Consider the following 72,089-nt stretch of genomic DNA (forward strand, 5'->3'; position numbering starts at 1 on the left):
AAAGGACCAAAAAATGAGTGGTGTTCCTGGGGTTTGATTTTGGGACTGACACTGTTTGACATCCTGGAGATGTGGACAGTGGGACTGAGTGCACTCTCAGCAATTTGCTGGTGACATCAGGCTAGGTGGGGCAGTCACAAGCTGGAGGTCAGGGATGGCACCCAGAGAGGGTGGAGAGGCAGGAGAGGACTGTGCAAACCTGATGGAGCTCAGCAAGGCCAAGGGCAAGGTTCTGCACTGGGGCTTGGGCACTCCCTGGTGCATGCACAGGCTGGGCAGAGAATGGACTGAGAACAGCCCTGCCAGGGAGAACTTGGGGGTGGTGGATGGGAAGCTGGACTTGACCCAGTTGTGTGCATTTTGAACCCAGAAAAGCAGCTCCATCCCTGGCTGCATGCAGAGCAGTGTGGGCTCCAGGTGAGGGAGGGGATCCCACCCCTTGGCTCCACCCTGGGGAGATCTTCCAGTTTCCAGAGAGCTGGAGAGAGGGCATGGAGTCATAGGACAAAGGGGAATGGTTTTAAGCTGACAGACAGGAGGAGCAAATTAAAAATCAGGAAGAAATTTTTTACTGTGAGGCTGGTGAGGCCCTGGCACAGGTTGCCCAGAGAAGCTGTGGCTGCCTCATCCCTGGAAGTGTTGAAGGCCAGGTGGGATGGGGCTTTGAGCAACCTGGGATAGTGGAAGATGTCCCTGCCCATGGCAGAGGATTGGAACAGGTTGATTTTTAATGTCCCTTCTGACCTAAACCTTTCAAGAAGCTCAGAGAGGAGATGGAAAATTATTGTGTTGAAATCAGCAGCATATTCTTGTGTAAGAGTCTGAATCTCTACATCTTTACCTGTAGCTCTTACAATTCACTCAGTAAAACCCTCTTGCAAAGGATGACTCCTTGCCTGTATTTCTGCAATACCTAGAACAAGGAAGCCTTAATCCATTTCTAAAGCTAATGAATACTTATCCAGTAATAACCACAGAAATCAACTGTTGAATTAGTTTAGACTCTTAAGTCCAAAAAAGTCCCACACATGAAACCATCTGATTGAAAATTATATGAAAGCCTTGTAAAAAAATAAAAAAATAAAATTAAAAAGGCAAAAAAGGCAGCATTTTTTTCATAACTCAAAGGTTAGCTATATTTTGCTGCAAAACTGCAATCTTAATGGAAACTATTGAACTGGAACTTAGTGATTTAAAAGTTATTTTGGCCTATTACAAACATAACAAAAAGAAAGTCCACAGACTTTCAAGAAACTAAAGACTTACCATCTTCACTCCTTTTCCTCTTTCCTTCTCTTCTCTCTTCCTCTTCCCATCCATCATTATCCATAACAGCACTTTAAAACAGCAAAAGCTGCTTTTCCAATATTGAGAGAGGAGAGCTTTTAACTGAATATTATCCTGTATAGAGAAGTATGCCACTGTTTGGCTGCTTGGAACATGTATTGCAATTGGTTTCATAGATCTATTTATCTCCAGCATCTGGATATTTTAACTGAAGTGCTAATGAGTGCATAACAGAAGCACATTAATTAAGTACTAACCACAGGCTTGGCTCTGTGACAGCATACACTAAACAACACATGTGGAATATAGGTCAAAGAAGCAAGATATTAGATTACTTCTGAGTGCAAAAATAATGTATTTGATTTTAGTGAGGTATTGCATATGCAAATCATTAAAGTGGGCTCTGAGGATTTCTGGTTCCATACAGATCAGCAGTACTTGTTAATCCAAAGAATGCAAATGCAGAGGAAGAGCTACAGAGTGTTTTTTATGTGAAACATTTTGGATTTGCCTACTTGAGGTACCAGTAACCAGCATTCTAATAATCTATGCATAAACAGAAAACTTTGTCGTAGAGGGTTCACAATAAACAGTGCTGATATGCAGCTGATATGCAGGTCCCCAATTAAATGTGGATTTTACCTTTTCAACTCATGTGTATCTGTCTAATAATCTGAGTTTCTGGGAGGTTTAATGTGTTTCATTAAACACTGCAGGAAGCCAAAAACCAAGAAATAATATCTTAGTAGCCTCCTCAATACTATTTAAGTGTGGTTATAGGCAGAGCATCAACATAACTCTATGAACATTTAAGTATTTTGTAGTTGAGACTGCAAATGCAGAAAATCATCACAGAATGGTTTGGGTTCAATGCAGCCACTAAAGATCATCTATTCCAACTCCTCTGTTATGGGTAGGTTCAACTCCCACTAGATCAGGTTGATCAAAGACCCATCCAGCTTGATGATGGGTGCTACCAATGGTGAGGCATCCACCATTCCAATGGACAGCCTCTCCCTGTAAAAAATTTCTTCCTTATGTTCATAAACCTATCCTCTATATGTTTTAAACCTATTACCCCTCATTCTATCATTACAGACCTTTGTAAAAAATTTTTTTCTTTCTTTGCTATAAATCCTTTCTATAAATTGAAAAGCTGCTATTAGGTCTTCCAGAAGGCTTCTCTTCTCTCAGGATGACAGACCCCAACTCTCTCAGCCTGTTTTCACAGAGGAGGTGTTTCAGCCTTCTGATCATTTTTGTGATCATTCTCTTGACCTTCTGCAGGACTTCTGTGTCCTCCCTATGCTGGGAAAAACACTGGATGCAGCCCTGCACGTGGGATCTCACCTGAGCAAAGGGGGCAGAATCCCCTCCCTCACCTGCTGCCCCCACTGTGGGATCAGTCCAGGACTTTTTTTTTTTTTTTTTTTTTTGGGCTGTGAGTGCAGATTGATGGGTCATGTCCAATTTTTCATTCCCCAGGATCCCCAAATCCTTCACACTGGGCTGCTCCCAGTCCATTCCTTCCTCAGTCTGTATTGAAATCAGGATTTCTCCAAACCAGGTGCAGGACCTGCCACGTCACCCTGTTGAGCTTTGCCCTTTGAGAAGTTTGTGCTTTAAGGACCTGACCCAACAAAAGTTTTGGAACTCCAAAACATAACTTACAGTCTTGTTAGGGTCTGTGTTACTCTTATGCAACAAAATTATGTTGTATTAAACATCCTCAGCTAACCAATGCAGTAACTAGGAAAGGTGGGAAGAAAACTTCCTTTAAGGAGGATACAAATGGGCACTGAATAATCTCCACTCTGCACTTCAGGAGAGGAAGAGTAGTGTTCTGTACTGAGGCCATTAGAGACAAGTGAAAGGTTTCCACTTATAGCCAAATACCTGCTGAAAATTATTTTTTCACAATAAAACAGTGTAGGAATTCATAGGAGTCTTAGTTCATAGAAAAGGAGAAAAGCAGGGTCATCCAGAGGAAAGCAAGGGAGAAGAAAGATGTGTCAGCTGTGTTCTGATGGATGATACAAAGTGAAGTGCTAAAAGGATGCAGTGAGAGATTCAGAGTGAGGAGAAAATTTGTTGAAGGTGTCTAAAAAGATCTAAGAAAGGTGCTGGTTCTGGAATTAGTTAGAGCATCCCTCTTCCTGTCAGTGCAATTCTTAGACTCTAATGATAATTAATGTCACCTCCAGGTCACAGAGCTCTATGACCAATTTCCATTGCCAGGCCCCAATGGAGAAGATCACTGCTATTAATCTATTTGCTGTGAAAAACTACAGAGAAATAGTGATAGCAAATACTGAAATACTCACAGAATTTTTTGTCCAATTCTGGAAATTTACCACTGAATTATTGTGTTATTTAATCTGAGATTAACACACATTTATTGATCAAAAGGAAAAAGTGTCTCTGCTGAATTTTAAAGAATATTTGAATTTTAAAGAATAGTATAAATAATATACTATTCACAACAGTAGCACCAAAATATAATTAACAGCCAGAAAATTGGTACTGGAATTTTAACTTTTCTGAACCCTTCCCAATCAGAAATTCTGTAATACATCAAGAGAAGATTGATGGGTCATATTATAACTTTAAATTTTTTTTCTTTTAACTCAAGCCCAATACCCCTTTCTGCCCCAGCTCCTGTCTTTGAGCAGCATCTGGAGTTCTTAGGCAGGACTGGGGAAGACTTTAATATGCTGTACACTCTGCAAACAAGTGGATGAAGACAGGCTGTATGAAGAATCTCATTGTGCTAAGCTGAAAAAACCAATACCTTGTTCCTGCTTTGCAGGTGGCTTTATGAAATGTGGAGATATTTAAAAATTTCTGCGCTGGTATCACACTTGAGAGAAAAGAATTCATCTTGGACCTCTTTTTTCCAGAGAGCACTTCAGTGAAACTTCACCTCTTTCATCACTGCCCATCTTGCTTCACCCCAGATTTTTCCAATATGACTTTTATCTTGAGGTAGGCAATGGGAAAACACACACTCCTGCCAAGTTATAGCAAATTATTGTGTGCTTCAGCCTTCAACAGAAAAAAATGTGAGATTTCCCACTGAGTTTGTGTCAAAATAATCAATAAGTTTAGATGAAGGGAATATTTTATCCTCGTGGAACACAGGCAGAGTCAATAAAAAGAACTCTGAGGTTAGTCCCTGGTCCTACTGACCCTCATTTGCAGGATCACAGGAAGTTTCAGCTTGGAAGAGACCTGAGGACAGCATCTAATCCACCTCTTGATTAAAGCATGGTCAGATGTGAGAACAAACCAAGTTTTTTATAACTTTTTCTACTCTAGTCTAGAAAATCTCCAAGTGTGGCCAACAGCATGGCTTTACAGGACAATTTGTTCTGATATTTGATGGTCCTTAGAGAAAAACCTTTTTCCTTATATCCAGTCTGACTTTTTTTTCTCAATGTATCCTTCTGAAGATGGTTTCCTTTGAGAGATGCCAAGTCTGAAAACAGCTTGGTGAAAAGCTTAAAAAATTGTTATTGATTGGCTTTCATGGAGACACTGATGAATGCTGAAAGACAAAGTTCCCTTTTAGTGGAATCTGGAGTCCAGTGTAGGAAATAGGAAACAAGAGTTGGAAGTATTGGAACATCTTAGATGGACATCAAGTGAGAATAAATAAAAATAATAAAAGAAGCACATGAACGAGGTAAATTTAACTAAGTCAATTAAAAGTAATTTCCCTCTGCAAATAATATAGAAAAAAAATCTGAATAAAACCCCTCAAATATTTCCATCTCTTTAGGAAAATTCTAGTAGGACTATCCTTGATTTTTCTGTGAAACACTCTGATACAATATAAATGGTTCAAATACTGCATCAGAGTCATTCTCCATCAGCCCCCAAAGCTGAGATTGTCATAGTTGGCCCTTTAAAAAGGAATAAATCAGATCTAATTGGATGGAAGTGACTGGATGGTTTAGTTTACCACTGCACAGTTGATGCCAGAGATTTTAAAAGCTAGCTTGGGAACTCAGAGTGAAAGACAGAGAGAAAATTAGTAAGGGGTTTGGACTAAAGAAACAGCTTCTTCTCTCTTCTTTTACCTGTCAGACAGCTTTCCTTCCTAGGTGTTTATTCCCAGGAGTTTAATTTAACCTTGGCAGTGAGTGACTTAGTTATTTATAAGACAATATTCTTTGTAAAATTAAAAATTATATTCTATGTCTGTATAATTTTTGAGGCTTTGTTTGTGTGTGCATGTGTGTGTGAATAAATTAGCAAATTCAAGTGGAATGGCCATAACACTGGGAAATTATATTTCAGTGTATAGCAAGCAAGTGAAAAAATTCTTCCTCATCTGAATCCTATTGCCAAAGTGAAAAGATGAGACCAGTAGTTAAACTGTTAGTCAAGAGACCAGGAACTGTTTATTATTTCTAATATTTGTTGCTGTTTGTTTTCCATATAAACTTAGATGAGTCACATAGGAGAGATTTTATTTCTTCCTTTATTTAGGCAACTAGTACATTCTAAGATACTAGAAGAAAAGTTTTCTATAAAATTGCCTTGAATGAAAATTGGTGTTCCAGTTGATATTTTCTGCTAAAAAATCCATAATCTCTTAGCCTGTTGGACATAAAATATATTGTAATTTTTTCTTTCTCAAATTACTGAGAAGGAGCTTCCACTTTGATATATCAAATCCCTTTGAGACATCACTTTGGCACTGATCATATTTTTGGGTCTGACTGGTCCAGTGCTTTTTGCTGACTATAGATTGCTTACATTGCATTTCAGCTGCCTCCCAAACAAACAAGACTTCATTTGTTTGGGTTTTTTTGTGGGTTTTTTATTTGTTTGTTTGGGGTTTTGGGGGGATTTTTTTGGTGTCTTTTGTTGGGTTTTTTTGTTTGTTTGTTTGTTTGTTCTTCTTTCATATTTTTTCCATAGCTTACTCCTCATTGTCAACAATCACAAGGTTTGAGTTTAGGTTGGCTGTGTGCTGTGTGGCATCAGTGATGACAATGACCACTTCTTTGCTGATTCCCATTTGGCAGGACTGAAATATGGACAAAGAAAAAATGTTTGGTGGAATCTCATTTGGACAATTGCGTGATGGTCCAGACATTTTTAACACTCTGCTGTGGTATTATAGGTAATTAAGCACACTTTGTGATGCACGTTTTAGCAGGAATCAGAAAAGAGAAAGCTGTTTGGCATGTGTCTGAAGGCTGGAGAGCCAGTGTCCTGGAAATGCATTGGTTTAGGTTGTATGTGTTAAAAGCCAGTTTCACATCACATAAGGAGTGTGCTACTTGTCATGCTGACACCTAAGGCATGGTGATGAGTAGGAAAGTATATTGTCCAAACCCTAACAATAACAAAACAGGGTCTGCAGGGAAGTGGTCATGGCCCTAAACCTACCAGAGTTCAAGAAGTGTTTGGATGATTTCAGGGACATGGTGGCATTTTTGGGGTTGTCCAGAAGTTGGACTCAGTGGTCCTGGTGGGTCCTTTCCAACTCAGGATTTTTTGAAAGCCAGATACAGAACTTATGACTGAACAGTGATTCAACACGGCAGAAAGAAAATTAAACATCAGAGTGTCTGTAGAACAGGGTGGGGTAACCTGGGCAGATTGTGAATAGATTACACAAAAAGAGTGACAAGACTTGATGAACTTGAACCCTGATAAAAGGTCAGGCCTGATTGTGTGCTCACTGTACAGAAAGTTGGTATCTGCAAAGCAGGCATGTAAGCAAGTCCTTAAGCCTCCTGTAACAGGTTACTCTCTTGAAATGCTGTATGCAGCTAACTAAAAAACTTAAACCACAGACATAATTATTTTATAATTACTGCCTTCTTCACAGGCAAAGCACTGATAGCAGGGAGCAGCAATGCTGAATTAAATAATGTCATGCTATGATGAAACTGCAAAGGCTGAGATCAGTTTTGGTTTTCTGTTTTTTTTTTAATTTTAAAATGTCCTGGTTACTACCGAAGGATGCAAGAGATCATAAGTAATAAATGAAAAAATGAACAACCCCGCTTCAGAAAAGTTTGATTCACTGTAGCTAAAATACTTTAACACAATATACATATGAAAATATTTCTCTAATATCTCCCACTTCTTTATGAAATATGTGAATATTGATTTTCACAGATACTTGACATTTTATTCCTATCCATAAATCTCCCTCTCACATGTACACAATATTCTGAGAAATGTGAGAAAATGTGAGTTAACAAAATCCCACCTCAAAATCATCCAGAGCTGGCAAATAAGTTGTAAAGTTATTAGTGTGCAACCTTCTAGTTGCAAAACATGCACCAACAAATGTGTGCATCAGCAGCCATGTAACAGCTCTCACACAGCAATAGCTCTCTCAGTGTTACCAGTACTAGTGGAAAACAAATTTTAAAAGTTTTTATTTCTACTTCCTAGTAGTTAGGATTGCTGTATGACTTGCCATGTGTCTGATTAATTAAAAGTAGGTTTCCATATTTGGCATTTTTAATAAAGAACACTGCTTTGCCTACCTATGTTTTCAAGATAGAAGCCTTGACAGACCAAGGAAACACATTGACTTCACTTCCTCTTCACCATTGGTCAAAAGACTGGCACATCTTTTCTTCTTTCTTCTCCAAAACCTGCAAAATAACTCCCTTGAGCAACATAACTTAACTTCTACACTACAGAGAAACAAGATATGTTCTTTTACACCTCCCCATGTGAATCCTGATGTTTCCCTGTAAATGTTCAGGGCCAGCATGGATGGGACCCTGAGAGACCTGGTCTAGTGGAAGGTGTCCCTGCCTGTGGCAGGGTGCTGGAAGCAAATGGTCTTTAAGTTCCCCTTCAGCCCAAACCATTTGTGATGAACAGCTGCAATCTTTTTACTCCTGTGTGGCCACCACCACATTGTCCCTTACACATTTCAGTCTTGTCTCTTCTCATACTGAGACTTAAATTATTGCTTTTGGAAAAAGAAATCTAATGACCTTCTATCTCTCACACTAAACTCTATTATTTTTGACTTTGATAAAATTAAAACAAAGACTGGGTCTGATTTTCAGTATCTTGTATATCTTGCCTTCCATCATCTCAATCCAATGTATCCAGTGTATCAGCTGAGTTTCAACATTGCTGCAATTCTGATTTTTGTTGTTCTTGTTGTTGCATGTTCACACTGATTTCTCTAGATCTGATCTATTTGGATTAGCATTTTTTAAATTTTTTTTTGTTTGGCATCTTGATATCAATTTTATATTTACATTGAATGGGATGAACATCTTTCAGTTTCTTCTATCTGGTTCAGATATAGTCAATTTATCTAGTTCAATCAATTCAATCAATTCAATTAACTCATCTAGTTCAATTTATCTAGTTCTGATATAGTTCATTTTATTATCCTGGAAACCATAATCCTATATATCTCAGTGATCTGTTCTTTTCCACAGCTCTTCTTCTCAGACCTGCTACATTGACAATGTCTACTTCATATTCTTATTTTATTCCAACATTTAAAGCTGTACTTTCTCTTCTACTCTCACATCCTGCCTGGCACAGTCCCTACTGCGCTCTGTTCCACTTTATGTGGAACCAACTATTTCTCTGCCACTGTGCTGGGTAACACTTGACATGATGCACATCTTGTAGTCTGTATTTCAGGTCATGGAAGTCATTAAATATGGAGCAGAAAGAAGTTTCATGGACATAGCAAAAGAATTAATATAAATCTCTCAAAAACATAACCCATACCTAATTAATGAGGTAAAGCTGTGCTCTATCATGGGATTCTGGCAGCATCTGAGTTATAGAATCACATGGCTGGAAAGCATCCATTTGGTTTAATACCTCAGAGTAATTTTGGACTTATTTAGAGCCAATATTTTTTTTTTTGCTGTGTGAGTTGGATGCAGAGATGTGGGCATATGGGACAGGAAAGAGGCCAGATTGCTGCAGGTTGTTAATGTGTGAGCTACAGGTAGGGCAGTGAGGGACTGTGGAAAAAAGGCAGGAATATGCACTGGGTGCTTAGTGCATGAGGTTTGACAGGCCTGAAGTGTGGGATCTGACACAGAAATTCGTGTATCCCACTGCAGAGCTCAGGGAAGGAAGAGGGACAGAATCAGACTCTGAGTGATAGAGAAAAGTACAAGGCTGCTCACAACTGACAGCAAAGGTTTCTTCTGACACCTGAACACTCCTCAGAGGTCTGCTGTCTAGGGAGTGACCTCCTATCAAGGCTCAGATCTCACAAGCTGAGCAGACAGAGGGTTAGAAAGTGCCAGAAAAAGTCAGAAGCCAGGCAGAGTGTGACGGACTCTTTCAGGGTTATACAGCAAGGTACAATGGGACTATAATTAGCTTGATGGTTGAAATGTAGGAACAGGCCATAGAATTAAAACAGATCAGACATGTAGAGGAAGGTTATACCTTGGGAAAAACTCTGCATTACTTTCTCTTAGAATGGTTTCTTTTGCATTAAAGGGAGTGATCTCCTGAGGAAGTAAAATAGATTAGAATAGACTATGAACAAGTCAAAATATAACATGATCACAGTGCAAGCTACTCCAAAGTGGAGAGAATTAGAGTGATGAAATATTATATGCATTTAATAATGATTTTGGTGCAGTGACTAAATCCATAAAAATCTACTTTATTTCTTTCCTATAACATGCAAGCTAATCTAAATTTCCTAGAGCCAGGATATATCATTGCTCTATATTTCAGCCTTTTGGTGATTTTCACTCTGAATATGTTCTGCTTAGCAATTGATGGACATTTCTTCCCTTGTTTTAATTTGTGCTTTTTTTTTTTTTTTAATTTTTTGTGGTTTTGAGATGCTTTTTAAATTCCTTATAAATGCACAGAAAACATGAATCACAGAACCATGGAATGGCTTGGGTTGGAAGGCACCCTAAAGATCATGTATTTCCAAACTTTTGCCATGAGCAGGGACACCTTCCACTTGACCAGTGTGCTCAAAGCCCCATCCTACCTGACTTTGGATGATTCCAGGTCTAGGGCATCCACAACTTCTCTGGACAACCTGTTCCCATGTGTCATCACACTAGATATAATTTCTCACTAATGTCTACAGGGCATGGGTCTCATCTCTTTAAATACCACTGCTTATTTTGGAATTTAAATGCCACATACCACAATATTTAATTGCTTAGACCACTGCTTTGGTTATTATTAGATTATGCTACATTCACTAATAGTATAAAACTAAATGTACTGACCTGAGTGTGGTCACAGTGATCATCATAAAACTGAAAAGTGGGAAATTTTTTTTTTATTTAAAAAGCATCAAAATGAGTGTTTAATGCTGTTTGCATGAAGCTCTGCACACCAGGTAAACAATGCTGGGCATACAGAGTTGAAATTGTAGCATTCTGCTGCCAGTATTATAAATTCTTTTAAACTGAGTATGTGGTTGGTTAGATCACACACTTTTTTAGTGCAAGGATCTTTTGAATCACAGAATCATTAAGGCTGGAGAAAACCTCTAAGATCGAGTCCAGCCATTAACAGAACACTGTCATATGTCACCATTAAACCACAAAGTGCCACAGCCACAGAGCTTTTGAACAATTCCAGGGATGGTGATTCCACCTCTTCCCAGCTCAGTCTATTCCAGTCTGTCCAAATTCACCTGAAGATCCTTGCTACCCCCAAGCAGATCAACACTCCTGCCCAACAGAAACTGGGATGGGAAGGAGTTTTGGAGCTGGGTGTAGCAGCAGTAGATGCAGCCAGACTCTGCAGCCAGCTCTGGTGCCTAGAAGGTCCTTGCAGAAGATCACAGTAATTTAGGGAGTGCTGAGGACAGTCTGCACACCTGGGGTCTGACAGCTGCTGACTCAGAGAGCCTGGGGTACAGGAGATGTTCACACTTGGCTGGCACCAGGACCTGTGGGGGATGTAGTGAAATTTCTGGAGTTTAGACAGGGTGTGCAAGCATCTCAAACAACACATGGTATTCAAATGTCAGCAACTGACCTGAACTCCTTGAGTTTTCTGAATCTGTACTTCTGTGGCAGTTCTAACTCCTGACTGCCACAGTCCTTGCCCTCTTCCTCTGGAACATGCTCCAGGCTCATTCTCCCATTCATTTCCATAGTTTCTTGTTCTAGGTGAACTCTTTGAGTAACGGCAGCAATTAATCTTACAGGAAGATACTGTTTTTAATTTTCTTTCTTCTGTACTATAAAACCATAAGACCTTTACAGAAAGTCTTGCAAGGAAAAAGGTGAGAATGTACAGCTGGCAGGGGAAATGCAATGACCAGCAGTGAGGCTGCCATGGAAACACAGCCTGAGGCTAAGAAAAATCTTACCAGTACATATTTAATGAATTTTTGATAAAAAAGCAGGCAAATCTGCTATTAGAAACATAATTCTTGTTAGTCAACGTTGCAGCTAAGTATCTGCTACTTATTTCTTTACATTGCTTGTCACTGTTATGCAAGTATTAGCATATTTTAAAGTGGTCAGTACCACTGGTCTAAACTTCTTCCAAATTAGTGTTTAGCTTAGAAGACTGCTCAAAGGAGAATATGGAGACATAGCAACATAATTTAAACACCTGCATTTACCTGTGATTTACCACATTTATCATGTGATATTTATCATATCGTTTATCATGATTTCTAGTGTGATGATTCAGAGTCATAATGTGACATGGGAATTCTTGCACTTTATTGACATCAAGTATCCACTTGTGCAGAAACAAATAAAAAGAAAAATTTTATCTGTTTTTATTTTGGTTTGTTTTATTTTGTTTTGTTTTGTTTTTGTTTTTAATTTAGTTTGGTTTGGGTTTTCTTTCTGTAATCAAAAATATCTTTTATGTTGCCAGCACAGTTTGTAATAATCTGACACTCCTGGATAGATTGTACAAATAATCAGAGCAATCCAAATCAGGATTTACTTGGACAGCCACACCATACTTTCAATTTGGGACTTTTTTTCTTAATTTTTTACATAATGGCAAATTTTGCAAATATCATTATTTGAAATAGATTCCACTCATTTAATTTACAAAAAATAACGTGTTGATGTGTTCTTTTTTCTTTGAAATGGTGCAATCACACAGTCTATAACTTCTTTCTGAAAGGGAAGTGATGCTTTAAAATATTTGGGATATGTTGCTTTTAGTCAGTCACCCAGTAACACAAGATGTTAAAGGTAGCTACCATATTCTGGGAATTGAGCAGATCAAACAATACTATGAGCTTAAGATCTGATCATACATAACCAGTCAATCCCCAAAAAAGAAGCTGAATTCTAATTCACTTGATGCATAGCATGTACTTTGTCCTCATCAGCAACCTTGAGATCAAGAATGGATATGCTTATTCTGACAGAAGATTAAAATTGTGTCCATGTGACACAGTAGAAAAAGTTTCAGTCTTTCACAAATGTGAGATTTAGAGCAACTGTCTTTGAGAAGAAACACAGAGGCAGATCAAATATTTTATATTTCAGAAAGATCCTTTTTTCCAGAACTTGAAAACCCAAGATCCTCAATGTGAAACACTACCAAAGTTTTGTTTTGTTTTGTTTTTTCCCTCTTAATGTGCTCTTGGGGTTATCAAAATCATGAATGGGAATGCTTCTGAACAAAGAGTGCCACATGGAAGAGAACAACTGCTGGATGCTGGGTGGAAAAGCTGGGACAGTGTGTGGCCCCCCCACCAAAACCTGGAGTCAAACCATGACATTGGGAGCAAGGCTGCACATGAGGGGATCTGATGAAGACTTGCACCTTGTACCTCTGCATGTCACTTCCCATGAGCAGTTTGTTTAGGGAGCAGTTTATTTCATAGAACATGAGGATAGACTCATTTATATCAGATTTAGAATATCAGAGGTAGGAAGGAAAAAATCAGCATGCTGAACATCTTGAGTAAGTGTACCTGGACATGAGAAGCATGAAGATAAACTAAAAGATTTGAAAACTTAAGTAATGAGTTTATTTACTGTAGCAGAGCTTTGAGGCAATTACATATGACTGCACTATGAACAGGAATTGACTGAGGATCATTAAAAAAAAAAAAAAAAAAGGAAAATGAAAATAGTAAGTGACACAGCCCTGTGCACCAAGATTTTCTGTCATTAGTAGTGTTTGATAACTTCTAGCTATAATTCCAGAAAAGGTGAATTGAAGGGAGATGACTGAAGGAATGTGACATTTCTTTGAAAAAAGATGAAACAGCTACATTAGCAAACAATTCCATTGCACATGAAGGGCAGTAGTTTAATGAAGCAAGAAGGTGTTAAAGCTTTGACTCAGATATAAAAATAAACAAGAAATAGAAACTGAGATTAATAAAAATAAACATATACTTATAAAAATATGAAATAAAATGAACATGTATGCAGAGTTAGAAAGACCAAAAAAATATGGAGTGCAATATGTAAGAGACATCAAGGTTAACAAGATATAATTCTTTCTGCAGTTAGTGACACATCATGGAGAATCTTCATCTGATACTCAAGTTCTTGTCGTTCTTAAGTTTCTCTGTAAAAGGTCAATGACTAACAGATGTCTGGAAATGCTGATGTTGTGATAAATGGATAAGATTTCTGAGTTTTCTACTTTGAATAAGGAAAACAGAAACGAAAAAGTAATTGCAAACACTTGATAAATTCCCAGTTAAAATAACTTCACATTTTTTGTAGCTATTTCTACCTTAACAATTGAAAGGCTAAAACAGTAGCAACCAACAAAAACAAATTATATTTTTACCTAAAATCACTGCAATTTTCTTTCAAGATAAAGTTATAAGTCTTCTGAATAAACATGATAAAAGTAAATAGTGAAAAACAAACACTAGTTTTATGAAGGTTTATTTCATGCTTCAGGATGATTCTAACAAGGAATGGAAATATGGAACCACTACCACATGAGTCTGATAACATTCATATAAAGAAGTTATCAATTTCAAAGGAATATATGGAATATATTGTGGTGTCTTGCAGAAAGCTACCATTTAACTGGTCAGTTCATTCACTAACTGTGCAAACAATTTTAAAAAGGATTTTTTTCTTTCTTTTCACTTTGCTGATCATGTGAACCTGAGAGAGGTTCACGCTAAAAGAAATTAATAGAATCGAAATCAAATCGAATAAATTTGAAAGTTGGTAAAACACTTGCAGAAAGAAATGATTGAATGAGATTAAGTGAGCAGAGACAATGTGAGGTGTCAAAATTTAAAAAAAAAATCAAGCATACAATTACAGGATGGTTTATGACTGTAGCAGATCTTTAGAAAGGGTATCTGCAAGTTAGAGAACAATATTGGTCAAATATGAGCCAAAGAGATTGTAGGATGAAAATAGAAAACTCTGTTTTGCATAGCAGAATACCCACACTATATAAGATATTAATTCATTCATTTCCTTTCAGATCTAGTTCTATGTTAGGGATGATGGAACTTCAGGTTTTGGGCCTAGTAGTGTGCAGTTTTTTAATATTAACCCCAAGAGCTGGAACAAGAATAAACATGAGCCTATAAATCAAGAAGACTGAACAGCTTCTTTAGTTACTGAAATTAAAATTGTCTGATTCTTCACTGACTGCAATGGGCTCCTAAATATCTTGTTCAGAAGAAGACATGTCTGTACTATGGACACACAAATACAGTCATGGAAAGTTTTGATGTGAATTGCAGCACAGCAAAAAATATTTCCAATTTAGGACTGGGATTGATTGCCTGGAAATGTGAGGACCTCCATCACTGGAGGTTCTTAAACAGGATTGGAACAGCTTGTGTCAGGAATGAAGCTGGTGTGTAACTAATCATGCTTCAGGGCAAAGAGGAGAAATAAATGGTCTTTTAAATCCCTCTGGGAAACTGGGACTCAGAGCCTGAATCCATTCATGCACTAAGCTACCCACATCAAATGTTCCTGTATTGCAGCACAGTCCCTGAAAAAAGACACAATCCTGGGATCTCTGAATGACTCCAGTCTTGGATCTCCTCTCTTCCTTTGACTAAATAGAGAGAGCACTGGGAAATCAGCCAGTCCAAAGGTTCAGCAGGGTTAAGCCAGGGCTTGAAGGCAGCTGGATTGCATGGCACATGATCTCCTTTTCCTCAGCAATACTAGCACTTCCATGGGTGTACATATGGAAGGGATTGACTGCTGCCCCCAGTTTACTGCTCTGCATCGTTTTGTTGCCTGGTGTCCAACTCTGCTGCAAGGACTTAGTCTAGCTTTCAGTAATTATGCAAATGTTCTTTTAGCTCTTCTCAAAAGTTAACAAACTGCTAAAAGGCAGCTCTTTAAGTAGGACTCCCAGCTACTGCTTCTTTCCACAATGTTAATTGTAAAATGCATTTAAAATCACTCTGCATCCAAATTTTTATCCCTGCAGAATGGACTTACTATGCCACTAATTTCATGGGTGTTGTGAAGCAAAGAAGTATGAAGTACTATTCCTGGAAGGAACAGACCCATGAAAATCAATTTAGTGTGAGTGCTCTCTCTTTATCAGTGTCACTGACAGCAAATACTATTTATTTTTTTGGTGTGTACACATATATATGTATGTAAATAGGAGAAGGCAGTTCTATTACTTGAGTCAAATGAGATTTCCAGTAAAGCTGCACCAGAGCCAAGTCAAATGGCCCTACCAAAGGCACAAGGAATTGGAAAGTTACTCTTTCACAGAAGTGTTGTTCATAACAGTTAGTAGCCAGTGAATGTGCCTTGCATCATTCCAGGTTGATCTTACCAGGTGAGGTAGAGTAGGACTCACCAGTAAGTCTGTTTACTGCCAAAAGTGAAAATATCTGGGTGCATGGAGACAACAATTAGTGCACTGACAGTTCAAAAGAAGATGTGTGGAGAGTGCAAGAAGCTGAAAAGCTCTTCTCTTCCATTTCACACTACTGGCATTCTTTAACTCCTACAAATGTAGACTAGTGGGCAAGCAAGAGGAGGGTGCAGGCTTTCAACATTGGATTTGTTCAGTACAGGGCTGATAGATTTCTTTAGACTTCATCACTTTCATTGTATCATTTTTAAACTCGACAACAGAATTTCTATATGTCCCTTTTTCATAGTTAAATCTGGATTTACATTGATGGCTTTCAGCAATTATGGATTATAGACCAAGCTTTCTGCAGAAAGAGTCATCCTTCCATTAGTTTTCATGAAATGAGAGATCTGGTGAAAGTGGCTGAGCTCAAGGGAAGTTGTTTAGAAAATAATTTTCTCTAGGAAGAAAGGGAGTTAAACTGGTTTGAGGAGAGGCAAAATCTCCCCCAAAGAGTCTTATTTCATAAATTGACTTCTGCTGGCGTGCCTGAATAGCATATGATGGATTTTCAAGAAAACTTGTGGTAACCCTCGCAATGACTTTCTTAGCTGTGTTTTCAGAAACATGTCCTCAAAATCATTCTCATGTTCTTCATTTGAAAGTTTTGTTTTGTATTTTGAAACAAATATGTATGTCTTGGTCAAAGTTCATTCTACTTTTGTCACCTTTAAATTTTAATGGTATCAGGAAGATGGAGACAAAATTAATGATACATAAAAGGATGAAGAGACCTTAGTTCTCTTGTGTAGCCACAAAGTGTCACCCTTTTCCCATGCATTGTCTACTCTGATTGCTTTTATGTAGCTCAGGAAAAAAATGTCTCCTTTAAAGGAGACAGTCCTGAAGTTCAAGGACAGAACCAGGGGCTCAGGTTGTGTCTGTGAAGTGGAAAATGCCCATGTAGATCTCTGATGAGTGCAAAGGAGATTAAAAAGAAATAATTCCGAGAAGGAGACAATATTTGGTATTTTCATTCATAGATTGCTGATACCAAGTACCTTTGAAGATCACAACTTGGTTAAAGCCCCTGCTTTAGTCTATTTACAGGGAAGCTTATTTGTCTATATATAATCAATTCTGCCCTTCCTAGAGAACTGTGTCTTTTGATCAACTGATCTTATTTTCTAAGAAGATAAAGCTGTTTCTGAGGGTGGGGAGTTTTATTGTTGTTGCTGTTCTGGGTGTTTTTCTCAAGAAAACTCTAGAAATACAATGTGTGTTTGAGAACTGCAGCTACAATAAATTAGGTTGAAAGCAACTAGTACTTTCTGAAGTGATATTTAAAAATAGAGAAATAGAGCCACACACAAAGATCCAGAAAATTGATTTCTGTGTTAGAAGAAGAGAGGAAGCATGTGAAAAATATGACAAATTATATTTAAAAAAAAAAAAAGTTTAATATATGACAGTTGATAATAAAATGTTTTAAAGTAGCAAAAGGAAATAGAATTGTCTGGTTTCTTGTTGAATTTATAGAGATATGCTACCATGTTTGCTAATGTGAAGGAGGTGCCCAAAAAATTATTTTATCATCTATTTAGGACAGAGCAAATAGAAGATGTGGGTGAATATCATCTGGTAAAAAAAAACCAGCAGTATTGGTATGTGAGTTCTAATTTCTGTGTAGGCATTTACTTCAGGTCATTGGATAAGTTCCTAATTCTGGCAGTGTGTAGGTATCAGAAATGTTCCTCATAAAGGCAGTTTTGATTTTCTGTTTGTTAATCCACCCATTCCCTATGGCTATTCCTAGGATTCTCATTCTGAGATACAAAACTCTCTCCTTTTGCTGTAGACTAAACTTCACTTTTTGATTCCAACTTCTGAAATTTCTCTGGGCCTTGAGCACATGGAAGTTCCAAAACCCATAAATAAGGAACAGAACACTCATTGCAAGGGAGCAAGAAAAGCAAAGTAACAAAGTGGTAATTTTCTGGTTCATTACCTAATTTTTCTCCTATCCTGATTCAAGATCAAGTTCTCTGTAGGAACAATTTGCTAAGAGTCCTTGAGCAATGTGCTGGTATGTATTTGTTTTCAGTCATTCACTTTACAAACTCCCCTTACCTTGCACTGAGCTGGCTTGTCCTTGCCTTTCCAGCTCATATTCTGTCATTTGGCTTAATGTCTTTGGAAGGAGTACAATGCTTTGATTGAAAAAGTCATTTTTATAGTGGGGATGAACTAAATGAACATGGAGGAGGATTCATTATGCTGAGAAAAGCAGGCAGAAGACCTTGACTGTATTTTCTCCTCCCTTCCCATTTTAGGAGGTTAAAAGGTAGGAGGAAGTTCAGCATAGAGAGTTGCAGCAGACCTGCAAAACGATTTTGCTGCCTACACTCAGTTGAAGGGTTGATTATGAATTCTTAAACAAAGCAAATGGCTCTGAGTTGATGGTCTAATTTTGATATGAATCTTAACTGCAGAAGTTGAGGCTTTTTTCCTGGAATACAGGTAGGTGTGGATGTGGGAGAATTTAGCTTTTATTATTTTCTAAATGTCAGCTCATTCTAAAGGACAGAGTATCATTTCAGCAAACTATATTATAAATGCCCATGAATCATATGCAAAAAGACAATAATAAACTTCTTTATCTCTTTCCCTCTCAAACCATCCTCTGAGGCAGAAAGAAGAGGTTACAACAGTAGACTAGTGGGAAATTATTTCGCTGGGATGCAAAGGAAAAAGAACTTGCATAGTACAAAAGAGAAACTTCCAAGAAAGTTTAAAGCGGTAGACACTGGGAACTCATTCTTTTAGGTGTGATTATGCACATATATAATCACAAACATATGGATGGAGCCCTGAACAACCTGGTCAAGTAGACAGTGTCCTTGCCCATGGCAGGAGAGCTGGAATGAGAAGATTTTTGAGATTCTTCTCAACACAAACCATTCTATTATTCCATGAAAGCTGCTTCAGGTAGGACAGGATCCAACACCAAGTTGCATGATCTCACTTTCCTGAAAGTTGTACAGGAGTTTGCTAAATTCCAATAAATTCAGATGTGTAGCAGAGTAAGTTTGAAATTAATCAGAAATTAATTTCATATAATATGCAGGTGTTCCTGGAAGGCATTAGAATCTCTAAGTTGACTTGTTGAGCTCAGAAGAGTGGGCCTTCACCTTTTAGATCCATTGTACTTACCATATTTACTACTTGTTTGAATTCCACTTCTAGCATTGACCATGTATTTTAATATTACACATACTATTAGCAAATAGAAAAAAAAAATGAGTAAAGATTTTGTTTAAAATATGCATTTTGCAGATTTGTTTTCAAACCCAGTATGATACCATGGAACAAGCCGTGACAGAAAATTAGGATCATAACAAAGCTTCTCTTCCTTTCACAATTTTGGCTCCTGCCCTCCCACTGTATGCACAGATGGATCAAGAGGTCAAAAGGTCTTTCCACCTTCCAGCAAACTGCTAATTAATGGCATACTAGTGTTCTCAGTCAGGCAAACAGAGAAAACACTGTGAGTAGTAAATCACTTTTGACTACAGTTCATGGGAAGTCACTCACAAATGGCTAAGCAGAAGGTCAGCCTTTTGTGGAGGTTCAAAATAGGGTAAAAACTCAGAGCCCTGAATTCACAGTAGGAGACCTTCATCTTACAGCAACTCTGCCCCAGCATCTTTTATGTGTAAACAGCAAGCAGGAATTCTTAACTAAAACAAAATGCTACACTGCATGCATAATGCCTCCCTTGGGGAGCTGAAAAGAGAGGACAAATTACATGTGGCAGATGTTAGCTACATCACTTAACACAGCACTGAAAGGCATTCAGGGTGTATCAGAAAGGTGCAGTGTAATGTGAGATGCACCTGAACAAGCTCTGAATGAGAAACTTGACATATGAGCCCCAGAAGAGCATGATACTATTATGGTTATCCTTCTGCTGGGTCCCAGAGGAGATTACTCAGAGCTGACATATGCTTTCACTCAGGTCACTGCACTGGGTCATGGAGAAAGAGTTTGGGTAGTATGCATGTTTCTTTGCTTATCTACAAAACCCTTGTGTTCCTAGGTTCTGTTTCATAAAAAAATCAGATTCAGTGAGAGATTAAGACATCTAAGATGAGTTACCTACTTCTGTACCAGATGTGCAAGTCCCAACTTTACTCAAAGGATCTCTATTCAGTCACTGGAGTCTGGATAATGATTCAGACAAGTGTAGATGTTTATTTTAGGGGTGCTGGAATTGTGCCCCAGGCTTCACTAATTAGGTGTGCTATTCAGTCCTGTGCTGCCATCTGAACTGCTCTGAGATAACCTGTGTGTCCTACAGACACTGCTTCACAGTCAGATGGGCCTCCTTAAATCCCCAGTCAAACTACCCATCCCAAATGGATGTTTAGGGAACTAAATCAAACTTGGCTGTCCATTGGCTATGACAGAAACTGAGATTCCTTGCTCATGTATCAACATCCTCACACAGAAATCTAAATGCAAGGACCTCAAGGCAGAAACTATTATCATCTCTTCTCTCCTCTCCCTATCCAGAACCAAAGCACAGACAAAACTTTGTCCCACTATTTCCTTATGCCTCAGGATTCCACCAAATAAAATGTGGCCCCACACAAAAGGGAAAGGAGCCCTGCTGAGAGACAAGAGGTGTCTGATTTGGCTGACAAGTGAGGAATGAGGGGAAACCATAGCAGATTACACAGAGACGAGAAAAAACAATCAAATATGATGATGAGTCTGAGAGTGTAGAGAGAAAGTCACCACCATCAAATGGCCAAAATAAAGAAGTGAACTTTTATAACATATATAATCTGTATATGTATATAATCTATATTGTGTGACTAGGTAATATTACATAGAACATTGTATGTCTGCACTCTGCACACATTGGTGGTGAGTGCTTTGCCTGCTTCTTTCATATTTTACCCTTATGTTTCAGATGTGCATACATAACTGTTATTCTCCTATTGTTAATATTACCTCATTTAGTGAGCTAAATTCAGTAATATGTGCTTCACAGGTTTTCTTTCTAGTAAGTGGATAACATATGGATTGAATTTGTTAATTCTCACTGTGATTGAAGAAGTAATACTGAATAACTTAATTACATTAGTTTAGTACAGGGGTCATCATTGTAATGTCTATGAATGGCACAAAACCCACTTGGGTAGCTTGGACTGGTTGTGGACTTCTGTTGAAGGCTGGAAGGGAAGGAAGTCAATGTTCATGTCCAAAACACTGATAGCTTGGTGGAGCCAGCCAAGGATTTTTGCTGGGAGAAAGGACAGGATGTGGCTGGAGCAGGGGCCAAATGGGGATAGGGCAGCACATTTCCAGAAAAAATGTCCTTCTTTTGTTTCCTGGAGATAACAGCACAATGCAGGAATGAGGCTGAGAACTGGGAATAAACTGTAAGGGGCTCAAGACTACCCAAGACCCCTGAAACCCTCCAACCCATTTCCAAAAAGTCCAGAAGAATGGACTGTTCATGAGAACTGGTCTTCATAGAAAGCAAGAATCTTACCTCCAGGGTTGGGAAAACATCTATAAAGGTACCTGGGACTTTGGACACCCCATCAGCTGGATTGCTGCTGGAGCCAGGACTGGTGATCTCTCTCATTCTTCCATTCTTCCTTTTACTCTCTCTTCCCCACTTTAATCCATCCCTCTCTATTTCCTTCCACCCTATCCCTTTATCCAAAATCCTCTGCTCTGTAATTATACTAACAGATAAGGGACTTCTACTAAATTCCATGGTAAATGCATAATTTATTAATAAAACTTTGTGAGCTTTTGCAGACCCTCTGACTTTTGTAATTTCTTTTGATCATGAGCATCTGTGAATCTTGAGTACTCTCTTAAGGTTGGGACATCACACTGCTCTGTTCTTATCAGCTGATGGATGTAAAAAACCTGTAATGGAGTGAATTTAATGAGTCACACTGGTTGTGCCTTTGTTTTGTTTTCTTTCTGCATTTCCTTGGCTCTTGGGCCACAGGACTAATTCCTCCCAGGATTTTCCAAACTGTGTTACATGAACAGCACAGTTTATCTGATTGCATCTTGTGCAGTAGGGTAGCATCAAACCTGCTGCAATCATGTGAGTGTAAGGGTAAGATCATGTGGAAGAATTGCTGATATTATGTTTCTCCCTTGCACAGGAGAAAGTCTTGTGTTTGTTTGTCCAGGAAAGTTGAAAATATATCTTGGGTGATTAAAGCACAACAGTAATTTCTTTCTATAGATTTATTATTGATTGTTGCTTGACTTCATGTCTCTGCACTCTTGATGTTCTTCTCTGAAAAGCTAAAATAATAGTAATAATATGTTTTTATTATTACTATATTTTATATATAGTAATACCTACTTATTATATAGTAATACCTATTTTATATAGGTAAAACCTTATAAAATAAGGGCTTTGTTACCCTTGTAAAATCATGGCTCAGGCCTGCTGCTTTGGCTAAGCAGAAAAGTACTATGGGAAAGGGACTCAACTGACTTGGAGGTAGAAAAACAAGTTATATAAACATTACATGCTCACATCGTGGTTTATGGTTGAATTACATTTGCTATATTTAACTGGAATGTAACTGATAATGGGCTAGCTGCTGAAAAGGGCCTGGTTTCTGCAATAAAGTGTCTCTCCTTTGCACCTGCCTGGGAGCTCTGCAGCACTCTGGACCCTCACAATTTCACTCTACTGTCTCAGGACTATCATCATTTTGAAGTCCAATTTAGAACCAAAAGGTATCAAACCACACCTGGCTCTTTCTGAACATTTCTCTACTTTAGTCATCACATTTTTCTGCCTAAAACAAGCTGTTTTCTTCCCCTTGTTTCTCTTTCTAGATGGGCACAAGGAGGAAATCACTGTTAGTATGTCTTGAGAAGAGCAAAACTCTGCAAAATATTGCCTTATTCTGTAGTGAATATTTTCCTCCTTTGCAATAATAGCTGTGCTATGAAAGAACAACAGATTTGTAGCTACCCTTTTAATATTACTAAATCCTGCTATTGAATTAAGACATGAATCCTCGAGGGAGGAGAGCAATATATTTGTAGTATTGTTATCCTGTTGTAAATGTGGGAGCAGCTGACTCCTGCAGTGAAGTTTCCTGTGCATTATTTTGCATTTTCACTGAAATTTTCAATGAAAATGATTTTGCAACCTCTTAGCTGCATCTGTTTTGATTTCTTCAGGTGAATTGGATTGTAATGACTATAGCAGGGGAGTACCTGCTGGCAGCCCATAAACCAGATTAAGTTTGAAACCTGCTTCTCTCTGCTGTTTGCCTTCTTGTAAGCTCAAGAAGGATGAATCTGTTCTGCCATGTCAAAGCAAGGCTTTAGTGATATGAGGAGCTGAGAAAGTGATCAGGAAAATATATGGGAAAGTAAGAAGTCACTGATTGGAGAATAAAGGGGTGAAGGGCTTAGGTATGTTTGAATCATTTCCAGTAATAAAGTTCCTAACTACTCTGTAATACAGCTGATTCACTGTCACTCGACTTTTGAGCACCATTAATGCCCAGTTTAAAATATCTATGAGATGGATTACTGTACTAAATACTTTACAGTACTGGGTTTATGGTCAGGATTTAGTGGAAAGCTTCTTTCTCCTATAAATCAAGCTATGAATATTGATTGTGGTAACTTCTACTTACCTAAAAGTTTTATGAGGCTTTTTAAAAAAAAAGTACTGACTCTGTTTTGGTGAGAAAGATCCTTTCCCAGAAACTAATCTGAGGGACATCTCTAAAATATGCCAATTTTGTGTTTATATAGTTAAGAATGACTTTATAACGAAGTGCTGCTAGTTCAGACCAATTTATTATATGGTGCAGAAGTGTTAAACTGCTTTAAATCAATAGTTAAGAAGACAGGAGAGTGCTTGGGTGTTATAAGTCATCATTTTAATGAAATATAGATTATTCCAAGACTATTAAACAAGTGGTTGGTGTCAGGAAAATTGTTCACTTTTTCAATGCTAAACAAAACCATCTATTTTAATGCAGTAAAATCAATAAGAAGCTGAGACCTGCCATGTAGCTAGAATGCCTAAGTAATGTATAGTTAGAACTCCCCATTGATGAGCAGGTAAGTTGCTGTTTGCACATCCTGGTTACTAACTCTGATTAAAGGAAATGATTTAAGGGAAGATCAAAAAAAGGAAGAAGCAGGAAAAAAATATTTTGATGTAATCACTTAATTTGTTAAGCAGACAATTACCAAGCTTCTTTTTCAGGAAATATTTTCCAAATTGGAAAGATACTGGGGGCTGAGGGTAATTCAGGAGTGAAGAACTATTTCAATATAGCACTTGAATTGAAGGAAAGCTAGAGAGCCCAAGATTAAACTAAAAAATAATTCATAAAGTTGCCTGAAGTCACAAATAATTGATTTGCAATAATAAGCACAGTTTTGCTGAATGTTTTCAGGATTATCTTAAAAAAAAAAATTAAAAAAAGACACATAAAACTAGAGCAGGGTTGCAAACTCACCTTCCTTCCATCAAAGCAAAAACATCACATTCTATATCAGGATGAAACCAAAACCCTTATTTTGTGAAACTGCATCTTCTTTGGCAAGATCTTAGATTTCCAGAATGCTGAAAGAGGCTGGAAAACCAACAGTGATGTCTCCATTAAAAACAGGCTTTATATTCAGGAGTGTTTGTGGTGTAGGCTCTCTTCAGTACTTTATATTTAAATTGAACTCCTCTGATTTTCTCTCCATATAGAATAATTAAAAATTCACGTAGGTAAAGAGAGAATTACTTCATAATATGGAATTTAGGGCATTCAGCTAGGATGAAGGAGACTTTGATCTGAATCATATTAAGCAGAAGTTTGAAATGAGGTCTCTCATGGCTGAATATACTGGCACTTGGGTAGTTAGTTAATCTCAGGACTGCTTTGCTTTGATTATTTCTATCATGAGGCTGAGAAAATTCCCAGTGCTTTCCAGTGTTGGCTGCTGTTCTTAAAATTTCCACTTGGAAAAATCAGGATTTTTCCGTGAAAGCCCTGCTTCAGATTTGTCCTTTTAGTCTATATGGTTCAGTGGATCCCATGCCATCCTGTTTCCTCCACCACCAGCTCCTACTGACACTGCCTGCTACTAAAGCATGGCTCATGAATACATCAGTGTGACTGCCACTTGGAAAATTGCAGCTCCTCAAGGTACACAACTAAAAAGCTCCTAAAGAGAAGGCATTACACAATTCTCTGTCTTGGCCCACTGATCTGCATTCACATTTCAGCAGGGCATTAATTAAAGCATTGTGTTAGGCTCCACTTGCAGCTGGTGGTCTCTGAACAGCACTCAAAGGAAGTCCCTGACTTGAAGGAAAACTGATTTTTCCAAAATATGGTTGAAGGCAAGCATCCTGAGTTTTGGGACATTTTTTTTTTTTTTTTTTTTTTTGTAACTAAAGGTACTTTTGCAAGCCACTTGCTGATATACAGATATTTTATATGTTCTAAAATATTTTATATTTTATATGTCCCAAAATATTCCACCTCAACACCCAATGACTGGGCTTAGATGAAGGAACAATAATTCTCAGTAGGAAGAATATTCCTTACCCAAAGCAACCATGGAACAGACACTGTGACATTGTTCCTGTAAGCAAACCTGGCAAAGTCTCTTCAGACACACCAATTAGCATGTTTAAGGATCATTTCAAAAGAATAATTCAGGGAATGTTGAGAACACATGACCTTCCATAACATTTTTTTTCTGCTATTTCAGTTATTGATGAAATGAAAATAAATCAGGACAAAAACATACAGTCAAACAGCTAATTTATTTCTTTGCTCTATTTTTTTCCCTACCATAATGCATCACTATACTTTTAAATTAAGCCCAGCAGGTAGGAAGATCCTATACCCATTTTCAAATAAGATAATTTGCCCCTACATTACAGTGTGTTTCTTTGATATAGTTTCTTTCAGGACTTAGCCCTGCTGCTTCCTGAAAATGACTTAAAGATCCTTTGGTATAAATCCTAATGACTGCCTCAGTCAATGCTTTTTACAGAGATGTGTGAAGTTGGATTTCACTTTTTCCTGACATCTAATTCTGAGATGTCCTTATCCAGAAACTCGAATTTTCCCCCCTCTTTTCTTCTGATACAGTCATTTCTCTCATTAAAGGCATTTCAGTTAAAGCTGATTGCCTTCAGCAATAATGGCATCTTGAAAAAACATAGATGGCAACAACACATTGCTCAAATTTCTTATGCCATTAGCTTCAGAGACAAAGTTATGCCAGGTGTTCATGCAGAGAATAAAGATAAAACTTCTTATTCTTCCATCATTTACCATTCTCAAGGACTGGATAAAAACTTTTCTTAGAGGACAAAGCTGATAGTAAGGGAATAGCACAGCCAGCTCTGGGGCTGGGAGAGGCAACTGAAGAGCCCCAGTGCCCTTTTAGCTGCAAGAAGCTAATCTGCTGCAGGGTGTGCAAGCAGAAAGCTGTTCTTTGAAAATGACATCTTCTCCCTGTGTGTTTTCTTGCAGAGGCTCTGTGCTCTGAACCAAAGAGGATCAGATGATTTGAATGAGACAGGACTGATTAGAGGAGTCAGTTTTACCTTATTCCTCTGCTTGACTGGAGAAAATGACAGCAAATTCCTGTCTCACAGTTCTCATCCATTATGAGTTTCACTACAGAAAGAGTTCTAGGGAAAATATTCCTTTGTCCAGCAGAATAGCATTTTGGCAGCTTCCTTTTCTTTCCTTTTATGTATTTGACACGTTTTGCTTCTGCTGAGGTGAAATATGACATTAACAGTGTTTAGGACAACTTTAAAGAATATTTTCTTCATTTTTCATTGTCTTTCCACCTCTAGAAGAAAACACAAGCAATTTTTTTTTTCTTTCTGTATAGCTTTTCTTTGTTTTTAACCCTAAAATAGACTCTCGTAATGCTGATAACACGGACTAGAGCAATAGGTCTGTGAACAGTACAGACTGAGAGAAACTCATATAAAATAACATAGGTGGGAACTGATGCACTGAATCAGCACTGGAAAAACATTTATGTATTCCAGGTAAAACAGGGTTCACTCATGTGTTTACATCCACATATCTGGCTTCATATGATCTTTCTATTGATTTTATTCTTATATTGTGGTTTCTCACATATTCAGGTGAAGATGTAAGTTTGTTTTTGACCTCTTTTCTATTAATGGTGCTTGAGGGTAGATTAACTGCTTCATTTAAGGAAAAATCTAGCTTGAATTTCCAAATTAATCTGAAATCAAATCTGAAGTAAGCCCTCTCATAAGAGTTGTAGCTCTGACCTTTCCTTACTTTTAGTCTTTAACCATTTCTGCTGGTTTGTAACCTTAAGAACAAGCAGGGAACCAGCAATTTTTAATCTGAGTCTTGTATCTTGTAAAGCCAAATGTGGCTCCTTACACAATAAACTAATTTTTTCTGTGTCTAAAGCTGCTGTATTAACATAGAGGAGTTCCTCAGGGCAAAGATAACAATAAAAGAGAAAAATGCACAAAATTGATGAGAAAAGTCTTGTCTGATTCACAGAATGACAGAGCAGTTTTGATTGGAAAGGAAGAGGTCATCTAGTCTAAAGCCATTGCAATGAGCAGGGACTTCTTCATCTAGATGAGGTCACTCAGAGACAAATCCAATCTGAACTTTAATGTTTACAGGCAACCACCACCTCCCTGGGTGACCTGTTCCAATGTTTCATCATGCAAAATTCCTTCCTTATGCCTGATCTAAATATACCCCACTTCAGTTTAAAGCAATTGTCCTTTCTGCTATTGCTATTGCCATTTCTTCCTTCTCTGTTCACACGGTTCTGCCCAGAGCAGGAAGCTGATCAGGACCAGCTCTGAGCTGTCTTTCTGTCACCACTCACCCCAAATGTCTGTCACAGCTCAAGGACACTCCCAGGACCCTGTGAAAGGTTGGTACCTGCCTAAGGAAGACACCCTCATCTTCCTGCAGGTTTTACAACATGATTCCAAAACTCCAGGTTTTATACCATAGCTTTTGCTGCCAGAACAATGCTTCAATTAACTGCTCTGAAATAACAGGACATGAGTCCATTATATCCATTTTAGGGATATACTTCTTTAGAAATGCATTGGTATATGTGATGAATGAATATTTTAAGAAGAAATGGATTTTCAGAAAAGACTACATTTTAGCATGCAGTACGAGGGAAGATAATTTAAATTCTATGATGCATGAATCAGTGCACTAGAAGCATACAAATGAAGGGAAAATTGGGTCAATCTTCCCCTCTAAAAGCAAGTTAAGCAGTTAGACAAAGATGTATGTGAACAAACTGTTTAGCAACATCCATCCTTTTGAAGGGCCTGCTTCATCATTTCATTGTGCCATCTTTGTCTTGGGACATCTACTGAAGCTGCAGATTTAAAGATGTTCCTGCTGAAAAAGCTTTCAAGAAACAACATGAGAGTAAAAAAAAAATAAAAAAGGAAAAAACAAAAGAAACATCCAACAAAACCAAAGAACAACCCAACCCCAAAAAAACAAAACAAAACAAAAAAAATGAAGTGAGCGAGACAGAATTGTGCAGGTTAAAATTATGCAGTAAAATGCTAAAAAACTGCAGATCTCAGTGAGTGCAAATTCCTTGCAGTGTTTTTAGAAAACTGATGTAAGTTTCACCAAATGCATGAATGATGTTGATTTTATTCGACACAGTGGTTTGCAAATTCTGGAGAGGAATGTGCTCCAGCTTGTGACTGTTTAAGGAGTAAATACCCTACACGTACCTCTTGCTGGGGTAACACTATGGTAGAAATAAAAATAGAACAATATTAAAACTGAATTATTTTTTTTCAATAAATATATTAACCACAATATATTTTTTCAGACAAAATTGATGCTGACTGAAATACTGTGGAGATAAGATGACAGGACAGAACAGAAGAGGGAAGGGTTTGGTCTCAAAACAGAAGAGGTTTGGTCTCAAAAAGGCTTCTTCTCAAGGATTCAAAATATCAGGGTATTTTATCTTACCCATTCACAGATAGTGAATCTGCTCTTCTCATCCTTTTGATCTTGGTGGTACCTGAACATACATCTCTATTACTGTTATTCTTTATTAAAGTAGCCTTTATGTGACAGATAATGACTGGTCCCACAGATATTTTCTTACCTTACCTGTATGTAAATACATTAATTAATTCATTTTGAATAAAATGCACCAACTTAAAGGCTTCAAAATTTGGTTCCACTTCACTGGCATTGTCTTTGAAATTGTACAGAAAAAGAAGTTCCTCTAGATTCAGATGAAGTCAAATAAGATTATGTACATTTTTCTCAAAGTCTCATTCAATATTTCATATTAGTTTAAAATAGTTTAAAATATTTAGTTTTAATGTTATTTCCTTGTCAAGATGTGATTTTCACAGGTAAGATGTTAATTATTCATACAAGCAAAAACACTATTGTGATAATTTAAACTCTCAAGCATTTCTTGTCTTTTCTTAAGAGTATTGATCACTGCAAATAAGAAAGCAACTGATACTTAATGACATTACCTGAAAGCACAACACCATTAGAAAAATAACATGGGAATGGATATTTATTAGTGTAAAGATTGTCTCTGATTTGTGTATCTCACATTAGTGGTGGTTTTGTAGTGTTGAGCACATTAAGAATTTGGTCTTGTTCACACTTACTATTTAATCAATAATGAATGGACATATTAATGTTTTGCATCTCAGTTTAACCTCTTGAAAACTCAATATGTGAAATACTTAGAAGAATTAAAATTAATTCTTTTATACTTATTATTAATGTTATCTATAATTTCATTCCCTGTCTCTTAAGCAAATTGTAAGAGAACCTGTCTTATTTTCTTTCAGTGAATTATTAGAATACAGGAATAATTTATCTGGATAATTTTCATCTTAATTTGCACATCAAAGTATTTACTGTTCTTGTTGTGTTTTCAGTTGTCAGATACGTAAAATTTTCTCTGGTCTTTGACTACATAACTGAAATTTATTAAAGAGAATAATAACAAATAAATGGATAATGGATAATGTGTGTTGGATGCACATTTTGGCACAGTGCAGTAATATCTGTTCAAACACATTAAGCTTTTGAAATCTGTGGACTTGTTCATAATAAACCACTTGACTTGATATCACAAAAAGCTAATCACAAATATAATAAAATATCAAAACAAGAAGTGCTTTTACATTCCTTAAAATGTATGCTAGTTTTTATTTTTATGTTTTCAAATGTTTTCTCATTCTTGTAGCTCCAGAGGAATAAAATCCATGAGTAATATTTGTGAACAGTTTGAGTTCTGCTGCTGAAAGAGTCTATGCAATTAAATATTTCCCCTCTTAGCAGCATTAGCATTAACACATTGAATATGTTATGACAAGCCTGTCATCTTGAGAGTCACCACAGAATGTAGCTCTGTCATTAAGTTTGTCATTGACAGATTTCTTGACAAGGCTAGTCTTGTCTGAGCTTGAATCTCTTTATTTGACCTACCTGTCAAAGCTCTTTTGTTTGTTGGGTTTTAGTAGAGAAATGGACATTTCCAGGTACCCATTCACACAACCTGTGCCAGAAACAACTGCCTCAGGGGATGGGAATCTCATCCTGAAAATGCCTAATTTTCTACTGGCTGCAATAAAGGACCCAACTTACCCACCTCTGGCACAGATCTCTGCAAGGAGGTAGATATTAAATGTAGGAAATATGAATCTTATTCTCTTTGTTCTGGACAGTCATTTCACGTGATTTCCCTGGCTGATATTTTTTCTGAGTCATGTTATTCAGCTACAAACTTTGATGACTCTAAAGGATCATTATCAGAATGAGGCAGGAGCAGGACTCCACAGCCCTTAGAAATCCCAGGACTGGCAAGGTTGCAAATTTGCTGACAATCTGAAGACTTAGCCCTGAGTGCTAAAAGCATCCTCAAGGTGAGTGTCTGCATGTGAATGGGATAAGCACTGAGAATTTGCAAGTATTGAATACAAGGGAATAATAATAATAATTAAAAATTAAATGGCAACATGAGAAAGGTTTTGTGAATAACCTTGTTGCTTTTACTGCCTTATTTCACCCTCTGTAAGAATCTGGATGTGGTGGGGAGCCAGTTATATATATATTTGAGGCAAGTTATTCACTTTCTATGTTCCTGTCAACCTTCTGTCTGACTCACAAGTAGTTTACAGGGATCTATCTTCTGTGCCATTGTTGGTGAGAGTTAGGAAATTATATCTGCAAAATAATAGGCAGAATGAAAGTCTTTAGGAAAAAGTGAAAGCTCTCACTTTTCCATGGAGAATTGTTCTTAGGCAGCCTTTAAAACCTATGTTTGACTTAAGCTTTAACAAAAGTCAGAGATTTTTTTCTGGAATTTGATTTTCAGGTAACACCAGCTTACTGAAGGTATTGTCTATCCATCTCTATAGATCTCTATCTAAGAGCAGCAAATATTTTTGTAAAACAAAACAGTTTGCTTTTCATATTTGCTAATTCAGCACAAGAGTAATGTGTTGTCTTCCAGTGAATCTTGTCTAGAATTACAGTGTGTCACCCACATCCTCCTCATAAGTCATATTAAAAGAAACATCTTTTAATCTCCCAAATCTCCCCTGTTATGTCTAACTGATTAGCAGTCCAGTTGTCAGGATAAAGCAGCTAGAAGTATCTCAGTAACTGCATTTCTTATTTCTGGTCAGTTTAAGGACATCAATAGTTACAGCAATAGTTTAATCACAGCAGTTTTCTGACATAGGTAGGTGAAAATAATTAAAAATAGACAAAATAAATGAAGTTTGAATAATTAATTTTATTTAAGGATAGCCTAATCTGGTGCTTCATGAATGGCTGTAACAATTTTGTACGTGGGTGAATAGGAACAATCCTAACAGTCTTGTGAAAAAACAAAATACATATCAGAAAATAAAAGAAAAAAAGAAGCAAATTAATCCATACCAAGTATCTTAAATATAAAATTAAGTACCATTATTTTCCATTTAGATCAATATCAGCTTGTATCTCTTCTCCCAGAGTCTAAAGGTACTTGTTGATTACCAGGGAAGACAGTTAGTGTTTGAAATTGCAATAACATTTCAACAAACCAGAGTAATCACTGCAGGAAAATGTTAACAAAATCCCTTGTCAGAGCTTTACAACCAGATCTAGACAACATAAGTGGAAGTTCTTTTGACATTTCCATCTGAAAAGAGATGCTGCTGTTTCCTGAACTGCTTTGGTCTAGCAAACGTCTTTAAGGAGTTGTAGAATGCTGAGCAAGAGGGCACAGAACCAGATCTTTCCTCAGTTCTATAATCCTCTCATTGCCAACCTCTGATTAGCTCAAAAGTGACACAGTCTGCCTTGTTCATGCTTCTGGTTCCTGGGGAGTGATCTGTGCTGACAAACGCTGTGGCACTCTAATTCTCCTTAGCTTAGTACTCACACTGTCTTTGTCTTTGTGGTGAAATGTTCTCAGCAAAGCTTTAAAATGTGTTAGTCTTTTATTCAGTCAATTTTCTGAGATACTTCTTTGACTTCATTGACTTTTAAAGGGAGTAAAATTCTATTTCAAGTAAGTTCGGACACCCTTTACTATTCATAAAACAAATTTCTGTACTCAGGATAGACTTTTCAGACTTAAATGATCCTTAAAGCATGGATTTGCATTTTTATAGCAGAAGACCTGGGGATTTTTCTTTAATAATATAGATCTCTGCTTTTTCAGCTAATGAGGAAGACCCAGAAAAGCAAAAGTTGCATCTTGTTCACATGAGAATGAATTGTTTCATTAAAAATTGCAAACAATGGAAAACCAACTTAGATTTCTTGGTGACCTTAGGCTTTTCAGTTTTGCCATTATTGATTAATAAATGATGATTTTGATTAAGGAGGACAAATATGATGCAGTATCTTTTTAGAAAGATATACAAGATTTTTTTTCTTTTAATTATTATTATCCAGTGCATTCATATTGTATACTCCCATATCTCAAAACAGATAATGTCAAAAGCAAAGTTACAAGGAGGAAAAAAAAAAAGAAAATATTCTCAACTATGCAGAAGAGTTACCATTCAAGGGGTTGTGTAGTTTTCAGTTTGGAAGAGGGAAATGGAAACTGTGAATGTTATGAAATAAGTGCAGGCATAGTGTCACTATGAGAGCACTGAGCTGAACTGGGAACATGACAGGAAATCTGTTTCAAAGAGAAAATAATTAAATTGAGGAACTCATTGTAAGACTCTGCAAAGGACAAAAATAAAATTAAATTAAAGAATGATTAAGCTTTCTCATGAAGAAAAGGTCTGTGAAAGCCTATTAAGCACAAAGCAATGCAGAAGTGCTCCAGCTCCAGAGCACCCAGTGGCAAAAAATGCCAGGCAGCTGGACATAAACATCATTCTCTCTTCCCTTGCTCCTGTCCTGTACTCAGGCTCTAGCTGGGTTCTGGCAGAAGTTGAGGTACTGATCACTCAGATGTCTTTGCTCAGTACTGGTCTGCCATGCCACTAATCAGCAGCACTGAGCCCCAAACAGTCACCCCTATGCCTCTCCATCCAGGAATAAGGATCTAATTGGAACAGTTGGGAACACCTTGGATTTTTTGTGTGATAAATGGAGCATCACTTACTTCTGAGATGCTGTCAGACAGGAGCAGCTGTCCCTCTTGTTCAGTAGAAGAGTTCTGATAACTTGTGGTCCAGTGTGAAATCTGCCTCTCACTGACTCAGGGTGGTGTGGAAAACCCAGATCTGCAGCTGTAACTGCAAGAGGAAACCCTACTTTGGCATTCTCCCACACCTTTTGTACTCGGCACTAAGGCTTACCCACAGATATCAGTTAATAACCCAGGGGTCAAGCTGCTGATCATGCAGAGCTTGCTGGGTTTATTTTCAAGATTTATATTTTAGTCAACAGCTGATTAAAGTTAAGTGAGTAATCATTCATTTGAATGCAGGATAGAATCCCTTAGGAAAGGCTTGAATGTGTTGATTAAGATGCTCTGTGAAATGTTTGGAATAGTCTCACAGGGAGGAGGATGCTCTGAATAACTCAGCTGGCTACTATCAGAAACCTGTTCTGGGCTCTGAAACCTGATAAGAGGATGCTTTTGACTTGGATGACAAAAACTAGAAACTTCCTGGTATGTATTTGATTAGTCTGAATATCACTTACATGAAATAAGAAACTGAAATAATAAATTCCTGTTATGATGTTCTGCTATTGTTATGGGAGAGATAATAAGATATCTCTTAACTTCAGTTAAGATATGAACTAGTTCTTAATTAATATTTGAAGAAGGAAAAATGATAATCCTACAAATTATACTTTCTGGCAGCACAAAAGATCTTTCCTTACAGCATTTACAGATGCAGGGAATATGTTTTACCTCAGAATAAGAATTTTTTCATACCAGTAAAGTTTTCAATAGAGTTATTATTTTCCTATTTACCGAGAATGCAAGTAAGATCCTGATAACACACTGCATTTCCAGAAATTCCCATTAATATCTAGTGACTCTTTCCTTAATTTTAATTTAATTTCATGTTCTTGTATCTTTAAAACAAGATATATATGCATTTTCTTCATACGCTCTTTCACTTTAATTTAGGGCATGGGGCAGGAAAAAAATTAATCTATAAAAAGACATCCTGATCTAATTGTTTTTGTCCAGGTCTACTGTTAAAATTGACTATTGTGAGCACTAGACATAATTATGACTCTAATTAAAATTTTAAATAAATAAGCACTCTATATCAAAAGTCAAATTATAATGTGATTTTACTGAAGCAGGGCAAATACACAGTGCACTAAGTCTTAGCATGAATTATACATGAGACTTTATGGATGACTTACCCTAATTTGAAGAACCCAAGAGAATAAATAAAAATACTGTAACTAGATTTCTGTAGGGGGAAAACAGCATATTTCAGATTAGTGATCATTCTTTAACACTGATGTTGGTACTTTGTAACTACGTGTAGGAAAAATGCCTCATATTGAAAGCTGGTTTTGCCCCTTGCATTTTAAATAAACCTTGTTTTCTTCTCCCACTTCATGCCCTTATTTTCCTCTCTGTATGTTTATTCCCAGCTCTTTGTAATTTACTTTGAGGAAAAAATCATTCTTTTTAATGGCATTCTGAAATGCCATTGTATAAATGAGAAATAAAATGTTTGAAAGCATGAATCCTGGAGATAAACACAAGAGACATGTACAGATCTAAAAACTGTAGATCAAGCAAAAGAAACTGTGATGCCACTGATAGACATTTTGGCTTCAAAATGCAAGCCATCAAGGACCACATATCCCAGGTGCCAGCTTCCTCAGGTTAAGTTTGTACTTACACTTTTTAGCTAAGTCTTCACATCTATTAGATACAAGGTCAAGAGCTCCACTTTTCCACAGGTTTATTTGCTGACTCCTTGCTTCAGAGATTACCAGAAACATAACACAAGGAGTGTCCCTGTAAGAGTTATCTCTTTCCCCCTCCTATTAGAAGGAGTGCTGGGTGTGATCTTCCAAGGAATGCTAAAGCCCCTTAATTTTCGAGGCATTTTAGCTTTTGTTGTTCTCATTTCCATCCTCTCCAGCAGGAATGTGAACCCAGCAGCTGCCCTGCAGGCAATGGCAGCTCAAGCCATAGCTTGGTCACTCATGGTCATGTGAAAGAGAATGAATCTCAAGCTGTAGATTAAATACTAACAGGAGAGGAAGTAAGTCTGGCTATTTGAAGGAGGGCAGATATTGCAAAAATGGCAAATAAAGCAAAATACTGAGCGCTGAAGAGAACAGGATTAATGGGTGATTAAGAGGTGAGTACAAGACTGAGAAATGGTCTCCCACATGTTTTCTGATGTGAGTTTCACCTTCCTGCAGTACAGATGGGCCCCTGCCCAGCATTCTGCATCACCTGACAAAGTCCATCCAGCACTGACCACGTGAAGGCTTCCCAGCATCCAAGGAACATAATTTCATACAGTCTCTCTCCTGTACCTTTTGCCTCTTCTTAAATTTTCCTTCAAGCAGTTTTTTTTCCAACCCTCAATATCTATGCCTGTAGATGGTTACATCTTGATCAGTACTAGAGTTTAACCAAATAATTTGCAAATAATTTAATAAAGTTTTGCAACGATATTTAGAGAGAGAAACTGGGTTTATATTACCTATATTTTATTTAATTTACTTCCTGAACTCCACTGATCACCATGGAAACTGAGACCTCCCAGCTCTGACACAGATTTAAATGTGGGTGTCTTGATTTCAAACTGAATGAGCAAAACCCCAGCTGAGAAAAGCTGGGAGAGACTAGAAAGGCAGTTGAGAAGTCTGGGTGAGAAGAAAGATTTGAAGATTTGAGAATGAACATGGTGTCAAATAGCAAATTGTGAGAAGCAAACATATGAGATCTTGATATGATCTTGTTATGAGCAATTTCTGTGTGTGTGTGTGTGTGTGTGTGTGTGTTGTGGAAGACTTCTAGATTGTCCACTTTGCACTACATAGCAAATCATCTAACTAATTGACAAAGGAACATTTTCATTTCAGAAATCAATTACTAGGATACTACAGCTTTAAAGAAAAGTCAAAGTTTCTTATCTCATGAAGAAAATTCCTTATAAAAAGTTTTTACTTTGGTTAAAAAATAAAAATAATTAAAAAAGAAAAAAAAAGAAAACCAGCAATTCAAGCCATTTTCTTTCATTGTCCTCACTTTGACATAGTGGTTCCTACGGGGATCAAAACAAAAGAACTTTTTATTTCTGCATCCCTGCTAAATAGATGAAAATATAGAGTAAAGCAGGAGGATGTATATTTTTCCATTATTTCTAGTGTACAGGTTGTTTGAGAAGTTTATAACACTGTTTAGGGGAAGGGAAAGCAAATAAAAACCATGTCTTAGTGGGTGACTCTTGGAGGCAGCTCTTCTGGACACTCATGGTAAATCTTTCAGGCAAGTCTCCCCACAGAAATTGAAATGAACCCCTGAAAATGACAAAGACATCACCCACTACAAATAGTCATACTGTAAAATCAAGCAGAGATCAAAGAGGATGAGCAGAGTCAAACTCCTGAAAAATATTGCCATGGCGGGCGAGGAAGAAACAAGGCAAGGTAAATATTTATCTACCATAAAATCATATGGACTTGAAATACTGCTGAGCTTTAAAAAGTAAGGAACAAAAATGAGGAACTGAGAAAATAAAAGTAAAAATGTGCCAGCAGAAAAATTAGTAGAATAGGAAAAATTTTGGAAAAAGTGGTAGTTGAAAAAAATGCATAAATCTTCAAAGGTTACCATCTTAACAGGAGCCATTGCTACAACAGACACAAAATTTTCAGACAAAAGAAAAATGCAAAAGTACATTGGGATTTCTTCCAAAGTGATTCTCAGCACGACTATCCCCAGAAATTCCCAGCTACAGACACAGAATCTCCTGAGCTGGACGGGACCCACAAGGATCAACTCCTGGATGATGGACCAGGCTCTGCTCGGTTGTGTCAACTGACAAGACAAGAGGAACGGGCAGGAACTGAGGCTCCTCCTGAATATGAGGAAGAACTTCTCCTTTGTGCAGTGACCAAGCACTGCACAGGTTGCCCAGAGAAGGTGTGGAGTCAACCCACTGGAGATACTCAAGAACCACCTGTGAATGCCAGCCTGTGCTTCATGGTTTGGGATGTTTTAGCAGGGAAGCTGGAGCAGATGACTCCCTGTGGTCTCTTCCAAGCAGAATGATTCTAAAGTTCTGTGATTAATATTCCTTGAGAATTGCTGAGTGTGAAAATGCAGTGCCTATTCTCACTTAAAGAAACTTAAAAAAGGGAATCACAAAGCAGAAGAGTGAAAGAGATTTTCTGATAATGACTTAAAATATACTTATCTTAAATCCATCTAAGCATACAGAAATAGAATGAAATGCATGTTTTCTTTATTTTTTTAATTATAGAGTTTTAGATTATTCAACAAGAGGTTCCAACATAGCCCTCTGACCTTTATCTTGAAGTGAAGAGCAGTAAAAAACAGCAACAGGATTAATTTTGCAGTTACAGTTAATGTGTATATAGTAAGTTTGAAACAATATTTTACATTATTTTTTTCAGCCTAGTTAATTACTTTTGTGCATCAATTTACTGCTGAAGCTGCTGAAAAAAAAAAAGAAAAAAAATTATTTAAGCTCTTCAGACTAATATTGTTCTACATAATGATGCATGGCCCATGTTTTCAGACTTTTGGATGCAGAACATAGCAAAAATCATGGAATAATTATTCTATGGAAAAATCTTACTGAGTGTTGAAATTCCTGGTATTGGGTCAAAAGTTTCCTGTCTTTTCAAATAAAATTCTGTTTCACATGGAACCTGATGTGCAATAAGTGTAGAATTTATTTTGCCTATCTCATAGGTACATTCTGCATTTAGATGTCTTGGAGGTGGATTCTCTGGAGGCTTTTACATCAGAACATCTGAACAATGTGCCTTTATTTCCCTGATAGATGAATTGAAATAAGAAACTGTGGAGTACGCTTCACCCAATCTGCTGAAGATGTCTACTCCTGAATGAGATGATCTTGCAGAAATTCTGTCTTCCCCACAACCTTTCAGGAAAAGAATCTGGATACTTAATTCAGATGGAGACATTTACACCACTAAAGTGTAGATAACTACTCTTTGGAAGTGTGGTTACTTCTACTTAAGATAACTAAAATTAGAATTTCATTCCACCCTTGATGTCTCTAGTGGACTGAGAGGTGGACCAGGACAAAGCTCTGTGTTATAAAATTCTGAAGGTCACATCTGATCTCATGAACGTGCAAGGAAAACAAACTCCCTTTAGGATAAACAACATTGGTTTTGCTTGAGTCATCAGCCACAGCACAGACTCTCAGTTCTTGCTCCAGAGCATCCTAAGTGGTAGCTGCTGTATCATACAATTTACAGAATGGTTTCATTCAAGCCAGAGCTCCAAAAAATTGCAGTGAGGAATGGAAAATCTGCTGACTTATAAAATGTTTGCAGGTGTTGAAACAGTACAGGTCTGATATAGAAAAAGAACCCCTTTCCCTATTATTTTTCATGCTGAGATAAAGAGGTTTTTTACCTGGTTGTCACATTACTTTAGATGTATTTCATACTTTTTGGAAGTCTGAGGGAATATGTCTTGATCTCTGTTTGGTTCTGCAATCCATAATCTTACTACTCCAAATTATGGAAAACTTCTTTCTAGCTCTGTAGTTAAAGTATTCCCATCACAACAAGAATAACAAATGCTTTGCATTTTCCCCAGTGTCCTTTCCATAATCATGTGAAAATATTTACTGTCATTACTTCACTAATTTATCAGCTTTCACATTATTAGTGAGAGGCCTGCATGGGATTGAAATTTGGAGTCATGTCAATGAATGACATACTTTACAATTGGAATAAATGAGAAGCTGAAAAACATTGTAATAGCAAAAAAAAAAAAAAAAAAAAAAAAAAAAAAGATAAAAAAATAAATTCTACTTCATATTTCCATAGGGAGTCACCCTTTGAAGAAACAATGACTTACTTATCTTTAGACTCAGAAAAAGGGTATGGATCATTCTCTTTTATTTTTATAAAATTTAATTTATAATGAGGGTTTAGTTAGCTTCCCTTCCTCTATGCTTAGATAATCTTTGCTCTTCTGTTCTTGTATAATTCTTGCTGAATCTGATTTGCATTTTTTATACAGGCAAAATTGAAACTACATAAGGTCACTTTCTGCAGGTGTGCAAGGTGACATGTAAGAAAATCTTGGCATCTACTTTATGTGCTTTATTTTGCAATCCCATGCATCCTTTATGCAACTCAGTATTCTCAACTTTAGAGGCAAGTATCATTAAGTTCTTATACCTGATATATAATATAAAACTTCCCAAATTAGGCAACTAAAAACTTCCTCCAAGTGCTGCAAATATAGCTAACTTCTTAAATATATTTTTATTTGAATCTTATTCTACAGTCAGGACTGTGACTATTCTGTGATACATTAAAAATGAGCAGACATTGAGTGGCTGGAATGGAGATTCAGGTTTAGATTATTAAAAACAATGCCAAAGTGAAGACAAATATTCAGATGAAAAGAAATGAACTAACTTTAGTTTTACTTTTGTTATGCCATTAAAAAATCTTAAAAATTCTGCTCCTTCTTCCCACCTGTTCCTCTTTTCACAAAGATTAGAGATGGAAGAGGCAACAGGGAAATTAAGTGAGAAAAAGGAAGCATTGATAAGTTAAGTGTTCACAAAAGCTCCAGTTGAAATGTGAGTAAATGAGTACCTAATGTTTCACCATTCCTTGCATTTCTCCTGCAAGGAATAGATTTCACATGTGCTCTGGATATCCTCTTTACAATAAGCCCTTTTCTTAATTTACTTCATTAGAAAAATTGAAGAAAAAGTTTTTCTGAGCCCATGGAACTGAAGAAATATTTAATCATTACTAAGTCATTATTAAGAGCAATATGACACACACAGATTTACAGCAAATATGGCAATTTTACATCTCTTGTATCTAATGAAATCTTTTTAATTTTGACTGCAAACCAGAGTTTTATTAAGTTCCACTGGGCACCTAAGAGCATGGAAACTCTATTACATCTCCTCAAGTATTGCAAGACATTGGTTTGCTGAAGGAAAATGGTTCTTCTAGTTGAAAATTACACTTCAGAAATGATGAAAGTCCTAGACCAAGCAAATCTTGAGACATAAAAATTGCATTCAGGCAACAATCTTAGAGTGCAAAAGCCTTTATGCCTTAAGCAAGAATGGCTCACTGTAGAGTATAATGAATATATGTGAAGAAAAATTTGGGGCTTGCATGCTGTGCCCCGTGAGGTGCAGAAAAGTCAGTTCAAATGATGCTACAGTGATCACTGTGACTTTCCTCTTCTGCTTTCCACCATGCTCATGCAGTGGTTAAAACTTCCACATTAATATTTTCTAAAAATTTCATTGTGGTGGATTGACTCCTGGCTGGACACCAAGTGCCACCAAATCTGCTCTGTCCTTCTCCTCCTCATCTGAACAGGGAAGAGAAAATAAAACAAAAGTCTCTTGGGTCAAGATAAGGGAAGGGAGGATCAAAGAATCACAGAATAATTTAGGCTGGAAAAGACTGCCAAGGTCATTGAGTCCAGCCTCTGACTGATCACAGCCTTGTCAATTAAACCACAGCACTGAGTGTCACGTCTTCTTGAAGACCACAAGGGTTGGTGACTCCACTTGGGCAGTTGTTCCAATGCTTCACAACCTTTCCAGTGGAGAAATTCCTCATGATGCCCAAACTGCTGTCAGCAATTGCCATCAGGGTCAAAACAGAGTTCACTTGGGGAAATTAATTTAATTTGTTACCAAAGAAGTGAGAGTATAGTGAGGAAACATCAAATCAAATCTCAAAAACATCTTTGCATGACTGTTCCACTGCCTCCTGCTTCCCAGGTTCAATTTCACTCCTGAATCCTCCACCTCAGGGACTGATGAATGGGAGTTATGAGCACCTAATGTTATGCCCAGAGTTATTGTGTTCCCTCTGCTGCTCATTCCTCCTCACACTCTTCCCCTGCTCCAGTGGGAGGTTCCTCCCATGGGAGACAGTCCTGCACTAACTTCTGCAATGTGAGTCCTTCCCATGGGTGCAGTTCTTCACGAGCTGCTCCAGTGTGGGTCTTTTCCATGGGGTGCAGTCCTTCAGGATCAAACTGCTCCAGAGTAATTCCCTTGTGGGGTCACAACTCCAGGCATCAACTCTGCTCCAGTGTGGGTCTTTTCCATGGGGTGCAGTCCTTCAGGATCAAACTGCTCCAGAGTAATTCCCCTGTGTGGTCACAAGTCCTGACATCAACTCTGCTCCAGCGTGGGCTCCTTGCTCCACAGGTCCATGCCATGCCCCTGCTCCAGTGTGGGCTCCCACAGTGTCACTGTCTCCCTTGGGCATCCCCTGCCCTGGTGTGGGCTCTGCAGGGGCTGCAGGAGGATCTCTGCCCCCCTGGACCCCCATGGCGGCAGGCACAGCTGCCTCTCCATGGGCTGCACCAGGGGCTGCAGGGGAGCCTCAGCTCTGGCACCCGGAGCAGCTCCTGCCCCTCCTTGTGACTTTCCTGGTATCTGTACAGCTGCTTCTCTCACAAATTCTCGTTCCCATCCAGCTGCTGTTGCACAGCAGGGGTTTTCCCCCTCTTATACCTGTTATTCCAGAGGCACTCCCACCACTCCTGATGGGCTCAGCCTTGCCCCTAGTAATGGGTCCAGCTGGTATTGACTGTGCTGGGCATGAGAGAACTTCCAGCATCTCACAGAAGCAGTCACTGCAGCCTCCCTCCAACCAAAATCTTGTCACAGAAATGAAATAGATTTAACCTTGTCACATAAACCAGATAGATTTATATAACTTTTTTTTTTTTTTTTTTTTTTTTCAGCAGAAATGCTATAATGGAAAAACAGGACAGAATAAATTCTATGTCATAACTAAAATGAGTGACTATGACATGTTTCTACAAGTGGGATGAGTGAGAACTGTAGCAGGAAATAACAGTAAAATAAACACACAGGAATTCCTCCAGCCTTTAACAGAAGGGACCCCATGAACCCTTCTTGCATTTTGAAATCTTGTTAATGTGCTTAAATTGAAGGTGTTCACACTGTAAGTTCTTTGTATCATGAGCAGAGAAGAGGGGACCCTTCAGCCTGTTTTGTTCCCACACAATGTGACATTCCTCAGGTGGGAATTTAGACTAGGAGAGGTCTACACAACAATGAATTAACTATTTGCACACTCCAAACAATCATACATCTTAGTTTCCTACCATCAGCCTGCAAGCATTTTAAGGATTATCTTAACTGGACAGGAGAAAAACATCTGTTTTTTGGGCACTGAGATATATCACAATATCACAACTAATAAAATGCTGCAGAACCCTCCTATTACTATGCAGATCTTACCAGTAGCAAATTCTCCCAAGGATGAATAGAATTCTTATTTAAGCACCTCATTTTGACAATTCAATCTAAATAAAATGTATTTATGCAGTCACAGCAAAGATGATGTTAAAAATCAGGCTTAATTTTAGTAATAGTATTGCATGACTCTTTCCTCCCTTATTGTTACAAAACTTTAATGTCCTGAAGTAAATAAAAATGTTGAATTTAGAAAAAATTGTAAGGATACCACCTCTGGCAAGCTGCAATCGACCTCTGCCTCAGATTGACAAGAAAGGGAAGGACAGCAGAAGCTGAGATGCACCACTGTGAATGTTTACTCTGGTGAAGCAGCAAGGTGTGGGCCACCCTTAAAAGAAAGCAGAGGAAAGTCTCCTTTCCTCATCAACTCAGCCTAAAGCAAAGAACAGAAAGTTTAAAATTCTTTCAACAGAGGCAGTAGTGAAGAGCTAAAAGCAATAAAGTCAAATAAAGTGAGCCCAGGGAAAGTTGTAGTAATTCAAACTCAGTTAATTTCACTGGCATGGCAATTTTTCCCCCATTTTATTTCATTATTTTATAATTTCTTTCTTTCTGGGTAAAAAAAAAAAAAAAAAAAAAAAAAAAAGGTTAAACTCCCTGCTGGTAGTTTTCCATGTCATGAATAAATATTTTTATCGCTATTAGTTAACCATTAATGCTCAAAGCATACCAGATTATATAAAAATGTGCAGGAATAATCCTGCTTAAAAGAGCTTAAAGAATTATTTCTACATCTAAAAAACCAGCAGATGCATCAGTCTAGATGATTTCCCACTGCCAGAAATACAGAATATTTAAAATAATGTAAAATACCACTTTTCCATTTCCTGACATTTGTAGAAGGCTCGTGTTAACCACTTAAATGTTTAACCTACCAGGTCGACTTGTCCCTTATAAATCACTTGTTCTGGAGCAGAACATCAGAGCTCATCAGATTCCATCAGATGATGGAATTCCTCATCAACTCCTTCATAAAACAAAACAAAACAAAACTCATCAAGATAGCAGAAAACATTCAAGTTCAGTCTTGGGTGCCCTAATGATAAAGGCAAATGTAAAGGGATTGGAATTTCTTTAAACTCAATTTATACCTTAAATAGGAATACTAGAAAATACTAGAAAAACTGTGTTGTTCCACCCTTCGTTTTCTTTTATTTTGTTACTTTTTTTCCTTCTCCATTTTCATTTTCCTCATATACAATTGTATAAATTTATGGATCTCAACCTCATTAAACTTGTATTCAAGCTGAGCATCCCAAGGAAAGCAGCAGCTCAAAATTAATGATGGCACACTGCTTAAAAAAGAGAGAAGACATACTGTTAATGATGACATATTGCTGAAGGTAAGCAGCAGTTCACAAAATGATAGGAAGCTTGAAATCCACATCAGAGCTTCTCTGATTTGAAAGGGGAAAGTTCAATCCTGCACAGGTTCACACCAAAAAGATCCATTTAGCTTGTCTTCTGCTATTTGCATATCTGATGTGCATCATTACTTTTCTGATGCTGCAATTCAGCTTCTAATAGAGTGTTATGCTAAGGATGCAAGGATGACAAAGAAATGTATCTTTAACCATTTCCTTTCAGCAGGAAGTGCTCAAAAAACAGGTGGGTGTGGAATTTCCCAGTACTGTTTAATGAACAAGTTGGTATTCAGTCCATGTCCTTGTAGATCTTTCCCAACCCTAATAATTTTGATGATTTTTTTGATATTAAGAGTTCTGGATATGTGAAAGAAGGAGAAGGAACTTCCGTTCAGTATCTAAATATTTTTATACCACCCATGGTAATTTAAGGATATTAATATTTGGTAACAGTAAGGATTAGGTTAAATGTTAAGAAGGTTAGCATTAAAAGTGGGGAGAAATAAAAATGAGCAGAATGTTGAATGCTACCATCTTCAGAGAAATGTGTTTTGCTACTAAAAAAAAATAAAAATGTGTAAGAAAAGAAATAGTGTATTTCAGTATGTACACTCTCAGCACAGAAAATTCTTGACACAGGGAAGAATTTTTGTCTCATCTTGGTGAGAGTTAGAGATAGGTGTGTAACAAAATCTCAGCTTTCTCTACATGACCTTCTCAGACCTCTAAAACCCACTCTTTCAATAGCAGTCTGTATTATACACTGATTTTCAAAGGAGAATAATTTTCTTTACTGACTGAGTGTTCATCAGATTTACTTCTATGATTTTGCTTCCCTCCATGCTGGAGAAAAAGGAAAAGTGTTCTAAGTACTACACAAAGAGGTTTTTTTTCTTTTACATGACAATAACTGTTGAGATTATCTAATGGAAGTGGTTGAGTGTCCTCCACTTTTCTTTCCATCTTCACCCCAAATGGCATCTGTAAGACACTGCATTCTATTCTGTGGCTTAATCAAAAGAATTTCTTCTATATCAAGGAACTCTATACTGTCTTCCATTATCTAAGACAGTCATGTTCAAAAAATCTTTTAAAATGTTTAAACATGATCCACATCTGCACAAAATCCTGAATTTTATTTTTGCCATAAAGATGTGTGCATCTTACAATTTTCTCCTTTGAACACACTCAAAACTGTCTGGACTTGAAAGAATGGAAGAGCTCAGAATCTCTCTCATTTCCAACGCCCTATGGATACAAAAAGTTGTAGATTTCTTCTCTTGATGGGTTTAACCAGTTGGGATCTCTGGGTTAATAATAAATTCAACACAATGCTGAGGTCTTTGCAGGTGTAATAGAGTGCTAGACTTATTTTCATTGTAGTTTTCTTATTATGATGCTACCAAGAGAAAGAGACTGATACAACAAAGGAGATTGCATCACTTTGGAGTGGTTTGGAGATGTAATTCATAGAATCAGAGAATGATTATGGTGTTAAGGGATCTTAGCATCTGGTTCCAAGCATCCTCACCATGGGCAGAGAGCCTTCCACCAGACCAGGTTGAACAAAGCCCCATCCAGCCTGGCTTTGAACATCTCCACAGACTCAATTATTGCTTTAGTTAGAGTAAAAAACTGTCTTTAAAGCAGGAAAGACAGAAAGATGATTTCTTAACAGCTGATTTCCTATCAGTGAATCCCTTGAGCAGTAAAGGCAGGATGTCATGTTTCTCTCTCTAGTTTTTCTGTTCAGCTCATCTGGTCATTGCAATGTCTTGCTGTGAGACTGCCTGTGTTTCAGATGGGTGTTTGCAACCAATTTCAAACTTGCTGGACAAATGTTCCACATATCTTTATAACAAATATGTTTGCTGACTGTGACAGTCCTGAATTACTGGGTGCTTGTGTTTTATATCCCTTTTGTCTCCCTTACCAAGACTAAAGATTCTCCTCCTTTCTCTTCCCTTCTCCATCACCTTTTTCAGCCCACCCAAAAGCAATTTGATATCTCTGGCTCTGTTCCAGCTGCATTTTTCCAGTACATTCTCATCTCATTTTTAGTACCAGCTCAGAACTGTGCATTCTGGAGTGTTGCTGTCCATTATCACATGGGATGGTTTCTTTGGCAATAATAATTATCTGTAAGCTGCTAGGCAAGTATGGAGAAGCAAACAAAAGAAGAATGAAAATGTTTACTTGAAACTCTTTTTAATTGAAAATCTAGGTTTTGTCTGAATATGATCCTATTATGGGCTTTCTCCACAACCTAGACATTCTCTGTCTAAGACCATTTAGGAATTTAGAAGTTTGGAGATTTTTGTTCCATAGAATTGAGCTGAAACATATAAATTAATCCATGTCTTATGATCAGACTGGCAGACAGAAAACTACTGGAGAGGCAGATGGACAATGTGATTCCATAAAATCTGTTTCCTTGGAAAACAATGTAAAATATGGCAGTGCCTGAATAATATCTGACTTTGAGAGCCTCATCAGCCAGGATGTTGGTTGTTATGTGGCTGGACTGGGATGTCTGCAAATGCTCCACATCAGGCTCCAGCCTCCTCAGAGTTGGTTATTGAGACATTTTGATTTTTTTTAAATTCATACTTAATCTAATGCAGCTCATAATTACTTCCATACTAATAAGACTCTGAGAGTCTTCAAAAAATAATTTTGAAACTTTTTATCTTAGATTTTGATTTCTAAAAATTAGAAATTGAAGGCCCATTCATTCTTTGGTGTTCAATGGAAGGTTATTACCTTTGAGACACCCTTGGCCTGAGGAAAATATAAGTACTCTTTTACAGCAATGTACAAGTCCCTTGAAAATAAACAAAACTATGATTTTTTGTTTGTTGGGTTAGTTTGGTTTGGTTTCATTATCAATGAAATAGATTTTTAACTGTCTGATGCACAGAATTTAACAACAATAAATGCAAAATAATGTCTTTTGAAAATTTTCTTACATTTTCTTCCTCCACCTGTGCTAGCAAATTGAACTGAGCAAAGAAATTAATGTAAATGCTGGGAAAAAATGCAAACACTGCATCTTGATCACCTGTTTGGTTAATTAACCAGAATATTCTTTGTGTTTTCATGGTCCTTGCCAACAAACAGCCTCCTAAATCTCTTTACAGTGACAGCAGAGTTTGGGGATTTTTTCAGACAATTATTTACTTTGCCAAGGACCCTACAGTGAGTCTGTAGGGAACACAACAGTGTACAGGGAGGAATTCAATACCAGATACAAATAAAATTTCATATTTTTTAGTGTTGCATACACAGACCACTCTATTCTCTCTGGCCCAAGTTCCAGAGTAGCAGTCTTGCACATGTTTCATAACAAATATACACAGAACAGAGGAGACAAAGTGGGAGATTGGATCAGTAGGGGCAGAAGGGAACACCTAGAGCTTAAGAGTAAAAGAATTTGGAGCAGAAAGGGCATTATGAAATACATGAGGAAATAAAAATGAAGCCAGAAAGCCAAAAAAGATCAGTAAGAAAGAAGTGGGAGGCAAGGAGAGCATCAGAATTAGGGACGTAGGACAAAACCACTGAGAGACCTGGCAAGAAGTTTGAACTTTATTTGAAAGGCTGCATTTACCTTTTGTCTCACTGAACATTATTTTTGTTTCACAGCTATCACGTTGCTTATTTAAAGGAAACATAATTAAATCAAAAGAACCAGAATGGAAAGAAAGGAATTGAGGACTTGAGATTTTAAAATAATAGATCCCTTCTTCCAAGCCTCATTTTGCCATTTATGAACAATTCTTTGCTCCATTACTAGCATGGGGTTACTTAATGTATAGTGTTGCCCTGTTAGTGAGAATAGTCAACACCCTCAGCTAAAATCTACCCACTCTGTCAAGTGCACACACCAAAAATTCTCTTTTTCAGGCTCCAATGTGCCTCTTAAAAAGCCATTAGAGCACAGGGAGAACAATGGTCCAACTGAGTGTGGAGAATACAGCCAATTAGTAAAATTACACACACCTTAGGCTTCAAGATTTTTTGTGTGATATCAAACCTTTATTGAGAAAATAAGGAGGAATTAGGTAAAAGCAAGATTTGTCTGAATATCATGAAAAATTAATAAGATATACCAGGTCACAGAACAGCACCTTCAGGGACATGGAAAGAATCCCACAGTTAAGCATATCTTACACTAGCCAGGAATGTCCTTTTGCTGCATATTAAGCACTTTCAACAATATAATATAATAAAAATATAACAGCACATTTCAAAAATATAATAAATATATATTTATATAAATTATTGCAATCTTTCTGCTCATCCCTTTACTTTGAATTGCATTCAAAGCCCTGCTTCAAACCTGGCAGCACTTATAGCACTGGAACCTCCTGTGAGGCCATGGGTATGCCTATGACAAATTTTAAAACAAAACAGTGTATTATTGTATGTAACACACTACCTAATACACTGCTGTTTTCTGCACTAGGAAGAGTGTAGGATGGCATTATAAGCAGCAGCAGATAGGAACAGCAGCTTTGTTACTCTGACATGTTGTGGTCCAAAGAAAATGCTCTGTACTCTGTACCCAAGCCACTCTTTTCTGATCCTCTTTTCTGGAATTAACAGTCTAACCCATGTTCCTGTTTTTCAGCCAAGATCTGTAACATGGAAGAGGAAAACAAAGTCTGTGGAAATCCAGACAGACAGGACAAACTGTTTTTTGAAAGGATCTGGTGATTTCTTCTGGCTTTGAATACAACAGTAGTGTTCCCATTGACTTCACTATGGACAAAAATGTGTTTCTTTGTGTCATTCTCTGCCTCTTCCCTCTCTCCATTCATATGCATGAGCAGTACCTTAAGTCATCCATATTCACATTTTATTGAGTACTTTGTATCACAGACAGCGTGTCTGCATCTACAATCCTATTGCACTGCTCCTACTGTGAAGACACTTTTTCCCTTTCAAAAATATAATAAAAATCACTGCCAGCTTATGCTCAATCACAAATTATGCAAGCATGTCATGGTGTGACTGGAAATAATCCTTGTGCATTCACTGAACAAATTGATGCAATTTTGTACCATTCTAAGTTCACCTCCTCTCAGGCCTCACAGAATTTATTTATCCCTTATTGTGTCACCCCTTAAGAAGCTAGAACTGAAAAACCTCTCCTTTTCTTGCTCCCATCTATCAGTGCTGCTGCTACATCTATATACTAACATGTGGTACTGTGTTAGCAGGAACAGCAGCACAGTTTTGGTGGCAGAAGTTACAGAAGAATCAGGAAAAAACCTGTTCCAAGTCTCTGAGTCCAACCTGCTCAAAGGGGCTCCAAAAGACTTAACACAAGCAGTTCAAAATGTTCTGTGTTCTGCTTGGGTGGGAGGGGAAGTTAATTATGAATCCTCAGTAATTTAACTTGATAGTCATGGATCATGCTGAACAATCTTCTGATCAGTTCAGCTTTAGTCCTAATTTGGCTTTCCAGCTGTTCTGTGAACAGCATTCAGCTGTCTCAGTGTCATTGACTGCCCTGGTGGCAGATGTGCATCAAGGAATAGTGGTTCAATAGAGGAGTAGTTCCCCCCTACCTTCAGCTGGAGGTGAGAACTGTGAGCTGCCAAAGCAAAGAAAGGTTTGTAATCTGCAATCATAAAAGGTATTGATCCACAGAAATCATTTCAAAAAATGAGCATCAGATCTGGACAGATCACACGCTGAACTGCTGTTACCTGTGGTCTCTGATGACATGTCCATGCTTCTGCCAAAAGGAACAACTGCTGCTCCTCTGGAAATGTGACATTCATCTATCTATTTTCACTCTTCATTGTAACTAATGCAGTTCCTTCTATTTTTATGGCTTCTTTTTAAACTCACATCAAACTTGGAAATGCACTGTCTACAGCTATCACTGTCTTAGGTGGGATATTTATATCAGAGACTTACACAGTTATTTCTCCATTAGTTTTTTTTTCTGTCCATCACTGGAACAGCCAAGGACTTCTAAATCAGAACAAAAGCTCAAGACAGTTGTTTTAGAATGGGTTCCAGGATGGCACATGGGCTTCATCAGGTGCTCTGAACCATAATAGAAAAAAAGATGCATTACCAGCTCTGTATTGACAGGTAATTTTCTGTTTAGTAGTTGCTACAGGGTATGTTTTGGATTGAGTATAATATAATGATGTTTTGGTTGTTTCTAAATAATGTTTACTTTAAATGAAGGATTTTCCAGTATCTCAAACTCAGCTATTGAGGAGGTGCAAAAAAAGGAGGGCAGGGGGCACAACCAGCATAGGTGACCTGAACTGGAAAAAGGGATATTTTATGGCACAGAATATCCTGCCCAGTATACAAACTGGGGGGAGTTGACTGGGAGCCACTGACCACTGCTGGTCAGTGAGCACTGAGCAATGGTACTGTGCACCACTTGTTACTCTTGGGTTTTGTCACTCTCTCTCTCTCCCCTTATCTTTTCTATTATTATTGTTGTTATTATTATTATTATTATTATTATTATTACTGATACTACTACTACCACCACCACCACTACTACTACTACTATTTTGTTTTAATTATTATGGTTCTTGTTTGAGCAATTTAGTAAATTTAAATCCACAGATTTGAAAAGGTTAACCTTTTCTTTCTGATTCTCTTCCCTACTGGAAGGTGTGGAGGTGAGGGGAGGGAGAAGGTGTCTGTGTGGGGATCAGTTGCCAGCCAGGGTTAACCCATGACACCAACTTCAGACATCTTTACAGGGTCCCTGGGAGAGCAGGAGCAGTGTTGTAAGTTGTGGAATATCACTGTTGCTGTTGTGCCCCTGAAGAAGAGGAGAAAGAAAAAGAAAATGAGTAGAAAATACTCTGATTGGAGGAGACATACTCACTGAAGAGCTGTGAGTATTAAATATGCTTTCCCTGTTTCTCAGCATGTCCAGGCATATTTTCTAGTCCCTGTAAGCTAAGCTGCCCATATGTTCACAAACAATTGTTCTAAAATACAAGTTTACTTACCAGACAGATTCCCCAGTCTCTCTGAGCTCTCTCACTCTTTGCTTCATTTAAAATGACATTTAATTAAATGAACAAGGACAGGCTTTTTTTCTCTATGGGAGTGGGTGTATATGTAATATTGTGATGAGCTGTTGAAAGAAAAAAAGAAACAGGAGTGGTCAGAAGATAATTACTTTTTATGCCTTTTCATACATGAGTTCTCTTCCAGACAACAATGTTGAAGCAATGTTATTAAAAGACATTTGTCTTAGCCATGGCTTTGCTTTCAGTATTGAAAGTTGCAGAGGCAACATTCACCATTTGTAAACTTTATGTTAACAAAACAGATTTTTTTTTTCAATATTTTTCTCTTTCAAGGCACCGCTTGCAGGTCATCCAGTCTAACCCCCAGCTCAATTTTGAGGCAGCTAGAGCAGGTTGCTCAGGGCCACACCATGGTGGCCTTCAATATCTCTAGTGATGGAGATTCCATAGCAACCCTGGACAACCTGCTTGACCATACACAGACTAAAAAGTGTTTTCCTTTTTTTAGACACAATTTCTTTTATGTCATTCTATGTATATTTTCTCCTGTACTCTTACTGGTTGTCACTGAGAAAAGTGTGGCTCCATTTTCTATACTCCCCTCATTAAATATTTTCACATGCTGAGAAGATCTTCCTGAGTCTTTTCTTCTTCAGCCTCAAAAATCCCAGCAAAAAGACTATTTATGGAAGGAAAATCTATTTAGGATGATGAAATTTATTTTATATTCAGCTCTCATTAAAATCTTAATTAACAGCAAATTATCAACTAAAAATTATTAATAAAAGCTTCTCTGCATGCTTCGAGCATACATCTGAATAGAAAATACTTCACTATTTGAGTAGATACAGAAAAGCACACACAAAATATATTTTAGTCTGTGCTATTTCTAGCAAGACGTCAGCAAAAATTATTTCTGTAGGTGAAGCTGGAGATGCCTTTTCATTTACTCTTCACTTGATGTTTTTTTGTTAGTCCAGCAACTACAGAATATTTTAAACACTAGCAAGAGTGCATGAAAGCACATTTTCATTAACAATTGCTTTCATGCACTTGAACTATGTGAAGAAAAAATCACACATCAGTCTAAGATTTAAGAATTTGGTCTCTCTGATTAGCAGAGAAGAGTATTTAGATCCATTTATTGAAATGCATTAAGAAAAAGCTAAGAAAAAGAAACACCAAGGCCTTTCTTTTTGCAATTAAAAACATAGTGGGGACTGTCAATTTAAATTAAACTCTATTCCCAGCTACATCTGTAAAAATCAAACCTTATTGTAATAATGTCAAGGGGGTGAAAACAGAAGAGTTGGTTTTCTAATTAAATGAGGAGCTGCCAAAGAGGTTGAGGATAACTACAATATTCAGTTCAAGTCCACCAAGAGCTATGGGCTTGCACTGCATTACTTAATTAACATTTTATGTGATATCTCCTTGAACTGTCCCATCAAATGGACCTTTCTGTTGGTCCCAATACCAGCTGAGCCAGAACGACTCGTTTCTGAAGCTCCAGATAATAAGCAAATAGGAGAAGAACAAGGATAAATGTAAAATTTGAGTCAAGCTTGCATTATTTACAGCTGCAGATCAAGAGAACAAGACTTCAAAAATACCCAAATCCTGCCTATATAGACCATTAATATTTTGTCCTGAATTTCTAGTATTTTTTGTCCTAATTTACTACATTCTAACTTACTCAGCTATGCATATCTGTACTAAAGAAAAACTAATTAACTGCCTGCAACAGCACTCCCTCCAGTTATTCTTCAGTGTTTTTAACAAATGGAGAGATACTCTTTATGTTTACATTTAAGTCTTAGTTTTTAAAGAAAGGAAGAATTTAGGGGTGTAATGTAAAAGAAAATCCATGGAAATTAAATGATAATGCAATGCATATTACAAGAAGAAAATTATCATTGTATTCCCTTTTAAGTGTGCAAGGAGATCACCATGCTGAGGCTTTGTCAGTGAGTGGTGCAAAATCAGCCAGGGAGTGGCAGGCTTGGAGTTTGATGCTGGAGTGCCTTTTTTTTCCACAGAGAAAAACTAAAAATTACTCAGTGATGCCTCACAGTCAGTTTAGTTTATTATTTTAGAGGAGTATTTAGGTTTGACTCAAATGAAACAGTCGGATTTGGTTGTTCTGAATTGGTTTTCAAATTAAATGCAGTTTTCACTAATGCTTAGATCTTGTGACCATTTGATCTAGTTGGGGAACCCACTGTGTTCAGAATTTAGTGATTCCCTCTGTGGTTGCAGAGCATGAGGCAGATTAAAAACTGTAAAACTACAGAGCACTGGCTCAGGTAAGTTGGAAATGGAAACCTTCTCATTGGACCAGTGATGGCCATAGCAGGACATATTGATCTACCCTGAATCTCTTTCATATCTGTTGAAGATATGGTGAATTACATAATTTCCTCTTAATTATGTATTAAATGCTCAGAAGCTTTACTCTAAACTCACTATCAACAATCATTATCAACTGAAATGTTGAAAACTTCTGTTTTCTAACAAAAACATGTTACATACTCTGTATATACTAAATCCACATATTTACATAATTACTCTCCATTCAACGAAAAATTACTTCATCCATGACAATTTTTTGCCTAGTAAAGAATCAAATGGATAAGCACTATGAATTAAATAACTTTAACTGATGACAGAGCTACTAGAGGTCTTCTCCCATATACAGTTAAGAAGTGGAGAAACTAGAAAAACTGGCACTTTATATTTCATAAGAAAAACAAAAGTTAAACACTGTTAATTTTGAGACATTTGTGCCCAGTGATCATACATTAATTCTGTCCAGCTCAAGGCAGTCTTCATCAGCTCCAAAATAAAACCCCACTCACTATTACATTTACATAAATCCAGAGATGAAAAATTGAGTAAAAACCCTGATAAAAGAGGATTTAAACTGGGTTGATAATCTTCTAAAGGACTTAATGTGCACAATGTTGGATGCACCTTTGCATTTGTTCACTGTACAAATCTGGATGTAAACACAGGCTTTGCTTCTTTACAAAATGCAACAACACTTATGCACATCCTCCTAGGAGGGTGGTGAAGCACTGAAAGCCATGGATATCCCATCCCTGGAAGTGTTCAAGGCCAGGCTGGATGGGGTTGGGAGCTGCCTGGTGTAGTGGAAGGTGTCCCTGCCATGGCAGGAGGTTGGAACTGGATGTTCTTTAGTGTCCTTTCCAATCCAAACCATTCCACGATTCTGTGAGCTGTCACTGCCTGATTAGGAACTGGAATAATGCAGCAACACACATACAACTTCTTTAAACCAGCAGGAAGAAGACATTTATTGAAAAGCCGTGACATTTATATAAGATAGATGGTACAAAACAAAATAGAAAAAGGATGATTGGTCCAAGAAGGCAACACCTCTTTGAAAACATGCTTTCTGCAAAACATCACAAGACACTCACACGGCTCTGTGGTCAACACCAGGTGTTTATCTGTGTTATTCTTCCTTCCTGCTCTTGCTTGTCTCAGAAAAATCCCCAGCTTGGGAAAGGTTGGAGCTGAGAAAGCCAACAGCCTGGGAAAAATTGGGGTTGGATTTTTCCACGAGCTTTCAGCAGTGTCCACAGTGAGCCTATGAATATTATTAATAAATGATTTCTAATAGATTTAATTAATAGAAATAATTAACCTCCTACCTTTTTCTTTTAGAATCACATGCTTTCTAAAAACTTACAGCTTCTCCACTACTGCCTGTTTTATGGAACAAACCCATTTGCTAGTTCTTTTATTGATTTTAAAATAACTTCGATTAATTATACACAATATTATGAAAAAAATCTCCATGGAGATATGAAAAAAACTGATGGAGTAGGTACAAAGAGGCCAATGAAAATTTTAGTTGTTTGATGAAAGATAATACATTTTAGAAGTCTTTAACCCTGAAGAACACTATGTGATTCTCAAAGAACAAAAATTACCATGTTTATCTTCTGGAGAAAAACTAGTACTGCTAGTAGATTAGCTTATAAAAAGCTATGATTTTTATTGGCAGTTCAGATCGATTAAGGAAGGAGAAAATTGGGGTGTTGAACTTATGGACAGAAAATGGCATCAATGAATGATGGGAAAGAATTCCAGTGCGTGGGATAAAGAAGGCCTGTAGTAACAAGCCTCAGAAGATGAGCATCATCTTGAACAGAGAGCTACAGGTCAGGTAAAAGAAACTGAGGAGATTCCAGACACACATCTCCAGAGAGGATTGCTAAAATGGTTTTGTTCCTGACAAAGATTTCAGTGATGAGAAATCAGCAACAAGAGGGAAGCACATGCACATTTCCATTTGTGATGCTGACAGAGACAATGACATGCTCATATTTTGCATTCCCTATTGCAAATCCAGTTTGGTTTTGACACCTTTATTTCAATGAAAGAAAGCTGTTACAGACTGGCACTGAATTACTGACATCCTCCCAGCTGCCAGCTGTCCTGCTAAGGCAGAACTGTGCCTTGTCTGTTGCTAGAAATGATTGCTCTAAATTAATTTTCTCCAGTTCTTCTAATCAGCACATACAACACTTACGAATTTACTATGAATGTTTCCTACTCTAATCTGTCATGCAATAAGCAGATTTTTCTTCTTTCTGCTACCTATGTAACCTAGGAATAAATTTCTTCACAATGGCACATGAGGGAAAAAAATCTTTTTATGCAGCAAGGATTTGGTAGTAGGGGGCTGCAGGGTGGCTTCCAGAAGCTTCCATCACATCTGGCAGCCAATGCCAGCTGCTTCCAGGATGGACCTGCTGCTGGCCAAGGCTGAGCCCAACAGGGATGGCAGCAGTGCCTCTGGGAAAGAATATTTAAGGAGAGAGTGGGGATGGGCAATGTTGTGGGGAAGCTGAAGGGAGGACTGAGCATACATGAGTGAAACCGCTCTGCAGACACCAAGGCCAGTGGAGAGGGAGGGGCAGGAGGTGCTCCAGCACCAGGATGAGGTTCCCCTGCAGTCTGTGCTGCAGCCCATGGTGAGGCAGCTGTGCCTGCAGCCCCTTGAGGATCCTTGTCAGAGCAGCTGCATGCTTGAAGGAAGCTGAAACCCTTTGGGAAGCTGTCACGGTGTGACTTGAGTTTGCCAGCCTTAATATATTTAATTTCTTTTAGAGACGGGACCCAGGAGTAGAGACAAGGCAGGCTTAAAACTTAGAAAGGTACAATAAGAAATTTATTAATAACACAAAAAATATTCAGAATAAGATCCCTAGATTGCTTCCTCCTCCCCTTCATTCAACATTTCTTACCAACACGCATACAGAGAGCACTTCAGTCAGTGATACATTCAAATAACCAGTTCAGTTCACTTAAGAGAGAAAAGTCCCTTTTTGGTTATGGCTTAGGGGGCATCTTCACCTTCACAATCCACATCCGCCCGGGAAAAATATTGCAGATTACGACTCCTCCCATTCTTTCACAGTCCTTCCAGAGCTGTGCAATGGGTTATTTTACACACATGGGGTAGTACTTTTAAAGGCAGGCTGCTGAAAAAAAACAAGATTTTCTTCATCTCCTTCACTATCAGATGTCTCTGTCTTTATTCCAGTCCCAGGACAGAGAGAGTTTCATTTACCGAGGCACAAAAGTCACCTCTTTCTCTATTAAATGTCTCTGTTCACATTTCAGTCCCAGAACAGAGACCTATATTCCTCCAAGGAAAAAATAAGGTTCTTCTTCTCAAGCATCCAAACCTCCCCAAGTATATTTCACAGTTTAAAGGAATTTTAGTGAAGTCACCATCCCCTTAGCCCACAAAAAGGTTTTCAGCTACTTATCAGTTCGCATCTTTTCAATCTCTTCCCACCAGGAACTTTATCTTCATTGCACTGACTTCTGAAGTCTCCAGGCTTTATTCCTTACCATTCAGGAGAGCTTAGAAAAAATCGAGGATCTTATCCAGGCATGAAGAAGTTACAATTGTATCCAGAACGTGAAGAAACAGCATGGGCAGCTGGAGGCCTCTTCTCTCAGAACGAGGAGGGAAGGGGGAAGGGAGAGCCTTTGGTGGCTCCCCGATCCCCCCTGCTCGGCTATGCCACGTGGAGAGGGGAGCTCCGGGCCGCGCGGGGCCATGCGGTCAGGGAAGGGGGAGCGGGACCATGCGGCCGGGCTGGGCCCCCCGCAGAGCCGGGGCCGGGGTCCCAGGCCGGGTCCCCCGCAAAGCCGGGGTGCCGAGCTGGACTCCAGGCCGAGCCCAGAGCCGGGCCGCAGCCCCCGGCCCGGGGGACCAGCACCCCCGGAGACCGGAAGCCGAAAGAGGGCAAGCAAACCTGATCCGCTGTGATTTGTGAAAGCGAAATAACTTTTCATTGGTTTCCCGAGCTGTCCATCACCAAATCAGCTCTCTGATTGGTGGCAGCAGCCCACAGGGGAAGCTCCCAGAGGCGGGAGAGCCCCTCCCACTTCCCAGCTTCAGGGGGCCTGCTCGGAGGTGAATCCACCCCTCCCCTCAAGCACGTGAAACCAACACAGAAGCCCATCCTGGAGCAGGTTTGCTGTCAGGACCTGTCACCCCATGGGAGACTCGTGCTGGTTCCTGAAGGACTGCACCAGCTGGGAGGCACTCATACTGCATCAGCCTGAGAAGAACACAATCCATGGGATGGGCTCATGCTGGGGAGGTTCATGGAGGACTGTCTCCCATGGGAGGGACCCCAGACTGAATCAGAAGAGTGTGAGGAGTCCTCACCCTGGGCAGGGAGGAGCAGCAGAGCAGCTTGTGGCCAATGAACTGACTGCAGTCCTCATTCCCCATCTGCCTCTGCCACTCTGGGTAAAGAAGCAGAGAAATTGGGACTGAAGTTAACACACATTAGGGGCTGCTTCTGAATCAGATGTGAATCCTTGTAACGAAAAGCACAGAGAAGTCAGAATTACTAAATGCTTTATTTGCCTCAAAATTTAATGTTTAGACTGGCTCTCAGAATCTTGAACCTTAGAGGTAAGAGAGGAAGGTTGAAGGAAGGAAGACTTCCCCTTGGTCATAGAGGGTTGGGATAGAAGCTGCTAGACAGGCATAACAGCCATAAATCCACAGGCACTGATGGGATGCACCCATAGTTGCTGAGGGACCTATTAAGGACAGCAGAACACTGGAACAGGATGCTCAGGGAGGTCTTGGAGTCTCCCTGTGCAGAGACATTAAAACCCCACTTGGACACATCCCTTTATGAACTGCTCTAAGTGACCCTGTCTTGGCAGAAGGATTTGACTTGATGACTTCCAGAGATCCCTTCGACCCTAAAAATTCTGTGATTCTGTGAACCAAGGCAAAGCAAATGACAGGACATTGGCAATGAAACCTCTTATTTCAAAGGTATTTTTTATGCTGTTGGAAATATGAAATAAATTCTTCAAAATCCCCTTCAGCAAATGTTGCCATCTGAAGACTCTTGTCTCTAAATTCAGACCATAACTACTGGTCTCTTCCATTAAAAAATGAGTAGAAGTCTTATAGTGAACTGCTCCCACTGCCACTGAAATCAGTGACAGGAGCTATCCTGTTCTGAGCCCAATGCTTTGGAGAAATTTGTTAGAAAAAGTTTTTCCTCATTAAGCATCTGCTGTACTGCAAATGTATCTATAGCTATATATTTAACACAATATGGTACTTTTAGAATTGGCCATGGTGCACTTTTGGAAAATTGTGGCCATGGCATAGGAGACCCTGAATGTTTTTCCTTCAGTCCTGATTTTACAATGTATGCCAAAAGACTTCAGCCTTTACACTCCTGACTTCATATTAAGTAAGAAGAGAATCAGCCCTTCATAGCTGAACAGAGCAGATGTATGGCTTTAAATGACTGAAAATTATATTTCTTCCCTGTAGATTAAACATCCTCCTACTGCTTGTTAAATACACTTGTTCATTTTCTTGATTGACTATAGATTCAAAAAGCCTTCTTTTTTGGAAATAGATGTCCTCAGATGAGGTAGTCTCAGCATTCAGTAGAATGTTAATGCCAAGTCTTCTGCAGTACTACATGCCTTGAGATTTTCATCAACAAAATATTGTACAGCATGTGAACAACTGAAAAAAAGAAAAAGAACCCAAAAACACACCAATGGTGTTTCCCACAGGCAGGAGCTAGGTAATATCAACCAAGAAATCACTGTTTACAAATGAAGCAAATTTGCATCCTTCTGCTGGTCTTGTTTTTCCACCTGGGGGAAAAGGTTAAAAAAAAAAAAAAAAAAAAAAAAAAGAAAGAAAGGAAAAAATTGATTTGGCATCTCTCATTTTACAATTCACATTTCACCTAGCAAACAGATTACATTAACACAAGCATCCAGTGAGAGAAGCAGGAACGTTATCTAAATCCCATCATATTTCTCCAGCATTCCTGCATCTGAAATTTGACAGGTTTATAGTTTTTCTCATTGAAATCATGAATCTCTCCAGGCAAGAAGCAGCCAACAGAGTATGTGGTTCAAAGACTTTTCAAGGTCACTCTATGCAACAGAACAGAAGGTCAGGATAATGGTGATGTAGTCTCTTCCATAACTAGCATCAGAGTCCACTGGGGAGTCAAGACATCTCATAAAGTCTAATGGTGTTTTGGCATCTGTTCCAGAGAGCTTCTCAGCCCCCTCTTGCCTTCCCCTCTTGCCTTCCCCTCTTGCCTTCCTAGGAGAAATACAGCAGGTACATGACAGACAGCTGCAAATGTAAGCATTAACCAGCTAACCTGTGGCTCCTTTTGCCATTTCTTTAAAAATCCTTTCTGCTTCTAGGGTTCACATGGCTCTGTCAGAATTTCAGTTTGAATGGAATAAGAGCCAATTCAGTTGATACCCTGGAGGCTATCTAGAATGTGATTCCTGTGGAGTTATTCATAGATTAGCTGGTGTCCTTTACAGAACCTCTAAATCCTCTATAGGTTGGTGCCACTTATTCCTGGATTAAATCTACACTTTCCACAGCTAATACTGACATGTCTCAATATAGCTCTCATTCATTTAGGTACTTTGGTAACCACTGAGGGTATTATCAAGGGGCTAGAAACAAAATAGCTCTCAGAAGAGCTCTGATTTATCCTTCAGAAGTTTGCACAGTTCCTCTGCATTTTTTTGTGACAGAACATAGAGCTCTTACACACAACAAAGCTCTGTAGGTATCCTGAGTATTTTTGCACTGTATGAAGCAAAGGCAAAGGCAGACATAAAGTCATATCCATCAGCTTTGTTTAAAGAGACCTCAGCTATTAACGTGAAATGTGACATATGTTCAGCCTCTAATCTTCTGCTCCCTGATGAGAGTGTCACCACCAGGTACAGTAAGGACAAAGAACAGTGTGGGAATTCAGAATGAAAAGATAGGGATAAGTGCTTTATCATAAAAGACTGAGTGAACAAATGGCCCTTCAGTGTTCTGTGTGAACTCAGAGCTCTACTTGCAGGTTTTCAGATGACGAAGAAATTTCTTTCCAGAAATGTTATTGATGCTGTCTGCACTTACACTTTGACCCAGTCCCTGTGTCACTGAGATGTTTACACTGCCAGTTCACAGGGCCAGGTTATGAGATCTTTAGGAACCTTGACTTAGATTCTCTTAGGAGGAAACATACTTTTGAGAAACAAATGGAGTATCTACCTCTCTGTATTCCAGAAAATCTTTAGGTTAATTAAAAACTCTATCATCATACTGCAAAATAATTAAAAAGGAACTGAATTCAAGCCCCACAAAACCTCTTTTCAGTTGTTTCCCATAGCTCAAAAAATCAATTTTTACAACTTTTTACACCTTCTTCTGCTGCAGATATGTAACCTATATAGGAAAAAAATGAAGATCTGAGCATCTCTGCTATGGAATAAATATCCACAATTGAATAATGTTTTGTCCTTTTGACCTCATGCCCCTCTTTGAGCTTGTGAACCAAGGTAAAAATTGCTTAGTTAATGGGATTTAAGTAGAATTAGGTTTAAAGAAGTTTTTAACTGTTAATAATATTTCATTAACTCACAAACAGTGTACCAGGCACTAGGGATCAATAACAGCAATGTAACAGATGAATCAGAATGTTAGAAACTTATAAGATATTCATAGAACTGTAAGTACCTAAACACATTTCAATGTGCTGGTTCACACAGTGAGCTGTGCACACACCTGTTTTCACCCAGTGTCGGCTACAGGCACATCCCCTCTTCTGAAAGTGCAGGTCCTGCACTTAAACCCATCTCTTTTTGGAGATATAAGTTCTTCAGCTTTATTTACACCTGTGCCTCTCCCTACAATCCTCTCTTGCACAAACCAGTGAGAAAGTGTGCCTCGTGTTCATGTACATGCCCTTACAACATGCCCTGGATACCTTAGGGCTTTCTCAAGTGGCTCCAAAGTCAGCAAACATATAGATGTTCTGGGGTGAGAGTCTTCTGGAAAGACTAAGCCACCTGGCCTGCTGCATGCCTGTGTTGTTGATCAGATGTGAGCATGGAGGGTGTCATTACAGCCAGTGGGACCTAACCAGTCAGGCTTGGTGAATAGAGTTGATTTGAGTGCAGATGTCCAGGAATGGGGCAGATATCCCATTAAATTATTTAAAGAGATGCACCTAATCCCATTTCAGACATATTACAGAGCTCCTCTTTACATTCAGCTGCTGTTTCAAAACCACAGGAATCTCTGATCCCTCATAGATATTCCATTTTATGATCATGGCTAGCCTACAGAGTTCAAAAGGTGCTATGTGTCTACATTTTGGCAACTAAATCCTAACTCTTTTGCCTAATCAGCTGAGCAGCTCTCAACACTCCAGGTGCTAATAAGGAAAGATATTTTAGCTGCTCAAATGAAGAAGTTTTCTTCTAGGCCATTTGAGATGCTCTAGGATATCCATTAGCATTTAGCTGCTGCTCCAAGAAGGACATGGATCTGCCATGTAGATCCCAGTACTGGGCATGCCTGAAAGCCTAACATGGATGTCTTTGGAGAATGAGTAATGGCAGAAAAGTGTGAGATGTGATCAGCTGAACTGAGCACCCATTGACTGCAGTGGAAGCTTGGACTCCCAAAGCAGATGCAGATTGCACGTGCAGGTGTGCTGCCTTGGGAGACAGTGCCATCCTTTCAGAAAAATTTAATCTCTGTTCCTAACCTTTCCCTGACTCCTCCCATCTTTGTTATATTGCATGAGTATAGATTCCCTTTTCTCAGCATTCCTGTAACTCACACATAGAAACACCAGGTTGGAAGAGACCTCCAAGATCATCGAGTCCAACCCAGCCCAACACCTCAACTAGACCATGGCACTGAATGCCACATGCAGTCATTTTTTAAACACATTCAGGGATGGTGACTACACCACCTTCCTGGGCAAACCATTCCAATGCTTTATCACCCTTCCTGTAAAAAACTTTGTCCTAATATCCAACCTATATTTCCCTTGGCATAGCTCAAGACTGTGGTCTCTGGTTCTGTCAGTTGCTGCCTGGAGAGAGACGCCGACTCCCACCTGACCACAACCACCTCTCAGGGAGCTGTAGAGAGTGATCAGGTCACCCCTGAGTCTCCTTTTCTCCAGGCTGGACACCCAGCTCCCTCAGCAGCTCCTCACAGGGTTTGTGTTCCAGCCCCTCTCCAGCCTCGTTGCCTCCTCTGGACGCGCTCGAGCGTCTCAACGTCCTTCCCAAACTGAGGGGCCAGAACTGGACACAGCACTCAGGGTGTGGCCTCACCAGGGCTGAGTCCAGGGCAAGAATGACCTCCCTGCTCCTGCTGGCCACACCATTCCTGATCCAGGCCAGGGGCCATTGGCTTTGGCCACCAGGGCACACTGCTGGCTCACGTTCAGCCGACTGTTCAAACTCCTGCCAGAAGAGGGTTACAACAGCAGAGATGGCTTTGTTTACCTCCCATGGTGGTTTAGATCTGTAGCAGCTTCTTAATGTACTGAAACTTTAATGTAGTTATGTGAAAAACATCAAATGCAAGCACAGGCAAAGAGAGATTTCAGGATAACATACCCAACTTTAAGTTAATTTTCACAGGCATTCAAGATTCTTTCACTATCTCCAGAATGCATGCTGCAAAAGATAAAGTACTTCTTTATTAAAGTTGATGTGAGAGTTCTATTTTATTTTATGCTTTATTTTATTTTGCATTTCTTTTGTTTAGCTCTCAGAAACAGATGGGTCATTTCAGCTGAATCATAAATCAGATTATGGCTAACGATTAAAGTCAAGAAAGTCTCATGCTTTTGAAAACAGCACCTTATCAGAAAATATCTGAGGGTGTGCCATGTACAGAACTCATTAAATTGCTTATAAAATTTAATGGTATCTTATCTATAAAATATGAATATGTATCATTCAACAGTGAAACACTAGACCAGAGGCATAGCTGGGTTGAATCTGCTTTATTGTTTTTCTTGTGGATATTTTTTTGTTTACATTTGCTCTATTATATCAAGAATATTTATTTCTTAAGAATAAAATTTTAGAGTTGTAAGTATGCAATACATAATCTGTTTCTCATTAACTTCACAAGCCAGATCCAGCAGGTCTCTACAAAGGATGACAACAAATTCAACATGTAGGATAAAATGCTGAAAACAGCAGAAGAGAGGCTGGATTTTTTTGTTATTTTTAAGTACCAATGTTATAATTATAACTTGTGCTGACATATGAGACTGGATTTTCATCTTCATCATGAGATTTTGCCCAATGCTTTGAGGACTGTGGGAAAATTTAAATGAATATGTGTTTGGATGTAGAGAAGACAGGTAACAATACTGTTTGTACACTTCTGTCACTTTTCAAACTGTTTAATATTTAAAGAGACTTAAGGCTTGATATCCATATCCTCTACTGTTTGCCAAAGTGTGAACTTACAAATGACACTGATCACTGTGACTGAGCCTTTTTTCAATTAAAATTAAAAGTATTTCTCCTTTCTATTTTACAGCAGTAAAAATGAGAGAAAATTGAGTTTCTTGCTACTCTGAGAATGATCTTTTCAGTTTCTGAGGGGCTCTAAGCCACCTGCACTTCAGTTCTGAATGAAAAGTTGGGCAGCATTTTGAAAAGGTGCTTGACCAAGTAATAAAAAGAAGAGCAATGAAGTGAGTACAACTCATATAAAGGACTTAAGAAAGATCTCAAGGAGTTCGGGAAAGCAATAGAAAATAAAAGAAAAACTACCAGCATTCAAGCAAGAAAATGTAATATGCTGAAATGGCAAAACTCTTCATTTGAAACTGCCATAAGAATTCATGACATACAACAAGAAAATATTTCAAGAAGTCAAAGAATAAGACAGAGGCAGCAAAAGCATGAAATATCATGTGAGCAAAAGAAAATCTCAGGTAACAACACTCCCAGATAAAGATGACAGATATGTCACTGACAGGCAGAAATCAAGAAAGAGATGGAAGAATGTAATCAAGGTCTAGTCAACAAAAAAGTGCACACCACTGAGCCTTGGTGGTGATGTATAGAACAGGGAGAGGGTGGCATCCTTTGAAAGACTGCAGAAAGCTGTTAGGTATATATTTTTGGATGTGGAAATGGTGAAAAGTGAATTAGAGTAGTACAGGCTTCTAAATAGATAACTCTAAAGAGTTGCAGAGGTTTTTAATCTTATGAGAGTTTTGCATCCCTTGAAAAAAATTTTAATTTATACTTAACTATATTTTTTAGAAAATCTCAAAACAAAACCAAGACAAAGATGGTTTTTAAAAGAGTAATGAGAGTAGAACTCATATTTCTTCAAAATTTAAAATATTTCTAGTTGTTTTACTTTTCTACATTGGTGTCCCCATCCCTCCATAAGGATCAGTAAAGCTATTTCCCACATTTCGCATTTAACAAACTTGCTAAGGCAACCTGACCTAAAGCCTATTTAAACACTTGTCTCTAGGAAGAAAACCTCATCAGCAGTTGATTTGTCCTTTCTAGGAGTTTGTGATCTCTGAATCTGGACATGATTAACCTCATTAGTTTTTCAAAAATGAACATTCAGATCTAAACCCAAACAGTGTGAGGAAAGCAGCTTTTTTAATAACAGCTGCCATTTGAAGCTTTCCAAATGTTTGCAGTACTGGTCTACCTTGTTTCAAAAAATAATTCAAAAGCATCTCTCAAATTATGTCCCATATTTCAAGCCACAGGAGCTGCTCAGATTTATTTTAACCAAAGCTCTGTGAAGGGACTGAGATCTTTCAGTGCTCTGTTTCTGAATGCAGGTGGGTGAACACACAAAACGTTAAAAGAGAGCAGGCCAGACCCTGAAATTTTTAATCCAATGGAACTCCCATGCCTCAGCAAGAACCTTACTAAGGTTAGGACTGCTAGACTTGGCTCAGCTCCAGTGCCAGATCTGTGAACTTTGCTTAGCTTCAGGATAATTAGAGTTCAGAGGAACTAAGGCACTGCAGAGACTTCACTGCTGATAACCTGAGGCCATATCTTGAGGATTTTCCTCCTTTCTTTCCCAGCACACGAGCAGGCAAACTTCCACTGACACTGGGAGCTGACTGCCTAAGCAAGCACATCAGGGAGGGAGTCAAAAATGTGTTGCACAGATTGTAGTGGGAGCTTTGCTGGATGGGATTTCACCTTTTAGTTCAGATGAGGAAAAGTCTATCAAAAATGCTGGACCCAAACCAAGCTTTATTATTGAGGTATTAATAAAATTAATTAAAACAGCTCTACACTGTGTCCTCCATGGATACATTGCACTCCTTTCTGTAAGTCTTAACACCGCAGGTAAATAAAATAGATAAGTGATGTATGGAAAAATGTTTCAATATTGTGCTTTATGCACTTACAATAATATTCTTCTCTGTCCCATGCCTGTGAATGCACTTTGCATGTATGCACTTCTAATAAAAATAAGTGACTGACAGCTTTTTCAAATGTTGCCATTATGATTATAATGATGAAATTATGTGTACACAGGGACACTTGATGATAGTGAAGTACTTCCTAAATGCAAAAGTGCCCAGAAGGTTTAAAAATGCAACTCAGAACTTAAACAAGAATTTCTTAAAACACAAGCAATGTTTTAACAAAACTACTGACACTTACAAGCTTTAATTTTCTTTAAATGCTCTAATTTTCAAATTTGTGCTGTTTAAGAAATCATATACTATATTTTACTTTGAGCTATGCAATATTATATTATCTATTCTAGGAAACAGCCAAACTATGTGAGTTTTCTTCTGCATTAATGTACACACAGATATCTCAAAGGGAACAGGCATATTATTTTTTCTGTTATTTCAATATTGTTCACTATGTTAGGCAAGAACTGTTGACATCTCAGAGTTGTAGAAGTTGGTATGTATTTGATATGTGCTAAATAAAAGAATCATAGAATATAAATAATGTAAAAGGTATCTGATCAACTTGCTCTAGCAGTTCCATGTCCTTCCTGTGCTGGGGACCCTGGAGCTGCAGCTGGGGTCTCATCAGAGCAGAGGGGTAGAGTAATTTCCCTTGACCTGGTATCCACATGGCTTTTGATGGAACCCAGGATACAATTTTGGGACAGAGCACTTTCATGGCATTCACCAATTCACAGTTAATTTCGATAGAAACACATGAGGTTAATAATTCTTCTTGAGCTAGAATCACAGTAATACTAAATTCAGTTTTTTTATCCAATGGGATGAATCCAAAATTTGGTTGTTACACACCAAATTTACTCATGATACTGTGACATCACATTTGCTCTGCAGGAAGATTGTCCAGTTCATTTCCAGTGTTGTGTCTTTGGGGAACTGTTTAAGTTGGAACTCCACACTTGTGTTTCACCCTTTGTTTGTCTTTCCCATCTATGCCCATCTCTGAAACATGCTTGGTCTCCCCTTGCATCCCTCATGTCAGGATCAGAATCTGCCCTATTGCAAGCAGTGTTGTGTACACATCCCTTGGCTCTGACTCCAAGAACAAGGTGGTGTGGGACAGGTGATTCTGCCACTGAGGTTCCTGAAACCTGCTGGGGAAGTGGCTCTGCCACCACAAGCTGCATAACCACAACTGGGTCAAGGTTAATTAGATGTATAGAGAGACAGGGCCCATTAGATGCCAAGAATCCCTTATTGGGGCATTTCTGCTGCTTTTGGGAGCCCTGCAGCCTTTCATAAGTCTACATCCACCAATTTTCTAGGAGTTAACTCAATGTCTATTTCTGTTCAATCTCTATAAACTTGCTTTGAATCCTTATTAGCTCAGCTCATTTAAAAAAAAAAAAATCCTCTTCTGGATATCTATTGTTTAAAAGGCTAAAACCTGGCATTTGTTAATCATTATATTATTCTAATATATTTTACAGCTACTGAGACAAGATACCTGGGTGTAAGTACATGAATATAAAAATAGAAATAGAAGTCCTTGTTCTTTTAATGAAGAAATAGTTAATCATTTTCCTTTTAATATTAAATCTATTATTCATGTCAATATGACATGGATGTAAGACTGTCATTACCAGATCATTACAAGGAATTTCCTTATCTGAGACTATGCTAGGAGGGATGATAATTGTTTTTGCTAATAAAAGTAACTGCTATTACTTGGATTTTAAAATATAATTACATAGCAGGAGTACTTTGCTGCCATTTACTTACACAGCCCATGTAATAGCCATATAACTAAATTAGAAATGGATGAGGTGGAGAGCGGAGATTAAATCCAAATTTCCGCCTTTCTGATGGTATGCAGAAAGTTCTCACAGGACTGGCTGAATAAAGAGCATGGAGTTAGTGAGGAGATATTGCTCTCAGCTCAGAGCAGCCACAGGTGATCAGAAAATGAGCAAAGCAGTTATTCACACCAGGCTGGCTCGTGCTGCCAGCAGTACAGGTGAAGGATCCTTGGTGTGCTGCCAGGTTTGTGGTACTGACCCCTGCAGAGACCCCTCTGTGCCTGCAAATCCACATGGCAGTTCATACACACACAAAATGCCTCCAAAACACCTCACTGTACCCCCAAACCTCTCTGTGCCAGCTGTTCCATGATGTTAGCATGCTCTGAGGGTCACATGCATTGCTATGCCTCAGCAAAATAACAAATACATTTCTTCTGGTCAAATAAAGAATTAACAAAATAAAGTGCAGTGTTTTATCTGTACCATAGAAAATTTATCTATTTATGATAATTTTGATAAATTTTATCATTTATCTATTTATGATAATTATTATAAAATTATTTATTTATGACAATGTGATTTCTTGTTTGACTAAATGTGAATATGGAGTATATTAAAAAAAAAACAAACAGAGAGAGAAAATACCTGCAGTACCATCCTGGGTTTGGCTGGGATAGAATTAATTTTCCTTGTGGTAGCTGGCACAGAGCTGTGGTTTGGATTCAGTAGGAAAAAAATGAATTTTATGTAGTTCTGCCATACAACATTTCTCATTTCTTGAATATGATATAGATACATCTTTCTGTGTGTGTCTCTGTGTGTACAGATCTTTCTGTGGAGAGAGATAAAAGTACCTGAATGAGCTTGATGAGCTACAAGTGAGGAATTTTGAGAACCTGTGATTTGAATTTTGATGATCCTGTGGGGAACAGAGGAATGCAGGTCATTCCTCACATTGTGTCTGTGGGGTATCAGGGGCAGTTTTCACTCGGGATTATTCTCAGTGCCTTTGTTAATGATTTTGAAGACAGAACAGACCTGGTAGCTGACACTGTGGTGGGAAATGTTGCAAAATAAACTGTAAGGAGAGAGAAAAACAGAAGTGCCCTAAAAAGGTGATTAGAAGGAGAGGCAGGAAATGAAATTCAAGCAGGGAAACTGTATTTGTGGGAAAGAAACAGCTCAGAACTCAGCTGAAGCTGGGGAGTAATTTAAAGTCTGATTAAAAGCCTCTTGACATTAGTGGAAAAGATGCATGCTGATTTTAATGGGCCTTGAAACTGATGTCTTTTAAAGCACTTTGAGCTCCCTGAATGAAAGAGACAATATACAGCAGGTCTGGTCCTGTGGGGGAGAATTTGCAGTGCAGGCCTGTAGCAGGAAGATGCAGGGAAGCTTTTACAGATTTGTCTGGGGCTATTAAAGTAATAACAGCATTTTCACTCCCTCTTTCTCTTCTAACCTATCCCCATGTTTCTTGCAGCTATGGAGGTGAATAGGGCATAGAAGGCTGCTTTGTGAGCACCAGAAACTCCAGTTATATACACAGAATTCCTGAAATGACTTTTGCCCTTCTGTTCATGTTGAAGCTATGCTCTTCAACCCCCAAAAATGCTCTTTAATGAGAGTGGAAAGCTTCAATAAAGAACAACATTTCACTGGTGTGTAGTACAGTTAATATATTACAAAACACTTGGAGAATGTCTGTCAACAAACTTGTTGATGCAGTTAATATTTTACACCAAACATAAAATATTAGGGTTCTTTTTTCTTCTCAAAACTTCATAGAGATGATTTCCCCAGCTGATTTATTAAATGGACATGACAGAGTGCAGGCAAAGTCATGAATTTGAGGTAGCAACTATTCATCCTCATCTTTTCAGTGTGGAGAAGAATCCAGGGAGACCTTTTAGCACCTTCCAGTACCTGAAAAGAGCCTCAAGAAATCTGGGCAGGGACAGTTTGCAAGGGCATGGGGTGGTAGAATAAGGGAGATGCCTTTAAGCTGAAAGAGGGGAGATTTAGATTGGAAATTAGGAAAAAATTATTTACTGTGAGGGTGGTGGCCCACTGAAAGAGGTTGCCCACAGAAATTCCCAGGAGAAAAACTTCCACTATCTGTGGAAGTGTTCCAGGGAGGTTGGATGGGGATATAAGCAACCTGCTCTAGTGGAATGTGTTGCTGCCATGGCAGGGCTTGGAACAAAATTACATTTAAGGTGCCTCCCAAACCAAATCATTCTGTGGTTTTAAACACTGTGCTTTCTTAATAATAATAAATAAATAAATAAATAAATAAATAAATGTAATTGTAATAGTAATAGTAATAGTAATAGTAATAGTAATAGTAATAGTAATAGTAACAGTAACAGTAATAGTAATAATAGTAATATCATGTACACAAAGCAGGAAAACCAACTTCTGTGCCACCATAAATACTGCCTCACCTGGTTGCTTATGAACATCTATTAAAATTCAATAATTCATTTTAATTATGCTAGATTCTGTGACACAGCTAAGATGTAAAATGTTCTTTTGAGGAGCTAACGTGACCAGAACTTTGTATACTCACATCAGTTAGGTGTATTTAGCATCTCTATAGAGAACCTTTTTGTATATTTAGTGCACAGAACCAAGCTTTGAAATATATATAGTGTCATATTTTTCAGAAGTGTGTTTTATCTGTTCCATTTTGAATATTTTTATTTACTTGTGTGCTGATGTCTCATTTTTTGAATTATTTTTTTTTTCTTCTATTTTCACCTTTCCTCCTATTCTTTTCTCTCCAATCTCTAAAACACAGAAATAAAAAATACTAAAGGAAAATAAACACTGAAAAAGTTTATCAAACCTGTTTGGAAAATGAGCATAATGAAACTCAGTACAAAACAAAGGAAAAATATTATGTGCTCCCTTTCATGCCATTTTTGCTAAAAACTGTGAGAAGAAAGGAGCAAAACAAGCTTTCACTTTCAAGTTTTAATTAACAAGAAATATCTTAATAAACATACACACTTTTGTAACTTCTTAAACTTTGTTAATTGGAAAAATAGGGACGTACACCCAAGTTGCACCTCACTGAATGCAAACAATTATAAAAGTGAGTGAAACTGTAAGTGATAATGAGAAGCTCTATTTGCAACTGTGCTGAAATGTCTGCCTGGATCCTCTCTGAGGCATTCATACACCATATGTTTCTAGAAAATTGGCCACAGAATTGTCTTCAAAATCGACATCCCCCAAATGTTAAAGGCTTGACTTTGGTTTGTACTTGTCATTGTTCTACAAAGGCAAAAGTTCTTTTACTTTTATCTTCCACCAAGGCCTTTCTCCATTTCCAGAAGCACAGTGAAGTTGCTCAGGTTTCTCTATGAACCCCTCCACCCACGTGGTGGGTGATGTCCATTCACCATCACCACAGGATGAGCAACAAGTTGCACATGTTAGATTATAATATTTGTCATATTTACCAATTCCACCTTATTCTTTCTTGTCTTCTAGCAGAGAGCTTTATTCTGCTGCCAGTCCTGTTCCTGGCCTCCACTGGATTCAGCTGGCTCAGGGGAACACCTAAAGGTGGGGCTGTGTTGGAGAGACTTGGTTTTGTCAGATGGGGCTTTGAGCAAGTTGATCCAGTGGAAGGTGTCCCTGCCCATGGTTGGGGGGTTAGAATGAGATAGAGTTCAAGCACTGGAACAGCCTGCTCGGGGCTGGAGTCACCATCCCTGGAGGTGTTCAGGAAATGACTGGGTGTTGTTTAGCTGACAAGGTGGTGTTCACCCACAGGATGGCCTTGATGACCTTAGATGTCTTTTCCAGCCTCAATGATTCTATGGCTTTACCGTTGAGGTCCCTTCCAGCCCAAACCATTCTATGATCTCTGAAGTTCAGGCAGTGGAGAAGTGGCTTTTTCAGATGTGCTACATGACTTGGCATGTGACACAAACATGGTTTTTCAGTCATATGGAAAATTTCCTTGAGAAACCAAAGGA

Source organism: Oenanthe melanoleuca, chromosome 2, assembly GCF_029582105.1.
Source record: "Oenanthe melanoleuca isolate GR-GAL-2019-014 chromosome 2, OMel1.0, whole genome shotgun sequence".
Lineage (NCBI taxonomy): Eukaryota > Metazoa > Chordata > Aves > Passeriformes > Muscicapidae > Oenanthe > Oenanthe melanoleuca.